General features: G+C 34.0%; 4 protein-coding genes across 4 annotated transcripts; 1 reads left to right on the forward strand and 3 right to left on the reverse strand.

Annotated features, from left to right (window-relative positions):
* Positions 1-18373: 18373 nt before the first annotated feature.
* On the forward strand, positions 18374-30885 carry LOC114194813 (protein MAIN-LIKE 1-like). The gene is made up of 4 exons (XM_028085224.1): positions 18374-18560; positions 29548-29837; positions 29914-30570; positions 30658-30885. Exons 1-4 carry the CDS (start codon positions 18374-18376, stop codon positions 30883-30885), a joined length of 1362 nt encoding a protein of 453 aa, XP_027941025.1.
* Positions 30886-34051: 3166 nt separating this feature from the next.
* Positions 34052-45753, reverse strand: LOC114192990. The gene is made up of 7 exons (XM_028082675.1): positions 45477-45753; positions 45308-45401; positions 44076-45122; positions 43688-43750; positions 43394-43611; positions 35449-35567; positions 34052-34368 (listed from the first exon to the last, which is right to left on the reverse strand). The coding sequence occupies exons 1-7, from the start codon at positions 45534-45536 to the stop codon at positions 34272-34274; spliced, it is 1698 nt and encodes a 565-aa protein (XP_027938476.1). The 5' UTR covers positions 45537-45753; the 3' UTR covers positions 34052-34271.
* Positions 45754-60405: 14652 nt separating this feature from the next.
* On the reverse strand, positions 60406-61011 carry LOC114194814 (uncharacterized mitochondrial protein AtMg00860-like). Its single transcript, XM_028085226.1, has one exon. The coding sequence runs from the start codon at positions 61009-61011 to the stop codon at positions 60406-60408; it is 606 nt and encodes a 201-aa protein (XP_027941027.1).
* A 689-nt stretch (positions 61012-61700) lies between these two features.
* LOC114194815 lies at positions 61701-62918 on the reverse strand. The gene is made up of 2 exons (XM_028085227.1): positions 62463-62918; positions 61701-62411 (listed from the first exon to the last, which is right to left on the reverse strand). Exons 1-2 carry the CDS (start codon positions 62916-62918, stop codon positions 61701-61703), a joined length of 1167 nt encoding a protein of 388 aa, XP_027941028.1.
* Between the last annotated feature and the right edge of the window lie 9171 nt (positions 62919-72089).

A 72089-nucleotide genomic window follows, 5' to 3' on the forward strand; every position in this document is an offset into this window, starting at 1 on the left:
ATATCCACGGATATCCACTAGTACCCGCGGGTATTTACAAAAAAATAAAAGTAAATATTTAACAACATATTTTAATCATAAATTCAAATAAAATACAATACATAACATTCATAAATTTTAAACAAAGTCCAAATAACCCATTTAAATAGTGTTGAATGACAATTTATAAAGAAATGATTTTTTTTAAAAACTAATTGATAAAAAAATAACTCATTCAAAATTAATATGTTAATATTTTAATCATGTTTTTTTTATTTTTTTAATTTAAATTAGAGTATAGTGGGTACGGGTATCCACAGGTACGGATACTATGATACATGTACTCATCTCGTTAACATGCAGGTATTAAAAATACCCGTACCCGTTACATGCAGGTATTCATTTACAATATCCATTTTCTACTTGTTGCGGGTTTTATCCGCGGATACCCACGGGTACAAATTTTTTTGACATCCCTAATCCCGATGTATGCAATTAACATCAGACTGATGGTGATGTGCACCAGTGGTGATTTCCAAACTTTGCAGAGTTTGGCACCAAGGGATTATCATCCAATCATGCACAAGGTAAGCCCCGTTCGTACCTAGAACTTGATGTAGTCCAATGGCTAGAACCTCCTACATCTCTTCACGATAACCTACTCTACTCTATTTGAGTATGACTAGTTATTAGAGAAAGCATATCACTATAAAGAATCCTTATGTTAATGCATTCACTAAAATATTATCACTTAGAATTTCTCCATGAAATTCTATAATTCACGTCTCATTCCATGCTTTCAGAAACACAATAAACTCAAATAATCCATATCAATTAATTATAAAACACACACATCATAAATTTAAGCTGGCTGATATTTGTTCAGGTCGTGGAACACTCGTCCAGCGAATCCACTCTCTTGCTGGGCGAAACACAAGTTTTGACCAACGACCAAATGGTCGCCCAATGAATATTTCACTGAAAGTCCAAGAATTAAATCCCCAATAAATCACCCAACAAGAAATGCTTGTCCAATGAAGCACGAATTAGAGGCATCCTTGTTTTGAAAGTTGCCCAACGAGAATTACTCGTCCAACGACCTTCATATCAAAGCTACCCTAATGCATAATTTTCCAATCGAGTATTTACTCGCCTAGTGAGTCTGCATAATTATGCACAACAACAGTTTTTTGCATAATTTTGCAGCCACCACCAATCCAAACCACCAAAGGATCCTCACAGACATCAGACTTCATGCAAAATTTCATTTTCATATCATCATCAATGTAATTTGTATTGGCAAAACATATCATATATAGACAAATTTCAAAACCACACCCATTTCAATTTACACATGAATTTCATACCTCTTAAACATCAATTTCACAAGCCAAAACTCGATTAAATCATGAAATCTATAAATCAAACAATTACACAATAACCAAATAGTATATTTAGCTTCCCTTACTTGCAATTGACTCAGGCGACTTACGGAGTACCCTAAAACCCCCTTTTACTGTCAAAGCTCACAATTCAATCTAGAGATAATAGAAACATGATCAGGGAACATCATTAGAACCACTAATAAGTAGAGATTCTCATAGAAAAATTAGGATTTCACATGCGATGCAGAAAGGGTCACATGCAAGCTTTAAGAAAATTGATTGAGAAAATAGCAGAAATACAACTTACTCAATTAAGAAAACTGATCGAACATTCTCGAAGGTCTCACCACAATGATCAGTGTGGCGGTCTATGATCTTCCAAAAGATGCAGGTACAGTGAGAGATAGAATGTTTTCTAAATAATGAGATCCTTCTATGAAATTTCTATTTATATATAAACATTTTATTATTAAAATAATAATAAGATCTCATTATTTTAAAACATTGACACTTTTAAAATAAGATTTTCTAGGTTCTCACAATTTGGTCTCCGTACTTTTAAAAGTATTGATTTTGGTCCATATTTTTCTAACAACGTCAAAGTTTATCTTACATGTCAAACGATTACTTTTTTTATAAATAAAATACTAACGTCAACCTAGTTCACACTTTCTGTAAGGCCCAATTCTTCTGCCTTAATATTTTAAGGGCTGCCTTACAACTGTTGGGCCTAAAGGTTGGCCCAAAAGATAAAACCACTCCTAGTTGCCCTAACTCACACTTTCACTCTTGCAGAAGAACCAGCCGTCACCTTTCCTATCCTCTCACAGAACGCTCTGCTAGAGTTTGCCCTAAGTCTCCTTCGAACTAACTCAAACCCAACTCCTACTCCACGTAAGTATCTCTTTCTAGCTCGTATGGTTTTCCATTGATCTCCCTTCGTATTTCCAGTTAGGGTTTCGTAATGAATGGTGAGTTTGGCATGATCTTATGTGAATTATACATGAGGGGTTGGATACGTATGTGGTCACAAATCTGGCATGAACAACGGTGAACATTGATGATTGGTAATTCAGTGGCATGATATTGATATGAGGGGATATGCTTTTCTCATGATTGGTAACACGAGTGGTACTGGTTCGACATGTGATAAATGAGGGTTGATTATGGATGTTGTTATGAAGTTTCTATGCATGATGTATGTGTTTATTTCTTGGTCGTTTATATATGTTGGTAAGTGGTCAGTACGTAATCCCGTAATCCCTTGGAGTCTCTAGGTGAGGCTTCAGGGTCGTGCTTCAGTGGTCGGGATGTAATTCCATGGCCCCTATTAGTGGGTGTCTATGGTAGTGCCCCATCTGTATGGTCTGGTAAGGATTCAAGGTAAGGTTGCATCTTGACACTCTAAGGGGTCAGTTAGTCTCATTTAGAGCGGACTGACTCCTGTGGTGAGAGTAGTAGGATGCATGTAATTCATTAAGGGCTAACCTTGTGGTGAGGGAAATTGATTCATTGTAACACTTGTAACACATAGCTCGGGAGTGAGCAGAGGTATCCACCACAAGTGCAAGCATCCGCTGAATCCGACCAGATTGTATGTATCCGGATGAGTCGAGTTGAGTCCTTAGTGTATTAGTTTGAGAGTCATAGCATGTTGAGTGTTTTATGTATGGTTGACTGTGAAAGTGTATTAGATTACTTGATGAAATTATTTTGTGCTCTAACTTACCCTACTTTTATTGTTGTGTGTTCTGCTGTGTGGTACTCTCTTTATCGATGAAATTATTATAAAAAAGTTAAAAATTAAATATATGGAAGTACAAATAGTAATAATAATAATAATAGAAGGTTGTAGTTAGGTGAGCTCCTTTCTTTAATTTGCATCTCATATTTACTATTTGTACTTCCATATATTTAGTTTTTAACTTTTTTATTTTTTTAAAAATTAGTTATAAAAAATGTAGACTAAACTGACGCTAATATTTTATTAATAAAAAAATAGATAACATGTGACGAGCACTTTAACGCTGTTCAAAAAATTTGAATGAAAACTAATATTTTTAAAAATTCCGGTGTCAAATCGTATACAAATTTCGAACATAGACTATTTTGAATTTTACGTACAAAATTCCAGGACTAAAAATATATTTTTCTTTTTCCAATTCCTTTACTAAATGTACAAAACTTAGCTCAATTTGTTATTCTTTTCCATTGTTGCTCGCGATTAGGGTTATGTTCGTTGTCGCTCGTCGATGGTTGTCTCTGTTCTCCACGTTATCACTTTTACTGCTCATGGCCATATCGTTGCTGCAACATAGTTGTGATTTAATCGTTCGCCACACTGTCAATACATGTTGGTGGTCTACTCTATCTTTAGTGTTGTGGTAAGGGATAGGGTTTCCTTGGAGATGAAGTTTAAGGTGCTTTATTTAGCCTTTTAAGGCCTTAAAGTCCAATAACTTTTTGCTTTACATAAAAACACAATATATCATATAATTAATTGAAATTTTATTCTAAAAATAATTATATAAAAAATATAAGAAATATAAGAAATATTTAAAAATATATTATATGATAAACGATAATAATAATAATAATAATAATATTTAGGTAAAAAAATATAAAAAGTCATTCATAACATCATATAACAACAAACTATTATATTATTTAGGGTCAAATATGTTTTTTGCTATTAACTTTTAGTTAAAATTTGAACTAGTCTTTCCTCACAATTTTGGTCCAATTTAGTCTCTTAACCTTAGAAATGCATGAATTTAGTCTATTTAACCAATTTTTTTTAAAATTTATTTGATATTTCAAACATATTTCTCATTTAACATTGAATTGGAAATATGTCAAATAATATAAACAAATCAAATACTACCAATGTTAGTTAAGAAATGTATTTAAAACGTCAACTAAAATTAATATAAAATTTGGTTAAAAAGACTAAATTCACGCGTTTTTGAAGATGAAAGACTAAATTGGTCTAAAACTTCAAAGAGTGACTAATTTCAATTTTTATCGTAAGTTAAGGAACAAAAAACATATTTAACTATATATATATATATATATATATATATATAATGATTAGCATATGTCTATAAAAAATCGACCACCCACACTTGGAAGCTACTAAGGTAGTAATGTTTGTGTCTAGGAAACTAGCCTACTAGTGTGGGCTACGAAGTAAGGGCTTTTGGCCCCGGTTGTTTTTTGTATTCTGCCTGGATTCGAGAACTGAGGCATATTGGGGACAATACATAATTTTCGTATTGAATCTCAAACGGGAAATAAGCTAACTCACATTATAAGTTCATCAAACAACATATTTAAGCAAATAATTAACCACAAATATAACATAAACTAATACATAACATATTAGAACTAGGAACCTGGGAGCGTGATAGAATCACTAGGAGATGATATAATGCAACTGAACAAAAGCATAAGAGACGAAGAATCACAGTGAATCATGTTTTCAAGAGCTACAAGAGAGGGTCAAAAATATCAGAAAAAAAAAAGCAAAAACAATAAAAAATCTCAACAAAATGCAAAACGATAACCCAAATTGTAAAAAAGAGCATCCAAAATGAAAAAAAAGGGAACGTGTGAACTTACCCCTTGCAAGAAATGGAGGCTAGACGGTGGCCGAAAATGGGGGAGAATGCGTCGCAACGACTCGCCAGAGCAGTTGTAAGACCCGAGAATTTTAAATAATTAAATAAATAATTATTTAATAAATGCGGGTAGTATGAACCTTTATGACATTTAATGCAAATCATATGTATGTCAATTGTATGATATTTTACAATATGTATTATTTTAATGTTATGATTGAATGTGAGTAGTGATAATGTAATCATAAAATTATAGAAATTATCATGAAATATGAATTGGTTGAATTGGTTGTGCATCAACTACGTAGTTGAGGGGTTGTGGGTTCAAACCTTGCTAAGAATGAATTTAACTTTCTTTTTGCCAAATTTTCTTTTGGCATGGATATGAAAGGGCATAGAAAACCCTAGTTGCAATAAGGGTAGCCTAGTGGGCTGGAAAGGCAACCACTAATGGTCCTTGAATGACCATTAACACCCAATTTAAGTCATTTTTCGTTTTGATGTCATTAACAGGCAATAAGGCCTAGTTAATGGTCTCATTAAGGTGGTTTTGGGGAAAAGAAAGAGAGAAAAAGTGAGGGAGCATAGGGTGGACGAAATTGACAGAGAGAAAAAGAGTTCTGAAAGTAGTCCTTGGGTGAATTAAACCAGAACATCAAGGGCATTAGAGAGGAGACAAAGATTGGGCTATTGGTGGCACAAGAGAAGTCTTGAAATCTTTCCAAGTGAACAAGAATTGTCCAGGTTAGGGGAGTTCTTTTATATGTATGAATTCTCTGTGATTATTTTCATATTATAATGTATGCAAATGATACTCTATATGATCAAAAGCCAGATGTTTACGCATTTTTGGAAAAATTTCAAGAAACCGCTTGGTGGCTTTGAATTTGCTGTGAGGTGACGCATGAGAGTTAACCCAATTCTGGATTTCTGAGAGGAACCGCCTGGTGGATAGGGGCGAGGCTGCTAGGCAACGCAAGCGAGTTTGTGTTTTTGTGTGCATTTTGATTCCGGTGATGGATTTGGTTCTCAGAGATTATCATGTACATGATGAGAACTCATGAAATGTATTAAATTACGAAGAGGTAAAATTTCTAGGGCATGTGATCTTGGCATAGGGTATAACGGTGGACCTAGGTAAAATTGGTACAGTGTTGAAATGGGAAAGATCACGGACTGTGATCGAGGTACGAAGTTTCATGGGATTGGCCGGATATTACAGGAGATTTGTGGAGAGGTTCTCTAAAATGGTGAGTCCTCTGACCCAACTCACTAGAAAAGACCAACCCTTCTCCTGGATAGATAAATGTGAAGAGTGCTTCAAAGAGATGTAGAGATTGACTACGACTCCCGTACTAGCTATCCCAAACACCAGCAAGAAGGTTGAGGTATATTACGACGCATCCTATCAAGGTTTGGGGTGTGTACTGATGAAGGAGAAGAGGTCAGTGGCCTATGCTTCGAGACAGCTGAAAGTTCACAAAAAGAACTACCCCACCCATGATCTAGAGTTGGTTTTCGTAGTGTTTGCTCTTAAGAAATGGAAACACTACTTGTATGGCTCCTAGTTCCAAGTTTTCAGTGATCACAAAAGCCTAAAATACTTGTTTGATCAAAAGGAGTTGAATATGAGACAGCGGCGATGGATGAAGTATCTCAAGGATTATGATTTTGAGTTACTTTACCATCCTGGTAAAGCAAACGTAGTGGCGGATGTCTTGAGTCGGAAGAGGATGCATATGTCAGCATTGATGGTGAAAGAGTTGGAGTTGATTGAGAAGCTCAGGGATATGAATCTGGGTATACAATTGGGAGAGGATTCCATTAGGTGCAGTGTTCTAACGCTGACCAACGACATCTTGGGGGTGATCCGAGATGAGCAAAAAAATTATGTTGAGTTACAACAGTTTGTGAGTTGGCTGGGTACCGAGAAGGGGAAAGATTATACGATGGGATCAGATGGCATCTTGCGATTCCGAGATAGGGTATGTGTACCGGGGAATTAGAGGTTGAGGAAGAAGATTCTAGAAGAGGGTCATAAAAGTCGTCTTTGCATACATCCAGTTATGACTAAGATGTATAAAGATCTGAAACAGTCCTTCTGGTGGAACGAAATGAAAACTGATGTCGCTGACTTCGTGGCATCATGCTTGATGTGTCAAAAGGCAAATATTGAACACCAAAGATCAGGTGGTACATTACAGCCGCTAGACATCCCTCAATGGAAATGGGACAACATCGCCATGGACTTCGTGACTCGTCTGTCGAGATCTACTAAAGGGCATGATTCAATTGGGTGATCGTGGACACGTTGACTAAGTGTGCCCATTTCCTAGCAATTAATTAGAGATGTCAATGGACAAGTTGGCTGAGTTATATGTTAGAGAAGTAGTCAGACTACATGGGGTGGCAACTAGCATCGTATCGGACAGGGATCCGAGATTCACTTCTCGTTTTTGGCAGTCCCTACAGGCAATTTTGGGGACTTAGTTGTGGATGAGTTCTGCATAGCATCCTCAAACGGACGGCCAGTCTGAGAGGACTATCTTGTCATTAGAGGATCTACTGCGAGAAAATGTATTGGATCATATGGGAAGTTGGAGTGAAATGCTTCCATTGGTGGAATTTACGTACAACAACAACTATCACTCTAGTATTGGTATGACGCCATATGAGGCCTTGTATGGACGATGATGTAGAACACCACTTTGTTGGAATCAGGATGGTGAGTCACTGTGATGGGTCCAAAATTTTTACAGTAGACCTTTGATAAGGGCAAAGCAATCCAGGAGCAAATGAGAGCGACTCAGAGCATACAAAAGTCATATGCAGACAAGAGAAGGCGACCTCTAGAATTTGAAGCAGGGGATCATGTGTTCCTTAGAGTCATGTCGACTGCTGGTATTGGAAGGGCTATCAAATCAAGGAAGTTAACTCTGAGGTTTGTTGAGCCATATCAAATTTTGAAGAGGATTGGCACCGCAACCTATGAGATTGCCTTGCCATCGCATCTGTCAAACTTGCACAACGTATTTCATGTTTCATAGTATTGGCAATCTTGTTTGTTTTTATGTGTGCATTTTGATTCCTGTGATGGATTAGGTTCTTGAAGATTGTCATATGCATAATGAGAACTCATGAAATGTATTAAATTATGAATGCTTATATGCGTGTATGAACCTTGAGGATTGAATGAGAGGCTTTCAATTTCGTAAACCTTGATCGGGTTGGGAAACACTCTATATTGTTCCCACCCTCTATTTTTAACCACATATTCTAAGTTAGGTTCACCTAATTTTTGTAATTTCTTTTCCACCTATATAAGGTTAGATATATAATAATTTCTATCACATGATGGTTACCAACTATATAAAGTTATTAAAGTTATTAGTAAATTATTATTGTCTCACTACTGATAAAAATAAATTAACATAAAATGAAATATTCATTCATAAAGCTTCACAATGTCAGCAAATATTTCAAAGTTTATTTTTGTGCCTTCTTTGCATACATAATCACAAGTTGTTTCATAACTAGAAAAAACATTCATTATATTTTAACTATATTTTTATGAAAAATGTAGAACTACGAAATTTGGGAGGATAGAGAGGTAAAGAGACAAAAAAAAATTAAAGTTTAGAAAAAAGTCAATGTCGAAGATTTAATAATGTTTTATTCATGGATGGATACAAATGTTTTATTAATTCAATTGCCACATTTGCCACTGGTCTAGTGGCGGAACTTGAACAAAAATTATAAGGGAGCAAATTATATTTGTTATATATAAATTATTTTTTTAATTTAAAAACAATTTCATTTATTTACATCATTTTCTCTATTCAAAACAAGCACTCATGACAATAGAATCCAAACAATATGACAATAATATATATGAAAGAGTAACATAAAGTTTATCATTAACAATAATATATTAACAAAAAACAAAAGTCAGCTTTAGTCAGAGTGCTCTCTAAGCTCTTTTAATAACTTAAAATCTTCAATAATTGAACCAAAATTGAAGTTAGTTGCAATATCCCTTTCAAAATAGATTATCATAGTATTTGCTAAAAATTCAGGCTCCATCTTATTTCTCAACCTATTATTGATTATTTTCATTACAGAAAAATATTTTTCAATTGTAACTGTAGAAACTAGAAGAGTCATGATAAGATGAAGTAATTTATCAATCAAGTAGTAAACTTCGAACTTTTTTGTTGTTGCCAAACATATACATAGCTCTTGCATTGTTGATAAATTCTTCAAATTTGAATCTTGACGAGCATCAATAATGAAATGTTGAAGTTAAAAATTCAAATTAATCTTCTCTTGCTCATTAAAATCCATGAGATAATATTTGTCTACAAGACTGCAAATTTTATCAATATTAAAAGCTTTATAAGCATCCTTAGGATCCAAAGCAGAACTTAGAATTAATAACTCCATTGCTTGGTCATTAAATCTACAATTTAACTCTTGCAATTTCTTATCAATGGTAACAAAGAATATTCAACTCTCAAATAATGCTCCATTGTAATATGATCTTTTTGGTGACGAGAGTGTCCTTGCCTTGCTACATAAGAAGCCCCAAAATTAGGCACCTCAATGTCATGTTTCTCACAAAAAAAAAGTCACATTTTTTAATAACTTATCCCAACCATTTTCTCTCAAGTTTTGAATAAGACCTTTTGTAGAACAAACTAGACGTATAGCATTAACTATATCCTGAGATTTTTGTTGTAATGCTTGACAAAGAACATTTGTTATCCTCATAATTTCTCTCATCAAATATAAGATCAAAATAAACTCAAATGAGGCCAAGTTTTTGTAAGCATTATCAGCATCACCACGTTGTCAGTAAGTTGATCCATCAACATTAATTTTTTCTATAACTAAAATGTTGCATCATACATATTGATCAAGCTACAAATAGAAGAGAAATAAGAGCTCTAACGGGTATCCCTAACTCGTTTTAAAGTACCAATTTGATTTGCCCCTTTACCACTTTCAAGCTCATCAGTTTCTAACAAATATGCAATTTCATCTTACTTGGCAGCCTGTAACTCATCATGACGTTTATTATAAGAGCAAAAATTATTGACAATAAAAGTCAATTTTTAAAAGAATTGATGAATTAGAATAACTTCTCTTGATGTAGCAACCAAGGTAGGTCGTAACCGATGAGCAAAACGATGAACATAATATGCATAAGGACAATCAATCAAAAATAATGTTTGTAATCCATTCCACTTTCCTCTCATATTGCTAGCACCATCATACCCTTGTCCATGAATATTAGAAACATTAAGATTATGTCAAGATAGTACAACACACAATTTATTCTTCAAAGTTAATGTTGTAGTGTCTTTAACATGCACAATATAAAAAAAATCGCTCTTGAATAAAACCATTTTTATCAACGAATCTCAAAACAATAGCCATTTGTTATTCTTTTGATTCAACAAGAGCTTTATCGACAACTATACAAAACTTGGAATCCCCAATTTCCTCACGAATATGATTTTTCACTTTACTAGAAAGAATATTTAATAACTCCTTTTTGAATTTTATGTGAAGTATATTTGGAATTGTATGGATCATTTTCCAACACAATTTTTTCAACTTCATCATTGTACGATGCTATGAGTTTTATCATCTCAAGAAAATTACCTTGGTTCCTCGATTCAGTACTTTCATCATGACCTCTAAAAGCATAAGATTGAAGTGATAAAAAACGAATTGTGTCAATTGAAGTCTTGAAACGTAATCGATTCTTCATAATTTGATCTGAGGTTTGCACTTCTAAAACATTCCTAATGTGGCAATTTTGATTTAACAAGTCTTGACAAGTAGACACTGCAATATTGTGTGGTGAACAAGGATCCTTCCCTATATGTTTAAGGAAAGCACAATTTTTTTCCACTGTTAACTTTCCTCCAACTTTTAAAACCTATAAAAAAACACTCAAAAAGTTAAAACATGTTGATGACAATCAACTCATTACCAATTAGAAGTCAATGAAAATCAACTCAATTAGCTGTAACAATGAAAACATCTGAGTCAGGCCGTCCGCTTGGTTTTTTACTAAAAAGATAAAACAGTAAGAAATATGCAACATCTTTTAATGGCGAATACTCTAACCATGAAGGAAATACTAAACCATGTGTACTGAAATCTTCGTGGATGATCATCTTTACCAGACAACGGATAATTTTTAGATGCATTTGATATGAACCACATTTTAGATAAGTCATTCGTACCTCATCAATATGATTTAGTGGGTATTGCCAAATTTGAATACGCTTTCCCAGATCACGTTCTAAAGCATTTTGCAAATTCATTATATGTAACTTTAGGAACCATAGAGAGTTGATTTTCATTTTCTTCAATTTTTGGATTCTCATGAAGTTTCACAATTTTAGATGACGTAGATGCATTTTTTTCATCTTCATCACAAGTCTTCCTCTTGAAAAAAGAATCAATTCTTTTACTCTTTACCATAATTTTTTTAATATAAATTTGTCACCTCTCACCTATTTACAAAAAGATAAAACTATGAATACCCCAAATTAAATCTTAAAAGCAAGACTCAATATTTTAATAAAACTAATAACTTCTAAATTATTAGTTTTCCTTACCTTAGAGTAGATTCCTAATCTTGCTCTTCCCTTACACAACTTCAAAGCCTAAAATAGCTCTATCTACACCAAGAAGAGTTTGATCACAATTAGAGCATGATTTTATGGTCTCTAACAAATAGAGATATGCCTAGAGCGTAGAAAAGCCACATACAAGAGGAAAGCATATTGCTTTGAAAAAAAAAAGGTAAAAAATGAACTAACTCAAAAGAAGAAATTGTTTGGTCCAGAATCTTACCGTAGTGCAATTTGATTTTGAAAATAATAAGAAATTGATGGTGAAAATTGAGATGGAAATAAGAGAAGAGAAAGAGATGGGGGCACGAATGAGAGAGAAACCAAATAAAGAAGTATAAGAAATTATACTAGAGAAGGAAAACATGATTTTTAAATTTTAAAAAATATTTTTCAAACTAAATTAATATAAATAAAGTAATAATATATAAATATATTTTTTAAATATATAGAAAATAAAATAAAATAAAAATCGTTAGGATTAATATAAATAAAGTAATAATATATAATTTTTAAAAAAAATACATAGTAAATAAATAAAAATTGTTGGGGGAGTCATGGCTTCCCTTGTCAAACTTATGGTCTGCCCCTACACCGGTCCCTCACATTGGAGACAATTTCATACATATCCTCCTTGATCTTTGTAGTGTTCGACATTAAAATAATTGGATTTGTTGACAAATTAAATCAATTACGTGATTCATTTGAAATATTATGATGAACCCAAATGTGATTTAATAAATAAGGACCTATTGGTCATTATGTGAAGTTAAAATAAAATAAAGATTAAATAAAACACATACCAACTTGATAGACATTGGTTTCTAAAAGGGGATTAGGGTTCTATCTTTGGTCACAAGGTTCTTTCATTGTAAGCTATAAGAGAGAGAATGTGAGAGGAGAAAAAAAGGCAAAGAGATAGATTCAGAAAATGAGGTTGAAGAACAAAGATTGAGGAATGCATTCTCATTGAATATCTCATGGATCAAGTGGATCAAGGTTAGTATCCTATTATGATTTATGTATGTGAATATGTGAGAATCATGAATCTTAAGATCCTAATGAGTTGATTGTATGAAAAACTACAAGTTAATTTACATGCAGTATCAGAGCATGAGTTGCTAGAGTTATGATTATCTTATGATGTTTTTTCTCGAATTGTATTTTTCTCAAGTTATGATAAACCTTAATTATAAATTTAGGAATTTTTTTATGAAATTGGCATAAATCCTAATTTATATTTTCCCTAATTTTTTTTATGAACACTAATTATTAGATTTAGTGATTTATTGTTAATTGAAGCTTCTGCTTTGTCTTTGTCTTCGAATGAATCAAGAACTATTTATATGCGTGCATTTGAACCCTTATGAGAATGTGCATGTGGCATGAATAAATGCATTAAAGAGATTGAAGAATTGCACGAATATATTTCTTTAATGTTTTTTCTCTTATGCTTTAATTCAATTTAATGTTTTTTCTCTTATGCTTTAATGCAATGCAATGGCATGATGATGAAAGTTTTTTTTATTTGGTTACGTGTTCTCCATGTGCATCAATGTAATGAATATCCAATGTGCTAATAGTATGGTTTATTATTGTTGCATTGCAATTAATGTTGAAGGATCGCTTAATTGAGAGCGTGCAATATGCATGGTACGTTTCATGCGTTAATGTTGATTTATTTTACTATATGAATAATGTTTTTTTTTTCAATAATGTGTATCTTATATTATTTCTAAATTAAAAACTAATGAGAATGTTATGTATGGTTTATAGTAATTAAATGTATTTATTTATTTGAAATTAGCATGATAAATTTGGTTAGTCCTATGATCTTGCATCACAATATTAGATAAACAATTTTCTTACTTGTGGCATAAGCGTTTGTGACACATTTCCAAAGAAAGAATGCAAAGATGAGTAATGAATGAAGTCCTTCCGGATTTAGATTTTACTAATTTGAATGTGTGTGTGGATTGTATTAAAAGCAAACAGACAAAACATACAAAGAAAGGAGGCACAAGAAGCACTCAACTTCTTGAAATCATACACACCGATATATATATATATATATATATATATATATATATATATATATATATATATATATATATATATATATGGTTTGTTTGATGTAAATTCTTTCAACAAATATTGATGATTTTTGCGTTATGAACATGTCTATCTATTGCATGAAATGTTAGTCAATGAATGCCTTGGTAGTTTATATAAATGAAATGGAAAGACAATAAGACAAAAAGGTGAAAATCGTAAGGTCTAGAGGTGGTGAATATTATGGAAGATATTAGGAAAGTGGACAATACCCTGGTCTGTTTGCTAAGTTCCTTGAGAAAAGTGGATTTTGTGCTCAATACCCAATGCTAGGCACACCACAATAAAATAGTGTATCAGAAAGGCATAACTAAACCTTAATGGTATGGTTAGGAGTAGGTTAAGTAATTGAGGTTTACCTATATTGGTGTGCATGTATGCTTTAAAGACTACCATTTATTTGTTTAACATGGTTCCTAATATAGTTTCTCAGAAGACTCCTTTTGAGTTATAGACAATTAGGAAACCCAGTTTGAGACACCTGCATGTTGGGGGTTGTCAGACAAAAGTAAAAATATACAATCTACATCAAAATAAACTGGATGAAATAATAATCAGTGGATATTTCATTGGTTATCCAGAAAAATCAAAGGGTTATGTGTTTTATTGTCCTAACCATACTACAAGAATCAATGTAACTGGAAATGCTTGATTCATTGTGAATGGTGAAACTAGTGAGAGTGAAGCTTCATGGAATGTGGAGATTAAGGAAGTTAGAGTACAAGTTTTGTAGCTAGTACTTTTTCCTCAAGATTTAACAATGAGTCAGTGTAATGTCCCTACTGGAAATCACTTAATAAAATATATAAATTATAATTGAAATTCAAATCGTCATAATTTATTATTCCCAAACGCAGGAAAATTTAAATATTGGTTCAACGCGTTGAAATTTAAAATTAACATAGTCAATGATTTTCTTAGAAGTTTAAAATCAACTGAAAGTAAATACTAAAATAGTAAATAATCATAACAAAGTCTCATAGTGTCCCACTCTCCATCTCTACGTGTCTCTAGCCTCACCTGGAACATCATCTGCTCATGTGTCACAAGTCACACGATCATTGCGAAACACAAACAAAAAGGGTGAGCTCGTAACAATATAAACATATAATTTAATAAAATAGAGATCCACCCCAAACTACTTTATTTTAGTTAATACCTATTCGGAACCTTACTACCCCAAGGTTTTTCCAACCATCGTCTCATGCAATTGAAACTACTAATCCAAACACCATATACAATTACTTGACCATGGACCCAGGATATATCATGCTTCCACGAACTTGCCTGTTTGTGGTCCACCTTTACGAACCTCCCCTCTCGTAGTTCAACTCTAAAGCCCTCCCCGCCCGTAGTCCAACACACATGATCTATCCAACTTCAAACCTCCTCGCTTGTAGCAGCCCTCAAGTGTGAGCACAAAACATACGAACCTCCCCGCTCGTATCCTCACACGAGAGCATCATTAATATGAACCTCCCTACTCATATTAATCACGTTTTCATCACCAGTTAGGAACCTACCTGCTCATGACACTGTCAAGCATCTCCTGGTCCAGATTCAACACCATAACTACGCAAAACGCAAGCCAGAAGAAAACACAACTCTTTGTGCTATTGTCTGGCGCTTCCTAAGCGCGGCTAGGCAAAAATGTGTTGCAAACCGCCTAGCGATCCCAATTTGCCGCCAGGAAATAGGCGTCTGTTGATAGTTATCGCTTGGTGGTCCAATCCGCACTACTAGGCGCTACACTAGTAACACGATTCTTACTAATTTAAGCATTGTAGAGCCCCTTTTTAACACACCAATTATCACAGGTACATATCCAAAATACCAATTGCATACACATACCCTACAACATGCCCCAAAATTGCATCATCACAGCTCACATGCATCAATCATGTATAAGCACACATGCATTCACGATTTGAAATCATGCCAACACTTGAGTATGACCAAGACTACCCGATGCTTATAAGAATTTATAAGCCGACAACCAATTCATTCATATAATCATACAAGGTCTCAAATAGTACATACAAGAGTCCTATTATTCCCATGCCTCACACTAAAACCCCTATTTAGCGTATACCCAAAATAGAAAACTTCTAATTAAAACACCCAATTATTACACTGTTAATTTTTTTTTTCTTACTACTCTCCATCTCTTCATCTAAAATACCTACTGCTCCAAATTCCTCGTAACCTTTAATCTTGCTCAAGATGCACCTGGAATAGGTCCTAATTCAATCTAACATTTATCTCTAATTAAATCATATGTTAAAGTATTTAATGTCATAGAACTTGCACCTTGTACGAAATACTAGTGCACCATTTCTCTAATTTTGTGCAAGCCAACTTTTAATTAATTAAAGGGTGACCCTATCATTCGTTTCCAATTAAATAATCTAGTAGCCCCCACCCCCTTTCTTTCTCTTCATTTTCACCAATTTGTTAAATTTTTCCCTATACCCGATTAAAACAACCCCAAGATTAACGTTAGTAATATAAAAATGATATTGTTTCATTTAAGCCTCCCATTACAAAATTTACAATACATTATATTTACCTATAATATATCCATATTTAATTCAAGCAACTAATCATAAAAATAACTACAAATATAATCTTTTTTTTTCTACTGACGATCTAAACTAAAACATTTTCACTTTGATATTATCTTTCAGTATAATATCCACCTAAAATTCATTATAACAAGAAGCTAACGTAGGTTGCGTGTCTGCACCACCACGTGAAACAAAAAGAAAAGAAATCAAAGCATTTTGTGGGTCCCTCCAATGTACCAAATCCACGAGCAAAGCCTAAATTCCAAATAACACTTTGGTTGCATCACTGTGTGTCCCATCGTGAGGATTGGATTCCATGACTTTTTTTTCTTCTTAATTGATACCACCTGACAAGCACAACCCTCAGAAGAAAAAGGAGAAAAGAAAATCACCATGCTTTCTCATATATAGGCCATTAAAATGCAAGGCATGATAGAATTCAAGGAAGCACACGTACAAAACACAATATTTTTCACACGCAAAAGCCAAAGTAAATGAGGACCATATGCCTAGACAAATAGGAAGCCTAGAAATTCGTAAATAGGAATTCGTAAACATCACATAAAATAAGACAACCATCAAGTAAAGCCAAACGAAAATCACTAGATATTTAACAGCAAGAATAGGGTCACAACGTATAGACGATATACACAAAAGGATGAAATATGGTTCACGCCAACAAGGTTTTGAACCCACGTCCATACACTTATCAAACAATTGCATAACCAATCAATCAATTCAAGTTTCTTGATAATTCCTACACATATAAGATTATATTATAATGTATCATGGTCAAACATCTTATGAAAATAATAAAACAATTAAATTAACACACTAGTGACATACACAAGACTCAAACCCAAGTCCTCTCCACATAACTCCACACACTCAACCATGTGAGCTATCATTGTTCCTTATCATAATTCTCTGCATTCAATGTCATAAAGATTCCATTACCTGCATTTAAATTAAATAATTATTTATTTAATTATTTAATTTTCTCGGGTCTTACAGTCGGTAGTAGAACAACCACAAGAAATAGTATTAAGAAGATCTAAGAGAGAAAGAAAGTTTGTTATTTCGAATGATTATGTGGTTTATCAGCAAGAGTCAAAAAATGACTTAAGTATTGATAATGATCCAGTTTCATTTTCAAAAGCCATTAATGGAGATAACTCTTATAAGTGGCTAGATTCTATGAAAGATGAGTTTAAACCAATAGCACAGAATGACATATAGAACCATGTGGGATCGCTAGAAGAATGTATGAGAGCTGGGTGTAAATGGGTCTTTAAGACTAAGTGTAACTCTCATGGCAATATCGAACATTATAAGGCTCAACTTGTTGCCAAAGGTTGTACTCAGAAAGATGGCATTGACTATAAAGAAACATTTTCTCCTGTTTCTAAGAAAGATTCTTTTAGAATTACCATGGCATTAGTAGCTTGATATGAACTTGAGTTGCACCAAATAGATGTTAAAACTACCTTTCTAAATGGGGATTTAGAATAAAATGTTTATGTATGTTGATGATATCTTGCTTGCGACTAATTATGTTTGTCTATTAAGTGAGACTAAGATGTTTCTCTCTAACAATTTTGAAATGAAAGATATGAGTGAGCAATACTATGTGATAAGAATATAAATATTTCGTGATAGATCACAAGGACTGTTAGGTTTGTCTTAGAAAGCATATATTAATAATGCTTTGTAGAGATTCATAATGGAAAATGTTCAACATCTCCCCTTCCAATACAGAAAGGAGACAAGTTTAGCCTCATGCAATGTCTAGAGAAAGATTTAGAACGGAAATAGATGGAAGATATCCCTTATACATCTATTGTTGGGAGTTTGATGTATGCTCAAACATGTATGACACCAAATATTAGCTTTGTAGTTGGCATGCTTGGTAGATAACAGAGTAATCCAGGATTGGAGCATTGAAAAACTACAAAGAAAGTTTTAAGATACGTACAAGGAACAAAGAATCTCATGCGTACTTATAGGAAATATGATCACCTTGAGGTGATCGATTATACAATTCAGACTTTGTCGGCTGCATGGATACAAGAAAGTCTACATTTGGTTATGTGTATCTTTTAGCTGGAGGAGCAATTTCATGGAAAAGTGTAAAGAAGTTTGTCATTGTTGCATCCACCATTGAACATGAATTTGTGGCATGCTTTGAGGCCACGGTTCAGGCTAATTTGTTGAGGAACTTTATCTCAAGACTTGGAGTAGTCGACAGTATTACTAAGTCGATGAAAATTTAGTATGATAATTTCGCAACAGTCTTCTTTTCCAAGAAAAACAAGTATTCCAAAAGTGTTATGCATATGAAATTGAAATACTTTGTTGTTAAAGAAGAAGTTTAGAAATGTAGAGTGTCAACAAAACATATTAGCATTGATCTTATGATCTGACCCTTTGACAAAAGGGTTAACACCCAAATTATTTGTTGGCCATGTAAAGAATATGGACATTATGTCTATTAGTGAATGTTAAATGTTTAATGGTAATTTTATTAACGCTTATGTGACATTCTAAGCTCTTTGATGTATGAGTTTTTGAAATTTGTGTTTTCTTCTTTATGTTTATGTTTATTCATCCAAATTATGATGAAGAAAACAAATTATGTTATTGTTACTATTATTGTTATTGAAATGATATTATGTTTGAACCGATTATGGGCTTCTCATTCTAAAGTTATATTAAGGAGAAAGGGAAAGTAGTGCATGGAAGGGACCATATCGACTGAATGATGTGCAACCGTCATGACTCTTGTTATTTTTGTATCTTTGATTATGAATAGTGATAAAACCAATTTATGTAAGGTCCATTAATGCGCATTATGTTTATGTATTAAATCACAAAATGTTATGACATCATATGAGTCAAGTGACAGAATCTTAAAATTAATTGACGAATTAATTCTATTGTGACTCATTTGAAATATTATGATGGGTCCAAATGTGATTTAGTAAAATATAAGGACCTATTGGTTATTATGTGAAGTTATAATAAAGTAAAATAAAGATAAAATAAAGTTCAACCCAACTTGATGGATGTTGGTTTATAAAAGGGGATTAGGATTTTGTCTCTGGCCATAAGATTCTTTCATAGTAAGCCATCAAGAAAGATAGTGTGAGAGGAGAAAGAAAGGTAAAGAGATAGATTGGAAAAAAGAAGGTTGAAGAACAGAGATTGAAGATCGCATTCTAATTGGATCTCTCATGGGTCTAGGTTAGTATCCTATTATGATTTATGTATGTGAATATATAAGAATCATGAATCTTAAGATCCTATAGTAGCTTTCTAGAATGAGTTAATCGTATGAAAAACTACACGTTAATTTACAGATATACCTAAAGTAATAGGAATGAACAAAGTTGTTACCTGGAAAATATCCAAATCCCATTTGAGAATTGATAGTGTCAAGAGGAGTAATTGTTCTCCCACCCCACCTGACTTTCTCTGCTAAAGTCAGGTTTGAGAATAATGTCCCAAGATAATATCCAATATCATGCCCAAGGAGATTCAAACACCGATTTTGAGTTTCTCGATCCTAAAAATGTATATCATTATTATCAATTACATGTTATTCTTAAATTTCATAGTGAAAGTTGTATATAGTTGATTGTGAAGTTGTATGGACATCGACATCACCAAAGTAATAGAAAATAAAGGCTCAACAGTTGTCCATCCGTAGATAGATGTGTTGGACAAAACCTAAAGACCAGAGATTGTAACATCCCATTTTCTAGAAATTATTTGACTGTGACATTTAAGAATATAAAATAATTAAGTAAATAAAGTTATCATACAACATAGTATATCATTTTACAAGGTTAGTGAGGATCTTTACTAGAAAAAGAAAGTAAAGATTAAAAACAAGTAAATAAGTCTCTTCTTATTGTCTATGCTTAGTAGAAATAAGTTGCAGGATTACCATTGTGTATTAGTGAAGCCACCTTTATCACAAATTAAATGATAAGTATTAATTAAAACTCAATAAATGTAAAAATTTATGCATTTTTTAATAAAAGAATAATGGGTTAAATTTATTTTTAGTCTCTAAATATTGTTAAAAGTTGTATTTTGTCTCTAAATTAAATTATAAAATATTTAGTCTTTATATTTTATGAAAGTTTTGTAAAACATCATCCTCGTAACCAGCATGTAGTGTACGGTGTTTCTCGTTTGAAATACAAAGTTCTACTCTAAAGTATAATATAACATGCACATGTTATTTGTTAGAGAGATGTTTTATAATTTTGTACTGTATGTCCCATCGGCCAAGGCCCATTGGCCAAGGTTAGAAAAACTCGTACATAGAAGACTATCGGTCGAACGGCCTGGTAAATAAACTGCGTAGGACCATCGGTCAATCGGTTCTACAAACTAACCACATAGCATCGTTAAAAGACTATCAGTCGAACGGCCTGGTAAATAAACTGTAGGACCATCGGTCAAACGGTTATACAAATAAGTCACAAGCCAACCACGTTCAGACCCATCGGTCCATCGGTAACACCTAAACGAGTGATTCTGATCCCCAATGGCACATCGGTCGATCGGACAAGCACGAGCAGCACCTAAACATAACAAATGACAATCGGTGGATCAACCATCGGTCGATCAACCATCGGTGGATCCATCTCTTTAGACTCACGTAGTCCTTTACATGCGTCCGTCGGTCGATCAGCCATACACGAATCGTTCACTTGTTAAAAACAGGGCATAACTAATCCAGTCAAGCGGCCATCAGTCGCACGGTCGAACAACCAGTCAATCAGGTTAATTAACGTTAAACGAGTCAGTAATCTTGATTAAAGGATCATTGGGCCGTGATTAAGGACCCCTAATTATAGGCCCACACCGAAAACTATAAATAGGGCCCAAAGGTAGGTTGGTAAGGATCTTTAATTCGCATTTATTACAGCAGTTACACTGATACCCCGATCGGTTCATTACTGACTTAAGCATCGGAGCCCTATAGACAGGTACCCCGATCGTCATCCCAGCCGATCGAGCAAAGGAGTGAATTTTCTTGGAGAAGAAGTTATCGCTGTAGTGAGAAGTGGAGTAAGCTTGAAGAGGTTCTTTGGTAGGCTCTTGGTCCCTACACCCGAAACAAATTTAGTTTAACAACGAAACAAAATTTTGTATAATAGTCTAGGAATGAAAAATATATTAAATTAACCTAAAAATAATTATATCAATTAAAACTCACATACCACCCGAAAGCCATTTTGTTAGTGCTTTCGTTCTCGACCCATATATGAGAAATGCTTTCTTGATTCTTCTTCATGAGTCTTGGATTGTAAATGCTATTTGATCCCTTTACATCATAAAAAGGATCGAAATTTGGTGTATTTATAAGAATATGTACTTGAATACTCTTGATAGAGGGTTTGTTAATGACTTGCAATTGTGTTTCTATCTTTAGATCATCTATGTGAATATCATGAACTATATGGCAACCATAGTTGTTTACTAACCAATATATATATATATATATATATATATATATATATATATATATATATATATATATATATATATATATATATATATATATAGATTTTTTTTTAGGATCCTTCTATCTATCAAGTAAAATGGGAGCCTATTAGAACACCTAGTTGAACTGCTCCTTTATAGCCACCAGCAATCAATAAGGAATTAAATGATTAGAGGAGAAATGGATTATATGAAACAACAATAACAAAAATAACAATTATAAATGATTATTATATTTATTGTTAAAATAAATTAGGTCATTTTTTAAAGTAGATAAATAATAGAATGTTTAAATACTAATTTGGTCCCTATTTTCATTGAGTTTATTCAATTTAGTCATAATTTATTTTTTTTTCAATTTGGTTCCAATTTTCATCAATTTTGCTCAATTTGGTTCTTTTTACTAATACTAGTTAAATAATTAATGAACCATGAAAAGTGTCTACCACATGTCAATTCATGATTTTTTTTTAGTTTTTTTATTTTATTTTAAAAAAATGTCCATGGTTTAAGCTAACATCGTGCCATGTGTAAGGGTTAGTGCCACGTGTCAAGACCAATGATTTATATTAAATTTGGTCTGCATATTCATTATTTTTGTTCAAATTAGTCCCAATTTTTTTAAATGGAACAATTTTATCCCTCTCCAAATTGATACCAAATTTAATTATTATATAAATGTTATACTTGTTATAAAACAAAGTTAATAATATAAAGAAGAATAAAGAGAAATAATAGAGTATCAAATACTAGTTTTCCATGTCTCATTATCAAAGGGGAAAAGTTCCTATTTATAGGTACAAAAGACAAACTCAAGGGTTACATACTTAATGTAAATAATGTAAATATCATCAATAGTAATCAAGCTGAGTAACTGTCAGCAACTCAATGGACAATCCATGACTTTCATAACACTCCCCCTTAGATGTCCATTGATCAAAGAACGTGCCTCGTTAAAACCTTACTAGAAAAAAAATCCTTTGGAATAAAAACCTAATGAAGGAAAAAGAGTACATCATTCTTAATTATTTGATATAATGTTCTTCTATTTCTCCTCCCCGTGTAAACTCTCATCTAATCCCAATCTTGTGAAACAATTGCTCCAAAGTTCTCCTTGGCAAGGACTTTGTAAATAAATCTTTAATATATCATTAATCAATACACGCACGGTTGTCTTCATATATGGTTGTTGATTCCATTTTTCCTCACGTAATGTTAAAAGTTGCATGATTGATGATGTTGCTATTACGGTTTATTTCACAGACCGCCATGAAATCATTGTGCCACCACATGTGAAGAAATATCTTGTTTGTGATCAACCGTTGTGAGGATCATATAAATAACCTGCATCTACATAACTCATTTGATTTTGAATCATTCAGATAAAATAAGTCTATATTCAAAGTACCCTTAAGGTAACGAAATATATGTTTTACACTAATTCAATGTCTTCTTTTAGGTGAAGAATTATATCTTGCTTAACAAATTTATAGAAAATACTATATCTAGTCGAGTATAATAAGCAAAATACATTAGTGCTCTTATAACATTAAAATATGATATTTCTTGACCAAGAAGTTCTTCATCATTGTGAGGTCTAAAATGACATTTATCAACATTTAACAGTTTCACAATTGAAGTGCAAAAATGATATAATTTGTCCATATAAAAGTTTTTAAGCACCTTCATAAACATCTTGATGTACAAAAACACTTGTATTTAAATACTCAATTTGTAATCTTAAACAAAACTTTGTACTTCCAAGATCTCTTATCTCAAATTCTTTCATTAAGCAATCAATTGTCTTTGTGAACTCATTAGGAGTTCCAACAATATTTATGTTATATTCATAAACAACAATTATGACAAATTTATTTTCTGATATTTTCATATAAATACATGGATAAGTACCTTTCTTTTAACAAGTACTCACAAAGACAATTATATCATGTATGTCCTGATTGCTTTAACCCAAAAAAGGGACTTGTTCAATTTTATTGAATAATCCACTTTAGAATTTCCATTATTGGGTAAATAAAATCTTTCAGGGATTTTCATATAATTATCATTATTTATATTATTGTTTTGCGCAAAAATCCATTTGTACTCAATGAGTTTTACACCTTCAGGTGTGCGGACTACAGGTCCAAAAACCTTTTGTTTAACAAGTAAATTTAATTTTGCTTTTATTTCATCTTTCCATTTGGCCAATCATTTCTTTGTCGACAATCTTGATCCTCATTATCACTCATAACATTCATCATTATATTATATGCTAAGGCATCGTCAACGTTGACTTTATTTTGGTTCCATGTTATCTTATTCATGACATAATTTATTGAGATCTCATCATTTTAACAATTTCAGGTACCTGAGGTTCTTCTAGAACTCAATTATTAATTATGTCAAATGAATCTTTTGTAATTTACACCTCATCGATTAGGTCATCTTGCCTTTTTTTAGCTCTTTTTCTCAATCGAGGAGTTTTATCTTTGGAACCAATAAGCTTGCCACACTTAAACCGTGTAATGAATTAATATTAATTCTATTTAGAGCATTAACAGTTGGTATATGTGATTTAATTACCCTATTTGTGTCAGTAAAAACATATGATAATTGCTTGACTAAGAATATAATGAATGATCATTTGAACTTTGAGTTCACATTCTTTTGTATGAGGATCAAGAGAAACAATGATAATTCATTCCAACCAATATCCTTTTTCAATTGTTTTCTTTCTCCCTCTAATGTTGGCAAACCTCATTCATCAAAAATGGCAGTTGACAAATCAAATTATAAATATGTCTCCTCTTGAAAGATCAAGATTTTTTTTATTGATTTGAGAATCATATCTAACATATATTCTCAATCGTCTCTAAAGACTCATCATAGTCCCTTTTGGTGGGGAAATTCGACCATATACAATAACTCTTAAATGAGAAAATTAGGTTACTGACCAAAAACCAACTGCATAATAGAGTAATTATGATAACTTATTGGCTTGATGCGAATCAATACTGTAGCATGTAAAATTGTATATCTCCAAGTAGTCATTGGAAGATTAGCTCCTATAAGTAATGGTCTTGCAACCAGCTTTAGAAGTTTTATTCATAATTCTACAAGTCCATTTTGAGCATGAACATATGTTCTACTGGATGTTTAACTTCAATTCTAATTGACATACAATACTCATGAATAGCATAAGATGTAAATTCACCAGCATTATCAAGACAAATTTTCTTAAACGGATAATCTGGGAAGTGATCTCTTAGGTGAGTGTCCACAAGAGTTTTCAACTATTTTTCGCATCATGATAGATCCAAGATGACCCAACTAATCATGTCAAACAAGAAATTCATTTTTGATTTCGTAAACTTTATGTTTACAATGGCATGCATTTCAATTGTACTAATATATATTTAGTACAAGCCATAAGAGAAGATTGACAATTTCTCCAATATGCATTTTATTTATTTTTATTCAACCCAAGTCCATTAATAGAAAGATATTTCATATCTCCTTCGTTGTTTGTCTCAATGTGATATCTATTTAGTCAAATATCTTTAGAACTTAATAAGTTTCTATTAGACTTCTTCGTAGAAGCTTAGTAACTCTTCCGGAGTCTTCAAAACATGATTTGTGATATAAAATGTGAATATTAACTTCTCGAATGATCAAACAAGAGAAAAATAAATTAATAATCTTGAGAGTTTAATTCTTGCACTATCAGCAAAATACAGTATATTTAGTCTATCCAATATTACTTATATATATATATATATATATAAATTAAATTTTAATGAACTTAATAACCTCAACTTGTTGCACGTACCACCAAAAATTAATCAACTTCGCAAGTTATATATTATCAAATAATATCAATTAAAACTAAGTATAAAATATCATATCCAAAATCTTTGAACCTTTATATATGTATAGTATAATAAAATTAGAACCACAAATCCATATCAAAACTCTTCACATTCTTACAAAATATATAAATATATATATATATATATATATATATATATATTTTAATATATCATTTAATGCAATCTTAATTTACCCATTATATTTTAATATTAATCAAGTTCAAATTTATTACTTTTTAAAACCTAAATTTCCTGCACCCAAAAATGCATGGTCCCTTTTATTTAATTTTATTTAAAAGTTACTTCATTGTCCCTTGTTACGTTAATTGGCTGCACAAATTTAGTTGCATCCACCAATACAATTTCAATCAATTAATGCACCGTAAATCCAATGTTTTTCTCCATTTAATTTATACACGTAAATACACAAGTGATGACTTTTTGTATTCAACATTTAAAAATATGCAATAAATAAAATCCAACATTTATATTTCTATCATGGGACATTATATATAATTTTTAGGGAAGACTTTTCAATTACCATGCATATTCCCTAGGTAATATCAATTCAAGTTTAATAATATTATTCATGTGTCATCCAATATTAGAAAAATATCAATATTATACATTCACACATTTATAACAATTACTATAATATATATATATATAATATTATATATATATATATAATATTATATATATATATAATATTATATATATATATATATAAAATATTAAATGTTCATTATACACTATATAAAACAAAGTTAATAATATAAAGAAGAATAAAGAGAAAGAATAGAGTATCAAATACTAGTTTTATGTGTGTCATAAGGGAAAAAGTCTCTATTTATAGGTACAAAAGACAACTCAAAGGGTACAACTCAAGGGTTACATACTTAATGTAAATAATGTAAATATTATCAATAGTAATCAAGCTGACTAACTATCAGCAACTAAATGGACAATCCATAACTTTCATAACAATACTTATAGTTTTGTTAAAATTCACATTTTTTTATTAAATATTTTTTGTTTAGGGTTAGAGTTGGCTTAAAATTAGAAAATTTTAAGAATGAGGATTAACACCATTGATTTAATATTAGGATAATGATATTTTGACCCATTTCTAACCCACCACTCCAATCATCCTTCAATTATATATTTTTATTTTTTCTTAGTGGTGTGATGTGATAATCTAAGGATGATTGAAAGTAGTGGATTAAAAGTAGATCAAAATATCATTATCCTTTACGATATCCCCATTTTACTCTTTATTAAAAAAATATTCACAATTCTAAAATCCTAATTTCACATTCCCTTCCTTCCTTCCTTGTGCCGCAAAATGCCCTCCACCTACCTTCATGTTGCTTCATTTTCTTCTTTTACACAAAGTCATGTCAAACTGAAGACGAAATCCCCACTCAATGTGTAATGGGATGTGAAGGAGAAAGGAAATTTGGAGAAGAATAATCATGAGGAAGAAGTTGTTTGGATTATTTAAAAAAAAAAAAAAAAAAAACTTTGAAATGGGTGTTCCAAAAAGTATTTTCAAATCCGAATATAGCTTTCGAAACGTCCATTCTGAAATATAACTTCTTTATATTCCAAAATCATTATTCTGAAAGGGTATTATGGTTCTAAAATATAAATATTTTTCCAAAATAGTGTTTTGAAAAGTATTTTCAGATCAGGCATTCTAAAATACTTATTTCGATATTTGTTTTATATTCCAGAATGGCTATTTCATAATATATTTCAAGACTCAAAAATACCTTTTATAAAAATCATTTCATAATATAAAAAGAAATTCAGAATAAATATTTTGAAAGCCATCGTCTAAATACAAAAAATAGCTTCTAGAACACTTGTTCTGAAAAATTCTTTTGAATGTTTCTGAATATAAGAAATATTATATTCCAAAATAAATGTTCCGAAAGGCGTTTTTGAGGGGGCTTCTCCCTACACCTCCAAGAATCTCGTCTGTACCCCAAAACCAATTTTATTCCCATAATTGCCCATGGTTAAATATAAATTTACTGTGTGTTTTTTACCCCATACCCCTGCACCCCCAAACCCTGACACTGCACCCCCTAATAAAACCCCAAGAACGCATACCCCTGCACCACTGCACCCCCAAAACAAACCCCAAGAGAGAATCTGATTCCCTGCACCCATCATCAGGAATCTTTGACCTAGCCACTTCTCCCACACAGCCTCCACACACTCTTCCTCAGTCTTCTCCGTTTGGTTTTCTCCCATTTGGTCTTCTCCCACTTTGGTCGCACACATCCTCCACCTCCACCACACAGTTCTTCTCTCGAGCGTGGACAACACAGTCTTCATCTCTGCTGCCTCCCTTTTCTGGTCTTCTCTTGCGCAACACCACAAACGCACCCGCATCTTCTCCAAGTAATGTTTTGAAATTTATAATTAATTTCAGGAATGTTGTCGGTTTATTTTAATTGATTTTTGCATCTTGGTTTCGTTTTAGGAGTGAACTTCCAGAATGGTGAAACGGAACACACTTGCTTTGCTTTTTTTTTCAATTGTTTGTGAAACGGCTTTTGTAAGCCGTGTGGGAAGTGCGAAACGGAATACACATTCCGTTTGGGCTTTTTTTTTTTAAATTGTTTGTGAAACGGCTTTTGTAAGCCGTGTGGGAAGGGAGAAACGGAATACACATTCCGTTTGGCATTTTGTTTTTTTTTAAATTTAACTGAAACGGCTTTTGTAAGCCGTGTGGGGAGTGTATGAAACGGAATACACATTCTGTTTCATTTTTTTTTTTCAATTTTATTGAAACGGCTTTTGAATGCCGTGTCGAGTAAACAATGCCTCAAAAACCCATTCCCCACGTGCTTAAGAAGTAAAGGATGGTTCTAAGAAATTGTCCCAACAAAAATGGCTTTTGAATGCCGTGTCGAGTAAACAATGCCTCAAAAACCCATTCCCGACGTGCTTAAGAAGTAAAGGATGGTTCTAAGAAATTGTCCCAACAAAAATGGCAGAAAAAACGTCACCATGGTGATTCTTGGTAAACCATAAAGTAAAAAATGGAATGAAATTCAAATATGATTGGAGCAAATGCATACGTAGGGAAGTGAGGCAAAATACAAAAGCTAATATTTAGGATAAATTTAAAAAAGTTTAAAAAGATCAACAAATAGCAATATAGTGTGTTCCACTCTATTTTTTTTTTAGTTTCATCCATCTGTAATTTTTGCATTAATTTAAAAATATTCTGAAAATGAGAATTTAAACCTTGGAGCAAAATTTACGCACATTAAGCACTGTTTTTTTTTATTAAAAAAATAGTATATAGGTAAGTATATACAACGGAATACGCATTCCGTTTTTTGTTTTTTTTGTTTTTAATTTTGGTGAAACGGATTTTAGTATCCGTTTTGTGTTTTTTTTTGTGTTTTTTTCGTGAAATCCAGTTACTTGTTGAATGTAATTAAAGGCTGAGTCTTTGGAGATTATGTGTGTGAAATGGAAAAAGAAAGAATGGTTAGAGAGGTATAAAGAAGAGAACACACGGTAGCTCGCATTAAAATGAGGTGATTCATGGTTGGTACTAATAACTATATGATTAACTTTAAACTGGTCCGTCACCAATTTAAGCATTAAATTCAACAAACATTTCTTCCAAGTCTAGCATGTAAAATTTACAAACCAGTAGAGGAAATTGCCTTCATCAGCATCAATAATTTACCTTTCCTATTATTAAACAGAAATTGCATTTGGTAACGGAATTTAAAATCATGTTGTTTATTTCATTTAGTTATTTTTCCAGGAAATTTATATTGGATTCTAATGTTTCAAACTTTGAATTACAGATATGGTTAGAACACGAGGAAATTTAGCTAGACGCGGTTCAAATGATGCACCAGAGAGTTCTAGACAGGGTGGTACACGGAAGAGACCCACAGCTTCGGCTCGTAGAAGGGGTCAGCATGAGGCTAATGTGGTTGAGGATGATATTGTTCAGAATGAGGTTTCTGACGTTCCTCAGGAGGACGAGCACGGCATTGATAACGATGGTGGAGGATTTCCTGGGGGTCCATATGATACATCTTTATTGACCCGATACCAGGATCATGTTGCACGCATGATATGGGATGGTCAGGTCAGTAAGAAGTTTTTATATAGGTTTAATTTTGTTGTTGTTAAGTATTTTTAGTCTTTTTTGTTTCTTTTGTTAGGATCGAGTTGTGAAAGTGGTCTCTCATATTAAAAAGGTGAAGAAATTAGGACGTCCTCATCCTTCTGTTGCACCTTTTGTGTTAGCTTCTGGATTATCGCCTCTGTGCGATATTTTATATGAATATATCGATCTTGGGTTAGTATTGGGTTTCGTGGAGAGATGGCATCCCGAGACTAATACTTCTCATCTACCCATTGGGGAGATGACCATCACTTTGGATGACGTATGGTCACTTCTCCATCTTTCCATCAGTGGAAACTTTTGCTCCACTGAAAATCTTGAATATGAAGAGTCTGTTGAGATTTTGACGATACTTCTTGGTGTTGACCGGGCCATGGCTTGTGCGGAGCTTAATCAAAGTCGGGGTGCACAGGTCCGACTTAGCTGGTTGAGAGAGTTGTATGACAGCTGTTGTGAAAACGAGCTATGGGAGTTTGCTGCACGTGCATATCTTTTGCACCTTGTAGGGTGCACGATATTTGCTAACAAAAGCGCGACCTATGTTCGTACACATTATCTCGAGCTATTTAGAGATCTCTCCAGATGTCGTACATATGGTTGGGGAGTTGCTGCTCTTGTCCACTTATATGAGCAGCTAGGAGATGCCAGCTTTGCAAATACAAAGCAATTAGCTGGATATCTACCTCTTTTGCAGGTACCCATTTATATAACATTTTATTCTTTATTTCACTTGTTTTTAGTTTTATATGACAATGGTTAAATGAAATTTTATTTGATACAGGCTTGGATATACGAACACTTCCCTACATTGGGAAGGAAGCAAGTACGGGATACATATGTGGAGACCGAACCCCGTGCTCTACGTTATGTCACTGGACGCGCCATTTCCGCTATAGCTGATGTTAGAGTCCAGTTGGATGGCTTGACATATGATGGGATGATTTGGAACCCATATGTAGCACATAGAGCTGCTCGACAAACGAGTGAATGCAACACGTATCAAAACTAATTGCATGTTGATATTCAAAAATTGAAAACTAATTGCATTCATTGCATAATTTACGTTACAAAATTCACCAATCACAAAGACTCACATTAAAAATTCACCAATAACACAATATACACACCAACACACAAAATCAAAGTATGAAACGGAATACTATGAAACGGAATAAGGAGCGGAAATTTCAACGAAATAAGTTATTCAATTCTACCATGATACATATGCAATGATACGAAAATCATAATTTATAGGAAACAGAATACAGAATCTGTTTCAAAACTGTATGAAACGGATTCTGTATTTCGTTTCTAAAAAAATTTGCATATTTTTTTATGAAACGGAATACAGAATCTGTTTCATACAGTTTTGAAACGGATTCTGTATTCCGTTTCATAAAAAAATTTGCAAATTTTTTTATGAAACGGAATACAGAATCCGTTTCATACAGTTATGAAACGGATTCTGTATTCCGTTTCATAAAAATTTGCAAATTTTTTTATGAAACGGAATACAGAATCCGTTTCAAACTGTATGAAACGGATTCTGTATTCCGTTTCATAAAAAAATTTGCAAATTTTTTTAGAAACGAAATACAGAATCCGTTTCATACAGTTTTGAAACGGATTCTGTATTCTGTTTCCTATAAATTATGAATTCCAAACAATCCCTTCAAACAAATTCCATTTACAAACTTATGGGTATGGGTATGAAGGCTAACCTGGATTGATTGATGGAAATACCACTTGGAGGAGCTAACGTAGTTACTCAGTTCCTTCAAAGAATCAACCTTCAATCATAATAATAATCACAATAATCCATACTCAGTGTCACACAATAAACAAAACAATAATGAAATGCATACTCAGGCAGGATAAACAAATCAGGATTACTTAAAAAAACATAAATCAAAGTCATACAATACAAACCTCTTCGAGGGACCACCACAGATAGAATGAACGAAGGAAGACAGAGGGACCACTGCAGAGAATGAAGGACTGAAGAAGCACGAATGAGAGGGACCACTGCAGAGAAGGACTGAAGAAGCACGAATGAATGGATGATGGAGAACAGACGGAGTACAAGGAACGTATAGTAACATTTTGGGGGGTGCAGGGACGTTGACGCAGTAAATCAAATTTACTGCGTCCGTACCAACTTTCACCCATTCTCACAGGATATTAAATAAGGACAGAAACGTAAATTTTGGGGGTACAGGAGATTTCTTGGAGGTGCAGGGAGAAGGCGCCCGTTTTTGAACCTCAAGATAACTTCTAGAACGCCCATTTCAGAATTATTATTTTTTTAAATAACCCAAACAACTTCCCTATGCTTATTTTTCTCCGACTTTCCTTTCTCCTTCGATCTTTCACCTCCTATCACACATTAAGTGCTAATTTGGCCTTCAATCCTCCACAGCTTTGTGTAAAAGGAGAAAATGAAACGGAGGGAGAAAATGAAACGGAAAGGGAATGTGAAATTAGAATTTTAGGGCTTTTAATATTTTTTTAATAGATAAAATGAGGATTTTATAATTTATAGGGTACAGGAAGAAGAAGAGGAGGTGCAGGAAGAGAAAAGGGGAAGTGCAGAAAGTAGTAGCCCATCAAAAGCCTTTCAAAAGAGAAACATCACAAACTCGGTAATTCAAGATTTAATTCAGAATAAAAAATAAAAAACCGAGATACAAATAATAATTTATTTGGCTTAAAGAAATATTTAGTTGATAAAGAAACCTAATTATGGCAAAATTTCAATTTGGGATACAAAACCTTCCGTTTTCCTTTCACCGATTTTACGAAACTATCCAAAATCTGTAATATTCAAAGATGCACTTGGGTCTTGAGGGGTTTGGTTTAAGTTTTAAACATTATAAAAAAGGTTTAATTAAAGTGTCAATCTAGTACCATATAGTTTTTTTGATTTTTTTTTTATTTTTTTTAATTTTTAAATTTTTTGAAAAAAAAATAAAAATAATATGTGTCATGTCCCTATGTGTGACACATGGCATTGTCAGTGTCATGTGGTATTGTAATGCCACGTGTCAGTTTCACTATCAGACGTCATTGTGTTGATTTCGATTTAATCCTTATATATTGTCTATTTGTTTCAATTTAATACCTACTTATGTGTATCTGATTCAATTTTGTCCCAATTTTTTTAATAAATAAAATATTTTTCTAATCCATTTTTTATAAGATTAAAACTAATTAAGTATAAATATTTTTACAAAATTAAGTACTAAAATTTATATTTTTTTCTCTTAATTTCAGACCAAATTTTGTTATTTGTATAAATGTTTTACTAATATTTTTTATTAAAAATGACTTTTTAATATATTACTTTATTAATTAATTTTTCATTAAGTACTCATATTTTGTTAATTATTTTTTTTCCAAAATAGAATAATATTGTCTCTTATTAATTTTGAACCAAAATTTCTATTTGTTTGAATATTATACTAATTTTTTTTATTAAAATGACTTAATAAAATGACTTTTATCACTAAATTTTAATATAAATATCAAATACTTAATTTTTGTAAAAGTTTTATACTTAATTACTTTTAATTTTATAAAAAATGAATTTTAATTATTAGAAAAAAATTAGGTCAAGATTGAATCATATATACATAAGTACTAAATTGAATCCAAAAGACATACGAGAACTAAATCAAAATCAACACAATGACATTTAATAATGACACTAACACATGTCATTACAATGCCACATGGCACTGACAATGCCACATGTAACACACAGAGACCTGACACATGACATTATTTTTTTTTTCAAAAAAATTTAAAAAAATTTAAAAATTAAAACAAAAAAGAAATAAAAAAAAAACCACAGACTGACACGTGACATGTTAACTAACGACCTTAGTCAACTCCGTCTGAAAAAAACCTAATTGAAGTACTTTTTCAAAAATTGGAATACAATTGATACTTTCTTAAAAACGGATACCAAATTGACACTTATACTAAAGTTAGTACCATCCGAATAATTAAACCTATAAAAAATTTAAATAAAAAATTGATGTTATATAAAATACCCTTGAGTTCACTTCAATTTATAGAATCACTTTTTAATTTTCAGTAAATAAATAGAACCTAAACGATTTGTATTAAATGAGGGACATTCTTATCATTAACGAAAATGGCTGTCAGTAATGAGATATAAAAATTCAAATTTACTGACAAGCAAAATAAATTATATTCCACAACTTAAATTACAATCATAATTATCAAGATTCTTTCATACACTGGGGCCTATATTTTAGTTTTTCTACGTGTCCATGACATTTTCTAGCAATTGATAGTAATTCATAAATTACGAAAAATTGAAAGATATGAAATAATTAGAAGATGCATGAACTCTAAGTCAGATACAGGTTAGCTCTCGGACAGTAGAAAATTACATGTTGAATATATGGAAGCTGCAGCCGCATTCACCGCTAACTCTTTCTCGGAGCTATTAAATGTCGATGCTCTACACATTGTAGAATATCAAAATTGTCAAATTTCTGACCGTTATTGTAGAAATAAGATTTTCTACATTGGTATAAAATTCTGGAAAATATATAATGCATGATTACGGGGAAAATAGGAACAAAAATACAATCTGTAAATGGCTTAATGCTTCTAAACTTCACAGACTCACAGATAGTATTCACAAAAGCACTCAAAAATGTGTTTCGAACACTCATTTTCAAAGATAAACACAGATTAACTTTTCCAAATCAAATATACGATTACCATCAAATTCAGGGCCAGGGAAATTAAACATGGGTAAAATGCATATTGAACACAATATAAACTGAACCAAACGTTCGTGATAAAAGACAAGGGAAATCCAGTCATTTCACTATCTAAACGGAAAATTTAACGCATAATAGAGTAACAAACTTGAGATACGTAATTGCTAACCCTATGTAGAAAGTGATAATTTTCACAAGAACAAAAGATCCAGTAGTCTTTCTTGAAAATTCATAAAGCTGTTTCAGTTCAATGCACAATCTCTTCTAAAAGTAACTCAATGGAGATCAAAAAGCCATTATATGCAAACATTTATCAGGTTGCTTAAAGAATTCTTCGTCACAGTACAATTCATGACACTAAAGGAAGGAAAGCAACGAATAGTTTAAGATTTTTTTCCATTATGTTAATGCAGCGATTCACTACATAAGCACAATGATTAATTACAGCATCACAAGCTATATGAATTAAAAATAAAATTACCTTCCTTACAAAGTGTTTATGTTGGATTAGTTACAAACTTGAAATAAATTTCAACAGAATGCTATGGACTTCAATCTTATTCTTATTCCATTAAAATATTATATCAATTTTATTTCACTAATTTATAATGAACAGATGGCTAACAACAAATTAAATTTGCTTTATTTTTTCAGAAGTCTAGTTCTATCCTAAATTCCAAATACTGATAAAAACCATATTGGTGGTAGGTTATCTTCGTGTTTTTCTAGTTTAAAGGGACAAACCTAACCAAAAGTACAAGTCCACAACATCGATAAAACATAATTTTATGATAGGTGATTAACACATTTACCTGGAGTTGTTTTCAGAATTTCCCAGCTGTTGTAAACCAAAAGCCACACTCCAGTTTACATGTTGAATGCCCTGGTCACACAGCAATTGCTTTTCTTTCACTTGATTCAACCAACACTCCTGAAATTACCAACAAGGAAAAGTTCAGATTTGGGTGAAAAAAAAAAACCACTAGTATTAATGGGTAGTCGTCCTAGACTCTGTATTAAGTCAAATAAACTATACGTGATCAATTGTACAAGTACCCTCTTCCTCCAAAATTCAAATTTCTCCCGTTCCAAAATATTCTCTTCACTGCTAAAACCTTATTGAAAGAATTACTTGTAATTGTATGTTTTGTACACACATGTAATCCTTATATATAATGAAGAGATACACTAACAAGTAACAAAATCAATAAATGAGAAATATTTGCTAAGATACTTCCCTATTTGATGTAATCAAATATCATATTTCCCTATTTAATGTAATCACATATTTAACACTCCCTCTCAAGTTAGAACATATGTATCTAAGTCAGGTTTGTTACAAATGTTATCAACACAACCTCTGAGAGACTTACTGAACAAATCAATCGATTGGTCACTAAAGCTGACATTGTTAATAATGACGAAGCTGCATCAATTTGGTGCAGGTGTGAAGATGACATGTTGAGGAACTAGCAACAAATGGTGGCAGGTAGCTACATGGTTTCATTATAAGTCCTAATTCTCAATGAGATCAAATATGACAAATGGAGCATCAAGATGAATGTTCTCCGTGGTGCGCTAGATGCTTGGGAGTTAGTTGAGGGGTCATATCGAGTCAGAGAATGGGGATAACTTCTAGACAAAAAGAATCTTTATCTAATATATCAAGGATTAGCGTAAAATGAATTTGTGAAGATTTAGGAACTAAAGTTGACAAAAGAAACATGAGAGAAGCTTCAAACTTCATACAAAGAATATGAAGCCATATCCAACTATTTCTCAGTCTTAATGGTCACTAATCAACATAAGAAAAATGGTGAGAAGTTTGATGATGTAAACCTTATGGGAAAAAAAATTCTAGATTATTAGATACAAAGTTTGAAGTTATTGTGTCATCATAGAAACAAAAGTCTTGGAGCTATGACTATTGAGCAACTCTTGGGCTCATTACAAACTTACGAAGAAAATAAGGAGGAATCATGGAGCAACTCATGGTAGTTGAATCGTGAATCGTATCGTGTATCAGAGAGTCTATGTTTCGTATCATGAATCGTTTTGTATCATGAATCGTTTTGAATCATGAATCGTACGATTCATGAACAATTAAAAAAGTAATATACAAAACATATAAACATGTAAAGATGTAATTAATAGTAACGATCACATTAAAAAAAAAAGAGTTTATATAGTAATAAACTAAGTTAATATTATAATGATTGGATTTTATATGACCCAATTTCTTTGTTAAATGAAAAAGAAATATATGGGTTCATAAATATTTGATCAAAATAAAATAAGTTTTTGGGTGCACTCAGTGTTTTCATAGTCATATTTTTCTTTTGGTTCTAGTAGTAACTTTAGAGGGAGTGACCATTTACTAAATGGGCTTAAATTTTAGGTTTAGAACAGATCCACTTCTAACCCACAAAAAAAACCCTAGAATTTTCTGTCTTTACTCATGAAAGTTAAGGAGTCCAGGTTGTGCCATTGTCAGCTGCAATAAATCAACCCTAAAATCAGAAGCACACACCATCCTATACAGACCAAAAGACATGCACCACCACGCAACCACCACCGCGAGCTCAAGTCGCGAAGGCATATAACAAGTGAACAGAGGCATGCACGAACAAGAGAAGAGCTAAAACGAATTGCAAATCAAATCGCTATTCACACTTGTATCGTGCGATTCAAGCACGATTCAAAAACATAAACGATACACCATACGATTCATATCACTGGGCAGTTGTATCATATCGTACGATTCGTATAGTGAATCATACGATACTTACTACCATGGAGCAACTACTTAAGATGCAAGTTGATTCAACCCACAAAGACAATGGTCACAATAATCAAAGCCAACAAGGACGGACAAGGTTGCTAGGAGATTGAGGACAAAGAGGTCCTTCTATTCCTCAATGATTTTTCAACAAAACATGGATGTATTTTTTAAAGTATAAATCAAAGGTGTTTGAGAATTTCAAGAAGTTCAATGCCCCTATTGAGAAGTAAAGTTGCCTTGATATCAAAGGCATGAGATATTCACATCAAAAGAATTTCAAATGTATGGTTAAGATCAACAAATCCAATGACTCTTAACAATATCTAGATCCCCTCAACAAAAATGGAGTGACAAAAAGATGAATGAAAAAATACCAAAGAAGTTTTGGACAAAAGCAATGGATTATGCAATTTACCTTTCAGATTGGTCTCCAACAAGAAGTGTATAAGGAAAAAAACCACAAGAAGAATGGAAAGGAAGTCAAACATTTCCCATCTAAGAGTTGTTAGAAGCACTGCTCATGTGCACATACCATGAGAAAAGAAGCAAGTTTGATGATAAAATCAATAACAATTTCATCGATTACGACGCAAATTCCAAAGGCTACAAGCTCTACAATCATAACACAAGGAAGACAATCATAATTCAACATGATTTCAAAGGAGAATGGGGTTGGGGACCACATGATGGAAACTACAACTTCTTTCCATGTTTAGAAGAAGATGACTAAGAGCATTTAAGGATAAACCAAGCAACATAGGAACCTACTAGCCCACCAGCTACATCAACTACAAACATTTAAGAAGATGAAAGCTCTAGTGAAAGAGTCCCTTCAAGAGCTTATAAGAATTTTATGAGGTAACACAAAATTTAGATAATCTTACTTTGTTTTGCTTATTTGTTGATGACGAATATTTTAAATTCCAAAATTGTCGAGAACAAAAATCAAAGTTATTGTTCAATGTATTTGTTAGAATAGGCATTAAATATAGTTAGTGTTAAAATGTAATCAGCGATTATAGACTTCTAGGAAGTTAACTGTTACATAATCTCGGAAATTAGAATAATTGATTCCTAATTATTAGGTGTATTTATTATAAGTGATTCTATTAAATAGTATAAATACATATTGTGTGGTTTGCATTAAAAACACAATATATTTAGAACATATACAATTCTATATGGTATCTGTTAGAATATAATCAGTGGTTATAGATTTCTAGGAAATCAATTGTTACATAATCTCGTAAATTAGGGTGATTAATTCCTAATTATTAGGTATTTTTACTGTAATTGATACTATTCAACAGTATAAATACATATTGTGTGGTCTGCATTATACACACAATACATTTAGAACATATACAATTCTATATTATCAAAGCTTGGTTCGATCCAAGCACCTATGGGCTATAGGCTCACCACACTTCAGCTGGCTGACATACTCACCAAGTCCCTTAAAGGCACATACTCACCAAGTCCCTTAAAGGCCCTTAAATTGAGTACATTTGTAACAAGCTTAGTGCATATGACATATATGTTCCAGCTTGAGGTGGAATGTTAGAATGTGATAATTTGTTACAAACTTCTAGGAAATTAACCACTACGTAATTTCAAAAGTTAGGATGATTGATTCCTAATTATTAGGTATTTCTATTATAATTGATTTTGTAAAATAGTATAAATACATACTTTGTATCCTGCATTAGACACACAATACATTCAGAACATATATAATTCTATAGTTAAGTAGTTGTGTTGGAAAAAAGCTACATACTTATTAGTGGTACAGTCCCTATCTTTGTATATAAATCCATGATTGATCTTTGATCTTCCTTATACACATTGTATCAGGATCCTATGAATATAAATATGAGAACATATACGGAGAGTTTTCAAGCTCTCTCAATTACTCTTTTAATTATCTTAACTTGGTATTAGTGCGGGTTGATCCCGCTCTGCTAGTCTTGTATTCGGAAAATTTTCCATCTTTTGTCATTGTCAACCACAATCCTCTGCCTCTACTCTTGTCGAAAACCTCCGAATTAGGAGCATCCTTCCTAACAATGGCTTTCACTTGTTCAATAACCTTTATGCCAATTCCTTTGTTATACATGAATGTGCTGATTGGAGAAAGATATGAATCTAGAGTTTTGAAATAGCTCGGTCAAAAGGTGTAGCAATCTCTTAAAAGTATGCTCTAGACATCCTAAAAGAGACAGGTATGTTTGACTGTACGTCAGTGGATAGTTCTATGGACCTAAATCAAAAATTAATGCCCGAACAAGGTGAATCCTTCCCTAATCTAGAAAGATATAGAAGATTGGTTGAAAAACTTATTTATCTTAATATCACTAGACCTTATCTGTCTTTCATAGTTGGTGTGGTTAGTTAGTTTATGCAAGCTCCTTGTATTGGTCATTGGAATGTTATCATGCATATCCTTAGATATCTCATAAAGGCTTCATCACAAGGTTTGTTACATAAAGATAAAAAAATACCCAAATCTCTAGGTATTGTGATGTTGATTAGGCAGGATCTCCTACGGACAAATATTCTACAGGATATTTTGTTTTTCTTAGATGAAATATTATTTCTTGGAAAAGTAAGAAACAAAATGTAGTTGCTCAATCAATAACTGAAGTTGAATATACAGTAATGGTGTCTCTTACTTGTGAACTTGTATGGGTGAAATAATTCCTTCAAGAACTTAACTTTTGTGAGATTCAACAAATGAAGATGTGCTGTGATAACTAGGTTGCCCTCAACATTGCTTCCAATCCAGGGTTCCATAAGAAAACTAAACACACTGAGATTCATTATCACTTGTCCAGGAAAATTTGTTGTGCAAGGAAATTGGTATTGAATTTTTAGATCCAATGATTAACTTGCAGATGGTGTTAACAAAATCATTAAAGAGATCTCAAATTGATTTTATCTGTTTCAAGCTCGGTACATACAATTTGTACGTTCCAACTTGCGGAAGTGTTAAAATAGGCACTAAATATAGTTAGGAAGTAGTTGTATTGGGAAAATGCTATATACTTATTAGCCATACCTATCTTATCTTTGTATCTGTGTATCTGTGATTGATCTTTAACCTTCCCTATACACATTGTATCAGGGTCCTACCAATATAAATGAGAGCATATGGGAGAGTTTTTAAGCTCTCTCCATTACTCCTAAATATAGTCTCTTTCATTTATCTTAATTGTATTTTACTATATGGAACTAGGCCTATCTCTATATAATCCAATGTACATGACATATATAATATGTTTCGTTGTTGTGCTTGATTTATTATTCTATCTTTTATCTCTACATAGTACCGAAAGCCTAGTCAAAATCTTGCATTCCCTGTGAACCCACCATCCATTGGTTCTAAAATCTTTCCAAAAATTGTGTTCCTTTTATTTTCGACATCACCGTGAACTTTCTAGTCAACAACTCCACTATTAGAGTTGCCCTATCCAAACAATCGGTACGCTCCCAAAATTGCAGCCATCAAGGTTGCCCTAGTGACTTCTCTACATTGATATCTTGTGACCATGATTGCCAAGTGGACCGACTATCCTCAAATACATTATTTTTAGCAAATCATTGTATATCCATTTCGCCCTGTGCTTGATCAACATTTTTTTCAAGTAAAGATCTCTTATACTACTACCCTACCATTGTTAAACAATATCTAATATTTACAATACGCTACCAGCAAGTTTCTCTTACTACCACAACTCAGTTCACCACTCACAATTCTACACAACACCATTGATGATATCACCATGTGGTATCTAGTTTTAAACATTTTTCCATGTTTATTGATGATTTTTCTTGTTGTACTTGATTATGTTTGATGGAATATATGTACGAATTGTTTTCTCTTTATGAAGTTTTATCATGAAATAAAAACTCTACCAATATGATTTCTTCACAATAATAAAGCACAAAAATACTTACCTCATCAATGCAACAATTTACGGCATCCAACTACATTCTTTATTAGCATTCTCTCCACAACCCTCAACAGAACACAATGTATATGCACAAGAGCATGCATCTCATTATGAGGACTCTTTTCTTCCACAACAACATTCCCTCACGATTCTAAGGTAATGTATGCATGGCCAATGACCACATTAATCACATATCATTCTTTGTCCGAAATGACTAAATTCCTCATTCACCACTTCATACTCTTTGTCCTCATTTCTTCAGCTCCACATTTTGTGTTAGAATCTAACTTTGTGCCTGAAAACTCTCAACACAGTTCATGAAATTTGTCTTCATAGGTTATCATTGCTCCCAAGAAGGTTATTATCACTACTCACCTGCCCTTCATCCCATAATTCATTTCCACTAGAGTCTCATCTTAAGACTACTCACTCTTCTCATGAAATGTGGTCTTCCTTCACACCTAGTCTCCCAACTCTTGTTCCACTTCTATCTATTTCTATGGGTAACCCTATGGCACACCATGATGTTTCTCAAATAGTAAAACCTCTTCTCACATATCAACATCGTTACTAAAATTATTGCAAAGTCCTCACCACAATTCATGAGTATATAGTACAGGTCATATAAGACTCTTCCATGACACCGTTACTAGATTCAAGCCTACATACTATCATTCATTCACCATGTCATAAGTTGTTTGTATTAGATAATATTGAAAATAAAATAAAAGGTTAAACCATTTAGTCACCCGGTAAACTAGTATATATTAATTCATAATATATATATATATATATATATATATACATTAAAAACTTAAGATTGAGAAATTCATCCCAGGAATTTCACTTTTTTAAATTTATAAGAAAAATAAAAAAATGTAGCTTAAAAATTACCCAAAAACCTTGACACAAAATAGCATTTCATAAGTTCAATATTTAAAGTCAAGACCATTACTATGAAATGAATGACTGATTATAGAAATAGAAAATATATCTCAAAATATGAAAGTAGAAGTGAAAACTAAAATAATAAAACAATTAAGAAAGAAAAACTATATATGATTAAACATAAATTGATTTCCATTAGCAGCCTAAAATAAGAAAGAGAAATTAATAAGGATTTGCTTCTCTTACTTGACATAAATATAATTAGAGATACAGTCAGAAATTTAGAAAACACATTATCAAAGGTCGAAGGCACTAAACTGAAAAGAGATAATCAAATGGGGCAGTCCTAATTCTGATTCTAAGAGCTAAAAAAAAATTAAATACTTACACCCCCCACTCCCTAATAAATAAAAATAAGCAAATATGCGAGTCAATGCATAGCATATGCCTAATTAATTATCTGCAGGGAAACTCCAAAGCCAGATTTTCATCTTGTTCCTCACCCTTTGCAGGAATGATGCCAAAATCTAGCAACTAAATAACCCTCTGAATGTTTAGCCAGATTCACACTGTAAGTATTTGTTTGTTGTTGCAGCCAAAATTAGCAAAATGATCAACAGAAACAAACCCATGAAAGGTAAAAAAATAAATTCCAATCCAACTCAAAGTTGCAGCCATCATTAAGACGAGAAAAATAAGTCTTGTACTTGTAAAGTGTGAAGGAACAGAGATCAAAACAATGGTAATATTTTGTAGAAATAGTCAAGGAAGCAGGATTTCAAATTCTGTAATATTTCTGAATCAACAAAAATGCATTAGAAAAAATGGGGGAGAATACCTAAAACAAAGCTATTTATAGTCATTTCAAGGGTAAAAACTAGTTTTTGAAACCTGTACACATTTTCCAAATCCTACTTAAAGCATACTAGCTAAAAACATAAACTGAAAAAAACCAACAACCACCTTACGTTTCTTGTATGCACACCTATTCCATCCGCCGTAAAACTTTTCTTTGCTTATATGAACACCTTTACCTTCCCCAATAATTTCTCATATATTATAGAATTTACTGACCCAAAAGTATAGAGTAAACAATAAAAGGATTAAAAAAATATTATGTCTTTTTGCACTCACTAGTTGTTTTTCCTCTTTTGAAAGTGCTTCATCCATATGATTAAACAAAGCAGTCCATCTTGCCCCATGCAAATCTGCAATTTGGCTAGTGGGTAGTCCCGCAAACATTTTCATAATGTAAGGATCACAATCTTGGTTATTAGCAAATTCCTTCGATATAAGGAATGGTAACTCAGTAGTGATAACAGATCGAACTCTCCTCCTACTTCGTCGCAAAGCTGAAGAAAGTACAAAAAATAACATGTAAGCAGCTCATCTCCAAAACCTGGCAAAATGAAATAGATATGGCTTTACCTGAAAGGCGTCCTTTGATATCTTGATGCAGAAGCTCCAACCATTGAGAAGCAACAGTAGCAGCTGGAAAACACAGAACCACCCATATCAGCAAAGGCTCAAGGAACCATTTGTTTTGAGGAATCTTTCTTCAGTATCCCAATCTATCACTGAACAACTTCTATTTTAAAATGTATAACATTTTCCATTTTCTACTCAAGTGTAGTGTAAAAAACTAATTTCAGAACACATCAGCTCATTGCTAGCTTTTAAACTCTAAAAAGAATGAGAGAATTGATGCTTTGCATCATTATGCATTACATGAAGTGCTTTAAAGGCAAGCATAAAAGGAGACGAAAAACTAAACTGAGCATAATAATGCACAAGCATGAGGGAAACAGTTACAAGCCTTTTAGAGAAAGAGATGAAACTGTTGTGACATTAGAAGATTCGTCGTTTGACAAATTGGTAGAACTCGTCGATGCCCTAGTTTCAGATGACAATTTCAGTGCCAAAACATTATCCTCCATAACATTTGTTGACTGTGTCATACAACTTTTAAGACTCCCTTTCTCTACTGTGCTAGCGTCATGATCACGAACTTTACCCTCCAAAATCAGGGAAGAAGAATCATTCGCTGTCACAGGAAACTTTCTTGCTTGTTTGTGCCCTGAAGAGCTATGTAGGACCCCTTCCTCATCTGCCACATTGTCTTGATCCCTCTTACTAACGTCTAAACTTCCATGTATTCGATGTGCTGCTTGCTTGCTCGGCATGCTTGTGCTTTCATGTTTTTCAGACCTTACAAGATTCTCAATAATTGAAAGCACTTGTTTTCTATTCCTCACATGATTTATAATTCCAGGGTTCAACTCATTCAGCAGTCCACTTGGAGCAGCAATCTTGGTAAACCGGTTAACCTGTTCCCTCTTTGCAAGTTCCATCTTTTTCTTGAGAATTTCACTCTTACTTTTCCTCCCACGTTGTTTCGGCTTTGGAATACCTGCGTGAGAGGGTGACCAAAATCCATACTCCTTCATTTGCTGCCATTTCGTCATTGGATCTTTCTCCTCCAAAGGTCCCACACAGCTTCCACTCTCTGATACATCCTTCATCTTAAGAGGATTGCGCCCTCTAGAGGAACTTGCAGGTTCCAAATTCACTGAGCTTGAAACATCTTCTGCATTCAGATCCACATTAATTCCCCTTGAAACTACTAAATTATCATGTCCTTTTCCTTGCTTCTCAGTCAAAGATTCTTCGGAAAAATTCTCAACATTGCCCCCGCTCTTGCATGCTTCAGCGTTAAGATCCAAAGGACTAGCCGCAAAATTCACCACTTCCGGACACGCGTTCCTTCCTATATTCCCTTGTTGAGAAGACTCCGAGGCACCCAACGACCATTGCACATTGTTTTCCTTGATGGTTTTAAACTCCGAATAACCGCTACTAGTTTCTGAACAATATTAATTGAAATCCCAAATTAAAATTCAGACTAGAATATAAGTATGTGGGTTGAATTTTACTGAAAAAAACAATAATTAAATCCGATATTTGGATGAAAAGCTGAATCCTTTGGAGATAAAAACGCATGCTTTGAAAAGCTTAAAACGACGTAGTTTGGCTGAAACGCGAATTTACCCGCTGAGTTAACAAGGGAGTCAAGATCTTTTATCTTGACTCGTTTACGAGTGTTGTGTTCGGCGTGAGTGCTTCCTCGCTTCTCTCCCGCGATCTGAAACGCAAAGGTCCAATGAGAAGATTTTAGATTTGAAAGGAAGAATCGAAAGAAAAAAAAAAAAAAACTGACCTTGGAATTCGTGGGGGAGGACATCATCGACGCTGTTCCAGAATTGCAATCCTCGTTCATACGCTGAGACAAAGGTTGCAGTATCCGAATGTCGGAAGGAGAAATTTAGGGTTTGTGGAGATGGATCTGAGGGGTGAGAGTGTGTGATAGCGGAGAGGGAAAGAGAGAATAAAGTTTGAATTCGCAGATAAGTGAGCGCGCGTTCCCTCCCGTGTGTCCTGGGCTTTACATGCTTACTAACTATGTGGAGAAGACACGCGCACCAATGTATTTTCAAACATTCAAAAATTGAAAGATCTCGATGTTTAAACCATGATTGATTTGTTGTTATGTAGTTCCGAATAAAAAAATAGTTTTTTTAATATTTAAGATTTGTAATTTCTTCTAAATTTGAAAAATACGATATATGATATATCAATAAAAAAATTTATGTTTCTGTGAACGAATATTAATATGTTAACTACGAGAGTTGTTTGCATGGAAAATGAGAGTGTTTATTTTTCAACTTAAAAAAATTGAAATGATTATTGTGTTACGTACAAATTTGGTCTTATGAAAATATCATTGTGATAAAAATATATTCTAACTATTTTTGTAATTATGATTTTAAGATTTCATACTTTTTGGAATTTATTTTTTTGGTGTGAAAAATAATATTTTTAAATTTTAAATAGATATTATGAAAATTAAAGATATAAAGAAGATAATGAGTTAAGAATACTCAAAAGTCCTATAAATTGTCTCAAGAAAATCAACTTTAATAAGTAAATATATTACTACAAACTCAAATTCATCAAAACATACAAGATATCTTCCTCATATACAAAGCAAGACTTAAAAGGAAAAAAAAAAGACTTAAAATCTAAGGAGAAAATATAAATTTGTCGAAATTGCATCGTCAAACAAAGTTTAACTCGTTAATATTTGATGTCTCCATTTATATGAAGTTGATAAAGGATGTATTGTTAGATTAATCTTGTTTTTTAAAGTGATTTTGAGTTGATCATGATTAATTTAAATTTGTCTCGGAGTATCTGAATTCTTTAATAAAAATTAAGTAGTTTTTTATTGATTAAAAATGTTTTAAATTTGTTGAAATGTTCTTATCTCGTTGAGTTTACAAGTTTAGTTTATTGAAATTAAATTTTGGTCGGCTAAAATCATTCAAGAAAATCAACTTCAACAAAAAAAAAAACTATGAAATATAGGAGAAACACAATAAGGGAATTGAATTGTGTTTCAAAATCTTTTAAAAACTTGTTTTGCAAAGTATTGTCAAATACTAGGTAGTCAGATGGTGGTTTATATGACAAATGTCCATCAATAAATTTTTGAAAGAAAAAAGCGATGGATGCTCTCCTTCTTTGATTAACATAGACAAAAGTAACATGTAAAAAACAAATTAAGGAGTAAAAGATTGCTTAGTATTTTTAAACTAATTCGTCTAGTAATGAAAAATATGTTTAGCACTAAAAAAAATTTAAAATTATTGACAAAATTTTATCGACAAATATATTTTCGTTGGTAAATATGAATTACTGACGGATTTTAATATTTTAATTACTGATGAAAAAATTTGTCGGTAATATATATTTTAGTTATCAACAGAAAAATTCATCGATAAAATTCGTCAATAATCCAAATTTTAAGTACCGACGTCCATTGATAAAATTTGCCGATAATTACATAACTTAAAATTTTTCAGTAAAATCCATCAATAATTTAAAAATTTTATTACCAACGAATTTTAAACATTACCGATAGATTTTGACCATCGGTAATATCAATTTTTCTTGTAGTGTAGTTCTCAACCAACTACAAAAGTTCCATTAGGTTGATTATTGTCGTGAAGTACAAATAAATATTCTTTCATATCATAGTCACTCTTGGCTAACTCCATCGGAGTATTATTTCAAAACAGTCACTCTTGGCTAACATGTTAAGTATTCTTTGGCACTTAGTCACTTCTAGACAAAAACCTTGAGTATTGTTTCAATAACAAGCCACCTATGGCATAACATAAGTATTCTTTAAACAATAACACATTTATGACTTAACGTGAGTATTCTTTAAACAACAGGTTATTTCTAGCTTAACATGAATATTCTTTATATAAGTCACTCATGGTTAAAGACAAAAAAAAAATATGTGACCAATAAACCACAAGTTTCCCTCATTAAAGAAAGTTTGTCTTTTTTTGACATTTAAAGGGTTAAACAAGTTTTATTAGTTTGTTAAATGAGCACAAACAATGCTCTTTACAAAACTATTTACACCTATAAATGTTTTGGCAACATTCAACACGTTTACTATTCAAACTCTTTTTTTTAAAAGATGACTTTGTATAGGCTTGGAAGAAAATGGTCATTGTAAATTATTTTTTGGTCGTAGAATCAACTATAGACTCACTTGAATGACTTTCTTGTGTCAGAATAGCTTTGGCATTGAAGATGCATTAAATGCACTACATACATGCATTAAATGCACTTCTGTTATTCTAGCAACAAATGAACAATTGGTTAGACTTATCAAGTCTTGATCATAGAGACTTTACTTTAAATTAAGTAAAGCATAGATTCATAAAGTTCATTCTAGAGTTAACAAAGCAAGCCTGATCGAGTTAATAAAGCAAAATAGTTTTAATGTGAGTTCCAATAGATTATTGATGTGATAAAAGCTTTAAAGTAGATATTCTTGGTCATACATAAGAAACGCATATTCCCTACAACATAAAAGAAACATATAAGTATTCATGAAATAAAATGTTAGCTTAAGACTATGTGGATATCGCCTAACCATGTAAATGTTGATACATAAACATAAGACTGTATTGTATCTTTCATTATTTGTTGCTTTTAAAAGTACTTACGTCTTATAAACGAAGTACGATCATATTTCATACTTTGTTGTTTTCAAAAATAAATCAAAATCATGGGAGCCAGACTTCTCCTTAACATAAATACATTAAAACAAACTAAAACTCATCAAAACACCAAAGAAAACGTCTAACTAGGATAATAAGATTAAGGAATTGATCAATGTGGTTCAATGATCAAAATATATTATGTGTATTGGTTCTTGCATGTACTTAAATGATTAATATTCATACATTGAATGTGTCGATGAAAGCAAGAAATTTGATTAATGTAATGGCTAAGTCTTAACACTAGACGAGTTTAAGGATTAAACAACTCACAATGTTCGACGAGTCTAACAATAGTAACCATCAGGTTTAAAGCATTATATGACCAAAGTCTTTAGATAACCTAAGTCAGTGTTAGACGACTAAGGCATTAAACGACCAAGGGTTAAATGACCTAAGGTATCTTAAGTCATCAGATGACTAAGGTATTAGACAATCCAAATGGTTAGACGACCTAAGGCAGGTGAAGTCATTAGATGACCAAAGTGTCAAGTGACCTTTAATGCTACAACATTTATAATGCGCTTTGATCGTTTGAAACATGTTTTGATCTTTGATTATTCATGTGAATTGAGATACTGATCAAATTGTTTGAAGCAGAGACTAAATGTTATGAATTGTGTTAAGACTTTGACAAGTGTACCAAGTCGTGCAAGTAGTAACCGGTAAGATCGGGATATTGTTTCCCAAGAGACACGTGTAATACTAACTAATCACGTAATTAATAACTAATTTAAACTAAAGAATGAATCCATAATTTGAGTTTTGGTGCAAGAAAGTAAAGTTGTGCATGAACAAGTACGAGGTGAAATTTGGCGTTTAAAATGCTTAGACAGTGGAAAAGATGAGAAATGATATGGAATGGTATTGTTGGGGTTATATTTCACCGACCTCACTCTCATGCATATAAAAGAAATCACACCCTCTCCATTAATATATTAATGTCAACCTACACGTCTACTCAAACCCTAATCCCTTAGTAGAATAAGCCTAAGTTTCCTTATTAAGAGTCAATCCCTTGAACCCTTACTAAACAAATCCACTATATGAACTAGGGTTTAAGACAACCAATGGGTCAAGCTCCATTCCTAGACACAAGCTCCATTATGTATCTTGTTTCATTTCTAGGTTTCAAAAGATATTTTCCAATACCTAATGAACCTTGTATCAAGTTATGGGTTATTAAACCAAGGAAGCATTAAGCAAAGAAACAAGAATACTAGCATTTAATGGAAGGGGGATATATATATATATATATATATATATATATATATATATATATATATATTCAAAGCATTTGTGGAATACAAGATAGTTTAGTAGTTACATCTATCCCAACAAAATGAGTTTAGCTTTCCATTGTCATGGAAAGCACAAGCTTACAAAATGAAAGATGAAAGAAGAAGGAGATACAAAAAGGAAAAAGGGATAGTTCCTACAAACCCTAATAGCCTTCCAAGAACTCCAAATGAATGTTTTCGCGTTTCTCCCTAGCCAAAGATGGCTTTCCTTCGAGACATCAAGAAGATATAGGGCAAAATTTCCACATCAACAAAAGTGGAATCCGGTGTAAGTTGTACACCGCTAGGCACGATCAACAAAAGGTGAAGATAAATGGATCTGCGTCGTCTGCCGCTTGGCGCCCTTTAGGTGGCACCAGGTGCTGACTCTCTGGAATCAGGCTAACACCCAGCGCTATCCTGCACCACATTGGAGTTTACGAATCAAATGGCTCAAAGCTTTGTCTTCTGGTGGCGCAACGTTGGATCCATGGCTCAGATCTTCAAAATTAGTTCTTTTTCTTTCTTCTTTCGTTGCCAACGTCTTTGGTTTGAGGAAAAAGCTTCATATTACTGAATCAGACACAAAAATTGGAGATTAGTGGTATAATTAGATCAATGTAACCCAAACATTATTTATTTACAAAATCAAGGTAAAATTGAGGATTGAGTAGGTTAAAGCCTATGGAAGAGTTGATTTTGTTAATAAAACAGGACTTAGATAATGGTACAAATTAACATTATAATATTGCAATGTTCAAAAAAAATTATCTTATAATAATTGTATTTTAGAAGAAAAAAGTTTTCAAAATCAAACATTCAAACAATATAAGTGTAACATTCCTAAGGAATATTACTAAGTTTAAATAAATAAAATAGGAAATGAAAATAAACCTCATTTAATATGATACCATTTCCCAAAACACGGAAAATTAAGAACTTTAATATAACATAATTCATATGTTCGCAATAACAGTATTACAAAATCATCAAAATTCCACATAATAAATTTAATTTCAAAAGTCTAAATATAAAAATCCGGTCAAAAACCCAGGTAGCCCCTGCGCCTCTAAGCATCTCCTAGCTCACCTGTCAAATCATCTGCTCCCGGATAACAAGTTATCTGATCATCGCCACACACATAGAAAGGGTGAGCTATGCACAATATATAAAAATATACATGAAATAAATATGCCACCCATCCCAAAAAGAACATGCCTAATTATTTCATTGTTTTCAAATTACTCATCCATGATCTCATAGTCCTTCATGAGTCATATACATGAACTAGGTCTTGGGACTTCATTGTGCTTCCACGAAACTAACCCATTCGTGGTCCAACCCTATGAGCCTATTCTGCTCATAGTCCTACCCTACAGACTCTTCGTCTGTAGTAAATCATTTAAGCCTTCTTAACTTGGACCCTGGCACGCACGCAATCACCATACTATGGACTCCTCGCCCAATAGTAGCCGACAGAAACATAACAGTTCCTTGCCCATCGTGCGTCCGACGCATATAATCACCATATTAAGGACTCCTCGCCCATTAGCAGCCGATGGGAACTCAACCAGTTCCATGCCCATCATGCGTCCAATCATCAAGCACATCCCAGACCCCTATTGGACTTAGTCCTTCAAGCCCAAATACCACAAACACAAGCATATAATTCCTATCCTTTAGGAAATAACAAGCAAACAGTCCAAACAGTGCACAAACACATGGCTCTGTGCCATTCTCGCTTTAGCCACGCATGTTCGCCCAAGCTAGAACCTTGGTCTCGCTTAGGTTAGTCCACCTTGTCTGAGCGAGCGTGTAACAATGTATGTACCTCGTCATCTCGCTTAGGCGAGCTCTCCTCGCCTGAGCGAGACCTCTAGTCGCTCGGAACACACAAAGCTCCTTGCTTGGACAAGGATTCACTCAACAAAACACCAAGTCTCATCGCGACCTCGCTTAGGTGAGCCATTCTCACCTAAGCGAGCATACTTGTCGCTCAGAACCCCAAAACCTCTCGCTTGGGCGAGATGTCGCGCTCAAAACATCCAGGTTTCCTCGCGACCTCGCTTAGGCGAGCCAATCTCGCCTAAGCGAGACTGTATTTTGCCCAAACCCAACCTTGGTCGCCTGAGCGAATTGCTTGAGTATGAACACTGAATGGACTCCTGCAACTCTGGCTTAGGCGAGAAGGAGTCGCTTGGGTGAAACTTGCAGAGTTTTGCCATTGCTCGTGCACCAAAGACACCAAACAAATGCCAATTTACAATACAATCATGTTCATTCAATCTATATCATCAATCAAACTCTAAAACACATTGTAAACATGTTTAAATCCTCAAAACGCAGAAATTGACAATGAATCAAATAACAATACCCGAAACCCTCATCACATTCTTGTTTCATACCCAAAAGACTTTACACTCCACATTCTCTTGCCAAATTCTCAATTGCAGTGTACATTATACCAGAAACCACAACACATAAAATTCCAATTTGAGAACAACACGCAGAAACACAAACCATATAAACATACACATAATTTCAGCACCCCTAACCTGGAATTATTGATCAAAATTGGGAAAGAAGAATGCTTCTCCTCAAGCCTCCTTCCAGTTCACCTTTTGCGCACCTAAACTCACCACTCACCACTCACAACCCAATTTTCGTTCTTCTCTCAGAGTCAAAGATCACCACTGTCAAAACCCCTCTTTTCCCCCAATTTGGCCCTTTTATATGTGTCTTAATTAAGGGTTTAAAGACTAAAACGAAAAAGGGCTTAATGGGGTGTTAAATTCTCATTTTGATGGTTTTCCAGCCCCTCTTGGCTGCCCTCCCTCTACCTTTTCACTTCCACCTTTAAAAGTTTTCGTCCTCGAAAATAGGATTTACCAGCAAATAGGTGAGGATAAGACTTCCTCATGAGATCCTCCATCTCCCAAGTCATCTCTTGGGTTGTCTCATCCTAGAGAACCTTCATAGTCCGAATCTCCTTCCCTCTGAGTTGTTTGACTTGAGAATCTAGAATTCTCATCGGTCCAACTCCCAACGTCGAATTCTCACGCACTTGGACATCATCCTGCTCCAGCACGTGAGTAGGATCCGCCACGTACTTCCTCAACCATAATACGTGGAAGACATTGTGCAGGTTTGCCATGTGAGGTGGCAATGCAATCTCGTACGCCACTAGTCCAATTCACCTCGTAATCTGATACGACCCGATGAATCGAAGAGTCAACTTCCCTGACTTCAATGCTCTCCCAATACCTACTGTAGGTGTAACCCTGAGGAACACATGGTCACCAGCCTCAAACTCAAGTGGCCTCTTCCTCTTATCTGTGTAGGATTTCTGCCGACTTTGAGTTGCCTGCATCCGATCCTGTATTACCCTTACTTTCTCAGTAGTTTATTGTAAGAATTCTGGACCAAGTACTACAGACTCTCCATCCTGTTGCCAACACAAAGGTGTCTGACATTTCCTGCCATACAAGGCCTCGTAAGGTGCCATTCCAATACTAGAATGGTAGCTGTTATTATAAGTGAACTCCACCAGCGGTAGCACATCACTCCACGTCCCGAGGTGATCCAGGACACATGTTCTCAGTAAGTCCTCCAAAGACTGTATGGTTCTCTCAAACTAGCCATCAATCTGAGGATGATATGTCGAGCTCATTCTCAGCTGAGTGCCCAAGTGTTCTGCAATGACTGCCATAATCTCGATGTGAACCTCAGATCTCTATCTGAGATAATACTAGTAGGCACACCATGTAACCTGACTATCTCCCTAACATACAACTCTACTAGTTTATCCAGGGACATCTTCTGATTGATTGGCAGGAAATGAATGCACTTTGTCAATCTATCTACTATTACCCAAATAGAATCGTGCCCCCTCACTGACCTTGGCAGATGTGTAACAAAGTCCATGGAAATGTTGTCACATTTCCACTGAGGAATGTCAAGAGGCTCCAACGTACCACCTGGCCTCTAATGCTCGATCTTCGCTTTTTGGCACACTAAGCAAGATGCTACATAATCTGCCACATCGGTTTTAATGTCAGTCCACCAAAAGGTCGCCTTCAAGTCTTTGTACATTTTAGTCATACCTGGATGTATGCTAAGACGACTTTTATGCCCTTCATCCAAGAGCATCTTCCTCAATACTCGACTGCTGGGTACACACACCTTCTCTCTGAATCGCAAGATACCATCCTGAAGTCCTTTCTCTTCTCTATTCCCAACTCATTAATAATTTGCTGCAGTTCCTGATCCTTACCCTATTCCACCCGAACCTCATTTAGGAACTCATTAGATATCCTCAACATGCTACACCGTATATGACCTGCCTCCCTATCCAATCCCAGATTCATATCTCTCAGCTTCTCGATTAGCTTCAACTCCTTAATCATCATGGCTGAAACATGAGCCCTCTTCCTACTGAGAGTGCCTGCTATGACATTAGCCTTACCAGGGTGGTATAACAGCTCATAGTCGTAATCCTTCAGGTATTCCATCCAGTGCCTCTGGCTCATATTCAACTCCTTGTGATCAAACAAGTATTTTAAACTCCTGTGATCGCTGAATACCTGAAACTATGCCCCATACAAATAGTGCCTCCATGTTTTGAGAGCAAAAACTACCGCAGCCAATTCCAAGTCATGAGTAGGATAGTTCTTCTCGTGTACCTTCAGTTGGCAAAAGGCATAAGAAATAGGCCATTTCTCCTGCATCAATACACAACCTAAGCCTTGGTATGAAGCATCACAGTACACCTCAAACGTCTTGGTTGTGTCAAGAATAGCTAGTATCGGTGCAGTGGTCAATCTCCTCTTCATGTCCTCCTTTGCCATCCTTTGTGTGTTGCCTCCTTTGGAAAGAGCGATTCTTTCCTTCCACTTTTAGATTCACCCCTTATTACTTTCTTCTTCACCCAATTTTCAAAAGAATATCTAATTCTTCCCACAAAACATCTCGTGGTCATAACTGGTTCTAACCCTAAAAGAAAAAAAAATCCTAAGTCAGCCCTTGTGCAATGAGATTCATATCATTTGGTATTCAGAGCTTCGGTTTAAGTGTTTGAACGTCAAATTGGTAACATCCTTCCTTCTTTCTTATTTTACCAATTCATTACCTTATTACTTGTATTATTTATGTGTGTGCTGAATCATTGCAAAAGTTAGGCCCTTCTAAAAATTAAAAAAAGAAAATAGTTACAGCAATTCGTAATTGTACTGAAACTGTGAAAAAAAAAATTGGGCCGAATGATTCATGCTTCGTAACAATTTTTATAAGGTAATATATTGGTGTTATTGAAGGATTGTTGCTAATTTCCTTCTTTTTACCTACTTTTCTTGGCTTTTTTTTTCTTTTTTTCTTTGTTAACCTTTCTTTGTCTACTTACAAGCGTTTCGCTGCACATATTGGAGAATTGTTCTTTGTTATGGCCATAATCTCTTGAATTGCCTAAGGAACCAAGGAGAATTTGAGTGGTAAAAGGCAAGAGTGTTTTATTTTTAGTAAAAGCCAATCTGTGAGTGCAAACACTTGAGTGGGTGAGAAAATTTTCAAACACCATATATATATTTTGTTCTTGTTACCTTGATCTGTTTGTTAATCATGGCAGAAAGGAATGATATTCAGATGCAAATTGCTGCATTATCTCAACATTTGGAGAGGTTGATGAAGCAACAACAAGATGAGTTTCATGATAGGTTGGACAACTAGAGAATAGAACCCCACCAAGAGGAGGAGGAGGAGGAGGGCCACAAAGGAATGAAGGGAGAATAGAAGGAGTAAGGTTGAATGTGCCACCTTTCAAGGGGAGGAGTGATCCTGAAGCTTACTTGGAGTGGGAGCTCAAAATTGAGCATGTATTTTCTTGCAATAATTATAGTGAGGAGCAAAAGGTAAGGCTTGCATCAACTGAATTTTCTGATTATGCTTTAATTTGGTGGAACAAGTTGCAAAGACAGAGGATTAGAGATGAGGAGCCATTGGTGGACACTTGGGGTGAGATGAAAAGGGTCATGAGGAAGCGGTATGTACCTTCTAGCTTCCATAGGGACTTAAAATTGAAACTACAAAGACTTTCTCAAGGAAGCAAGGGAGTGGATGAGTATTATAAGGAGATGGAGATTCTTATCATCCAAGCCAAAATTGAAGAAGATCCTGAGGTAACTATGGCACGTTTCCTTAATGGATTAAATCATGATATTAGAGATGTTGTTGAGTTGCAGGAGTTTGTGGAGATGGAGGATCTATTGCATAAAGCCATACAGGTAGAACAACAAATTAAAAGAAAGAGTACAACAAGAAAGAGTTCTACCAATTTCAATTCTTCAAACTGAAAAGATAGAGTAAAGAAAGAAGGTGTTGCCTCCTCTAGCAATTCAATGCTTTCTAATGAAGGAAAAATTGTTCAAAAGAAACCTGAACATCCACCAAAGAGGACTAGAGAAGTGAAATGTTTTAAATGTTTGGGCATGGGACATTATGCCTATGAGTGTCCTACAAAGAAGACTGTTCTTCTTAAGGATAATGGGGAGTACACAAGCGATTCTGATGATGATGGTGGAGAGGTAGAAGAGAGTGATGGCGAATTGAAACCTAATGTAGGAGAGTTATACATGATTAGAAGGATGTTGGGAAGTCAAGTCAAGGCCGAGGATGCATCTCAAAGGGAGAATATTTTTCATACAAGATGTTCAGTTAATGGTAATGTATGTTTGGTAATCATTGATGGAGGAAGTTGTACCAATGTGGTGAGTTCAAGATTAGTGTCAAAAATGAACATGGACACTAAACCACATCCTAGGCCATACAAACTTCAATGGCTTAGTGAAGGAGAAGAAGTCCAAGTGAAACAGCAAGCTGAAGTCTCTTTCTCCATTGGGAAATATGAAGATAAGATCTTATGTGATGTGGTTCCCATGGAGGCTAGCCATATTCTTTTGGGAAGACCGTGGCAGTATGACAGTAAAATCATTCATGATGGTTTCACTAACAAAATCTCTTTCATGTATCAAGATAAAAAAGTGGTCCTCAAACCCTTGTCTCCTAAAGAGGTGTGTGAGGATCAAATAAAAATGAGAGAAAAGTTAGCAAATGAGAGAAAGAGTGAAACACTTGAAAGGAAAAAGAAAAAGAGTGAAACACTTGACAGGAAAATGAGAGAAAATGAAACATTTGAGGGTAAGCAAGTTTATTTAGCAAGAGAAAGAGAGGTAAGGAGGGTGCTTTGTGCAAGACAGCCCCTCTACTTATTGTTTTGTCAAAATCAAATTTCAAATTCTGACCAATTTGGCAAATTTGAATTGCCCTCTAGTATTGAGTCCCTTTTGCAGGATTATAAAGATGTGTTTCCAGCAAGTGTCCCTGATGGTTTGCCACCTTTGAGAGGAATTGAGCATCACATTGATCTCATTCCGGGAGCTGCTTTGCCCAATAGGCCAGCTTATAGGAGCAACCCACAAGAGACCAAAGAGATTGAAAAACAAGTTACTAAACTCATGAGTAAAGGTTGGGTGAGGGATAGCATGAGTCCATGTGCTGTACCTGTGATTTTGGTGCCCAAAAAGGATGGCTCATGGAGGATGTGTTCTGATTGTAGAGCAATAAACAAAATCACCATCAAGTATAGGCATCCAATTCCAAGGTTAGATGATCTTCTTGATGAACTTTATGGTGCATGTGTGTTTTCTAAAATTGATCTTAAAAGTGGCTATAATCAGATTAGGATTAGAGAAGGTGATGAATGGAAAACTGCTTTTAAAACTAAATATGGATTGTATGAGTGGTTGGTTATGCCCTTTGGTTTGACAAATGCACCTAGTACTTTTATGCGGTTAATGAACCATGTTTTAAGAGAGTTTATTGGTAAATTTGTTGTGGTGTACTTTGATGATATTCTGATCTATAGCACCAATCTTGAGTTGCATGTTGAACATTTGCAATCTGTTTTGGTTGTTCTTAGAAAAGAAAAATTGTATGCCAATTTGGAAAAATGCATCTTTTATTCTGATCATGTGGTGTTTTTGGGTTTTGTTGTGAGTGCTAAAGGTGTACAAGTTGATGCGGAAAAGGTCAAGGCCATCCAAGAATGGCCTACACCTAAGACTGTCAGTGAGGTGAGGGGTTTTCATGGTTTAGCAAGTTTTTACAGGAGATTTGTTAAGGATTTTAGTACCCTGGCTGCACCTCTAAATGAAATTGTTAAAAAGAATGTGGGTTTTAAATGGGGAGAGAAACAAGAGGAGGTCTTTGCTTCCCTCAAGCATAAGCTAACTAATGCACCTATTCTTGCCATGCCTAATTTTGCAAAATCTTTTGAAATTGAGTGTGATGCATCAAATATGGGTATTGGGGCTGTTTTGCTGCAAGATGGACATCCCATTGCTTATTTTAGTGAAAAGTTAAGTGGGGTTGCCCTTAACTATTCTACTTATGATAAGGAATTGTATGCTTTGGTTAGAGCTTTAAAGACTTGGCAACACTATTTGTTACCCAAAGAATTTGTCATTCACAGTGATTATGAGTCCTTGAAATACTTGAAAGGACAAGGTAAGCTTAATAAGAGGCATGCTAAATGGGTAAAGTTTTTGGAGCAATTTCCGTATGTAATCAAGTATAAAAAGGGGAAAGGAAATATAGTGGCTGATGCACTTTCTAGGAGGCATGCATTGCTTTCTATGCTTGAAACTAAACTGTTTGGTCTTGAATCTTTGAAAGACATGTACAAGGATGATGCAAATTTTGCTGAAATATATGCTGCATGTGAAAAGTTTTCTGAAAATGGTTACTATAGGCATAATGAATTCTTGTTTAAATCAAATAAATTGTGTGTGCCTAAGTGTTCCATTAGAGAGTTGCTTGTGACTGAATCACATGAAGGAGGTTTGATGGGTCATTTTGGGGTTCAAAAGACTTTGGAAATTTTGCAAGAGCACTTCTTTTGGCCTCATATGAAACGTGATGTACATAAGTTTTGTGATCACTGCATTGTGTGTAAAAAAGCTAAATCTAAGGTGAAGCCTCATGGATTATATACTCCTTTACCTGTTCCTGAATATCCTTGGACTGATATTTCAATGGACTTTGTTATGGGACTGCCTAAAACAAAGAATGGAAAGGATTCTGTCTTTGTTGTTGTTGACAGATTTTCTAAAATGGCACACTTTATACCTTGCAAGAAGGTGGATGATGTTTGTCATGTGGCTGACTTGTTTTTCAAGGAAATAGTAAGACTTCATGGACTACCAAGGAGCATTGTGAGTGATAGGGATACAAAATTCCTTAGTCACTTTTGGAGGACCTTGTGGGGTAAGATTGGTACTAAATTGTTATTTTCTACTACTTGTCACCCACAAACTGATGGTCAAACTGAGGTAGTCAATAGAACTTTAGGCACATTACTTAGGACTGTTATAAAGAAAAATCTTAAGTCTTAGGAAGCATGTTTGTCTCATGTTGAGTTTGCTTATAATAGGGCTGTCCATAGCACAACTAATTATTCACCTTTTGAGATTGTATATGGATTTAACCTTTTAACTCCTCTTGATTTGCTACCTATGCCTAACATTTCCATATTTAAGCATAAAGAAGCACAGGCTAAAGCTGACTAAGTGAAGAAGTTACATGAGCAAGTAAGGGGTCAAATTGAAAAGAAAAACGAAAGCTATGCAAGGCAAGCTAACAAAGGTAGAAAGAAGGTTGTCTTCCAACCTGGAGATTGGGTTTGGGTGCACATGAGAAAGGAAAGGTTTCCAGAACAAAGAAAATCAAAGCTTCAACCAAGGGGAAATGGTCCATTCCAAATGCTTGAAAGAATAAATGACAATGCTTACAAAATTGATCTGCCTGGTGAGTATAATGTTAGTTCCACATTCAATGTGTCTGACTTATCCCTTTTTGATGTAGAGGGAGAATCTGATTTGAGGACAAATCCTTCTCAAGAGGGAGAGAATGATGAAGGTGTGACAATGAGCAAAGACAAGGATCCACTTGAAGAACTTGGAGGACCTATGACAAGGTCTAGAGCAAAGAAAGCAAAAGAAGCTCTACAACAAGTGTTGTCAATATTATTTGAGTACAAGCCCAAGTTTGAAGGAGAAAAGACAAAAGTTGTAAATTGCATCGCGGTCCAAATGGAAGAGGACTAACGCGCCAGATTAATGCAGTTTCTTTTATTTAAATAAAGGCCCATTTGACATCTTAAGAACCAGCCTTGGAAGACTAAGAAGACCTTGCTGAATAATTTTGGATGACTTTTTGGCTGCCCCAATTTCAGTTATAATTAGCCATTAGGTAGTGGACAATTATTAGCTTGATTGGTTTATTATTAGCACTAGTGGGATATAATGACAATTAATGGTCTTTTTGTAACCCTAATAGTTAAAGCCTCTATATAAGCTGAACCATTTATTATCAATGAAATCAAGTTAAGTTTTGTTCAGAAATTCAATTTTCTATCTAATAGTGAGAGTGATTCTCCTAGTTCTTGAGTGATTCAAGAACCCTTGGCTGTATCAAAGGATTTTGCCATCCTTTGTGTGTTGCCTCCTTTGGAAAGAGCGATTCTTTCCTTCCACTTTTAGATTCACCCTTTATTACTTTCTTCTTCACCCAATTTTCAAAAGAATATTTAATTCTGCCCACAAAACATCTCGTGGTCATAATTGGTTCTAACCCTAAAAGAAAAAAAAATCCTAAGTCAGCCCTTGTGCAATGAGATTCATATCACATAAGCAATAGGCCGTTTCTCCTGCATCAATACACAACCTAAGCCCTGGTATGAAGCATCACAGTACACCTCAAACGTCTTGGTTGTGTCAAGAATAGCTAGTATCGGTGCAGTGGTCAATCTCATCTTCATGTCCTCAAAACAGACTTCACACTCGTCTGTCCAAGAGAAAGGCTGGTCCTTTCTAGTGAGTTGAGTCAATGGACTCACCATCTTGGAAAACCCTTCCACAAATTGTCTGTAATAACCCGCCAGACCCAAGAAGCTTCTCACCTCAGTAACTATCTGCGGTCTCTCCCACTTCACCACCGTTTCAATTTTTACTGGGTCCACTACTATGCCTTGGGCTGAGATTACATGGCCCAAGAACTGTACCTTATCCAACCAAAACTCACACTTCGACAGCTTCCCATACAGTTTATGCTCTCTGAGAATTCCAAGCACCACTCTCAGATGCTCTGCGTGTTCATCTCGACTCTTAGAGTATATCAGTATGTCATCAATAAACACGACAACAAACTGATCCAGGTACGGTCGAAATATCTTGTTCATGTAGTCCATGAAAATAGCAGGAGCATTTGTCACCCCGAACGACATCACTACATACTCGTAATGCCCGTAGCGTGACTTGAACGCCGTCTTCTGCACATCCTCCAGTTTGACTAAGATCTGATGATATCCAAACCTCAAGTCAATCTTAGAGAACACTGCGGCTCGCCTCAGCTGATCCAGTAGATCGTCTATCCTCGACAATGGATACTTATTCTTTATGGTCAACTTATTCAACTAACGGTAATCAACACACAACCTTGAATTGCCGTCCTTTTTCTTTACTAAGAGTACCGGTGCTCCCCAAGGTGATGCGCTCGGCCGGATGAACTTCTTCTCCAACAAGTCTTCTATTTGCTTCTTTAACTCGGCCAATTTCGCTGGTGCCATTCTATAGGGTGCCATGGATACTGGTCAGCTCTAGGGATAAGATCAATGGTGAAATCTACATCCCTACTCGGTGGTAACTCTAGTATTTCATCTGGAAACACATCCACATACTCCTCCACTACTAGAATCACACTAATCTTCTTGGCGGTGCTATTCTTCTTTATATGAACCACTATCATAAAACAGGTGCCTCCCGCTTCCACTTCATCTATTGCTCTCTGGGCTGAGATTAACTCTAGTCCATCATGTTCTGGGAATACCAAACTGCGCCGTCCACAATCAATTATAATGTGATTGTTCGACAGCCAGTCCATCCCCAAGATTACTTCTAGCCCCTCCAAAGGCAATCACACCAAGTTCACCTTGAATATGTGACGTGCCACTTCCATTGAACACCCAACGCAAACTGAACTGGTAGCTACTTGACCCGAGGAGGGAGTTGAAACAAGCAACTCACACCCCAAATCACGTTTCACCAAATTCAATCTCCTCACACACGCATTAGCAATGAAAGAATGTGTTACTCCAGAATTGAACAACACCAACACTGAATAACCCAACAATAAGCAAGGCTCAAGGATAAGGTTACCTGATCGAGTAGTCTCTGTGGAGGTCAAGGCAAAGACCCTACCGACCGCTCTAGCCCTTTCTACGGGTGATGCTGCTGGTTTCTTCACACTCAGACTCTTCTTTTCTTGGCAATTATTTGCAAAGTGTCCAGGTTTGTCGCATATGAAACACTTGCGACGGTCGCCTGACCCTCCTACTCCACCTGTCAGCTGTGGGCAATTCCTTTTCAAATGGGGTCCGCCACACTGGTAGCAAATGGGACCCTGAGATGTCTGTGGTCGGCTGTAAGGCTTTTTCATCTGCCTCGCCTCTACGACACTTTTTTGATGTCTAGCAACAGGACCAGGGCCCTTCTCTAGGTGCTCAGCACTCTTGGCCTGTTCCACCAAGACTGAAAACCTTATCTCTCTCAAAGGTATCACCACCTTCTTCAGTTCATGTTTGAGTCCTTGCTCAAACTTCAAGCACCTCCACTCCTCAATAATGTTCTATGAATAGTATCTCGCTAGGTGCTCAAACTTATTCACGTATTCCAGCACCGTCATATCCCCTTGCTGTAGTGCAAGGAACTCAGCTTCCCTGTCCTGCCTGGCTGTGTTAGGGAAATATTTCTCCAGGAACCGCGTCCTGAAGTTAGCCCAATCTATCAGTTCCTCTCGAGTCTGCATCTGCTGTTGCATTCCCGCCCACCAATACTCTGCATCCTCATTCAGCAAATATGTGGCAAACAGCAGCTTCTGCTCATCTTCACAGTTCATCACTTTGAAGATCTTCTTACATTTGCGGAGCCACAGATTCGCTTCATCGGGAGAGGCTTTGCAAGTGAACTCCGCTAGCTTGTGGCGCACGAAGTCCTCCACAGTCGGCACCCTAACTGGTGCAATCGCCATTCTAGGTTGTGCTGCTACCGGTGTCTGCATTGCATCCACCATCAGGTTAATAGCCTCTGCGATGTCATCAGTACCACTACTCCTTCTCCTCCTGTTAGCAGCCATAGCCTGGATACGCCACATTACAACTGTTAAAACCAATTCACTTAGTTAAACAAAGTCACTCATCTCTTACCTACATACAATTAAATCACACACAATCAAACGGTAAGCTCACTCTCCAAAATCCCAAAAATATTTTTTTTAAATATTTTCAAAATTTTTGCTTTAATACCAATTGTAACATCCCTAAGGAATATTACTAATTTTAATTAAATAAAATAGGAAATGAAAATAAACCTCATTTAATATGATATCATTTCCCAAAACACGGAAAATTAAGAACTTTAATATAACATAATTCATATGTTCGCAATAACAGTATTACAAAATCCATCAAAATTCCACATAATAAATTAAATTTCAAAAGTCTAAATATAAAAATCCGATCAAAAACCCAGGTAGCCCCTGCACTCCGCCTCTAAGCATCTCCTGGCCCACCTATCAAATCATCCGCTCCCAAATAACAAGTTATCCGATCATCGTCACACACACACAGAAAGGGTGAGCTATGCACCATATATAAAAATATACATGAAATAAATATGCCACCCATCCCAAAAAGAACATGCCTAATTATTTCATTATTTTCAAATTGCCCATCCACGATCTCATAGTCCTTCATGAGTCATATACATGAACTAGGTCTTGGGACTTCATTGTGCTTCCACGAAACTAACCCATTCGTGGTCCATCCCTATGAGCCTATCCTTCTCATAGTCCTGCCCTACAAACTCCTTGTCTATAGTAAATCATCCAAGCCTTCTTAACTTAGACCCTGACACGCACGCAACCACCATACTATGGACTCGTCGCCCAATAGTAGCCGACAGAAACATAACAGTTCCTTGACCATCGTGCGTCCGACACATGTAATCACCATACTAAGGACTCCTCGCCCATTAGTAGCCGACGGGAACTCAACCAGTTCCATGCCCATCATGCGTCCAATCATCAAGCACATCCCAGACCCCTATTGGACTTAGTCCTTCAAGCCCAAATACCACAAACACAAGCATATAATTCCTATCCTTTAGGAAATAACAAGCAAACAGTCCAAACAGTGCACAAACACATGGCTCCGTGCCATTCTCGCTTTAGCCACGCATGTTCGCCCAAGCTAGAACCTTGGTCTCGCTTAGGTTAGTCCACCTCGTCTAAGCGAGCGTGTAACAATGTCTGTACCTCGTCATCTCGCTTAGGCGAGCTCTCCTCGCCTGAGCGAGACCTTTAGTCGCTCAAAACACACAAAGCTCCTCGTCTGAACAAGGATTCACTCAACAAAACTCCAAGTCTCATCGCAATCTCACTTAGGCGAGCCATTCTCGCCTAAGCGAGCATACTTGTCGCTCAGCACCCCAAAACCTCTTGCTAGGGTGAGACGTCGCACTCAAAACATCCAGGTTTCCTCGCCACCTCGCTTAGGCGAGCCAATCTCGCCTAAGCGAGATGGTATTTTGCCCAAACCCAACCTTGGTCGCTTGAGCGAATTGCTCGAGTATGAACACTGAATTGACTCCTGCAACTCTCTCCTAGGCGAGAAGGAGTCACTTGGGTGAAACTTGCAGAGTTTCGCCATTGCTCGTGCACCAAACACACCAAACAAATGCAAATTAACAATACAATCATGTTCATTCAATCTATATCATCAATCAAACTCTAAAACACAATGTAAACATGTTTAAATCCTCAAAACACATAAATTGACAATGAATCAAATAACAGTACCCGAAATCCTCATCACATTCTTGTTTCATACCCAAAAGACTTTACACTCCATATTCTCTTGCCAAATTCTCAATTGCAGTGTACATTATACCAGAAACCACAACACATAAAATTCCAATTTGAGAACAACACGCAGAAACACAAACCATATAAACATACACATAATTTCAACATGATTTAGCAAAAATAAAGTCTACCTTATGTCCATCAAGGTTTGAACCCGTGACACTCCACTCATAGGGTCAAATCACAACCATTACACCAATTCAAATTTAATGATAGCTATTATAATCCTATGATTATAATATCAACCACTAGTCACAATTATATTATAAAAATACTAATAAGTCAATTAACACACAACAGACATGCATAAGACTCGAACCCAAGTCCTCTCACACAAACAAAGTACTCTCAACCATTTAAGCTAGTACTTTTCCATGTCAGATTAAACAATATTTAATTCCATAAAGGCTCTTCCTACTCGTATTAATTAATTAATTAATTAATTTTCACGAGTCTTACAATAAGGATTAAGGAAATAATCTATGATTGAATCGTTTGATTGACTAAATGTTGTTATTGCTCTAACAATTAAAATGTAAAATCAAGTAGCGCAAAGTTTCTTTAACATGACAAATCAAGTTTGAGATCAATCATAAAGGGAAAGAAGATATCCTGATGAGCATCAACTGATTCAGAATTGAAGTCATGAAGAATGACATTGAAGATTCAAACTAAGGAATCAAATTAAAGAGGTTATCAAGTCATTCCATATAAGGAAGATTTCAATGACGAGTTGCAATTCGAACTCTGAACTGCTAGCTAAAACAACATCTATAATGGATGTCAAGACATACTAGAAGGATACGAACAAGAGAAAAGAGAAAGAACAAAGTGTTAGGAAGTTTTCATACCAATATTGTCTTTGAGAAATTGGATTGAGAGATTGAATATTGTAATATCCTTCACTTAGTGAAGTTGTAACCTGTGAGATGTATTGTGCACTCCTACTAAGAAAGTGTCATTTTATTAGTGTTGTAATTGAGATTTTTTTTTCTCAAGGGGAGATTGAGAAGGATACTTGGAGAGGTTCATACTCGATGTAGCTTGGAAAGGTTTTTACTCATGTACATCGATAAATAGAAACTTATGTAACCTAGAGATGGTGATACTCGCCACTAATCAAAGTTGTTGGCTAGTGAAACTTTTTAAGCAGGTTGCTTAAGAGATTGGATGTAGCCTCAAGTGGAGGTGAACTAGTATAAATTTGTTGTGTGCATTTTCTCTTTTCCTACTCTTTACTTTAAGTGGGTAATTTGTTTACAATTTTATATTTGTGCGCATAGTTTTTGAAGTTATTTTTCAGGCTTTATTCACCCCCCCTTCTATAACCACAACATCTTAAAAAAAGATATTATTTATCCAACAAATTCGATGGAAGGAAACAATCAACAAACGAATAACTCTCCACTTTTCAGAGGCGAGAAATATGATTTATGGAAATTAAAATGTTAGCATATTTAGAAGCTGAGAATCTGGACTTGCTTGACATCATCGAGAAAGTTATTTCCCCTTTATCAGATGATAAAGGATAATTGCTACTAGGAGGTAAATAAATTTGATATTGCTAAGAAGTATGTATATCAGTTAAATGCAAAATTAAAGCATTGTCGAATTTGTGTCTTGTTTGAGGAACCAATTACTAAAGTACATGCAATGTTTTCAGCTAAAGAAATGTGAGATACTTTAGCCTTGTCTCATTGGGGATCCAAAGAGGTAAGAAGAAGTAAATTAACCATTTTGATGCATCATTATGAAAATTTTATTATAGAAGAAAATGCGTCAATATAATATATGATTGAACTCTTACAAACTCTACTTACTAGTTTAATATCTTTTGGAACAATATATTATAATTATGACGTAAATGATAAAATCTTGCGCACTCTGCCACCAAAGTGGAGAGCCCAAGATACATCTCTAAGTGCTTCCAAAGGCCTTGAGAAGATGTCTTTGAAAGAACTTGTAGGGATTCTTATTTTTCATAAGTATATTCTACAAGGAGGCGAGAAGAAGTCGAAGGTATAACTCTACCTCTTAAAACCAAGCAAAAGGTAAGAAAAGCAAGTCATCCAAAGCTTTGGAGACATTAGACGAAGGCTTAGCTGATTTTGACTCTAAAGGAGATGACAAATTAAATCTCCTAACAAAGAAATTTAAGAGAAATTTGAAAAAGCCTAACTATGGTAAAAGCAAGAGACTCAAAAGTAAAGACAAAGAAAAGGTGGTATGCCATCAATGTAAGAAACCAGGTCATTGCATATCAGAATGTCTTGACCTAACAAGTAAGGAAAAATATAAGAAGAACAAAATCTCATGGCTACATGGGAGGACATGGATTGTTTTGAATCAAAGGGTGAAGAAACAGACACCGACTTCGTGACAAATGCGAATAATGACATATGAGACAACTCTGATGATGAAGAGGTAGATTTCTTTGACCTTGACTCTATTAGACAAGCATACAATGATTTTTTTTTCTTATAATGTTAAACTCATAAAAATGTATAAAACATTAAAGAGAAATACCAAATAAAAGTGTAAAGAACTATAAGACAGACTAAGAGTAGCAAATGAGATAAATGAGAATTTGAAGGCAGAAAATAGTACCCTAAGTAGTAAAAAGTTAGAACTAAAAAAGAAACTAGTTGAACATGATAAAACAAATGAGGAACTAGAAAAGGAATTAGTTCTAACTTCGAAAAATATAGGTAAACAACCCATAGAAATGGATAATAATAAAATAGAAGAAGTTTAGGCGAAAAATGCAGCCACAAAGAAACTGTTAACACGAGCTAATTCAAATGAAAAATCATTAAATGTACTTCGTTAAAGCTCCAGAAAATCACATGACAAAACAGGGATTGTATATAAAGCATAAATTAAGAGTTGACTTTGGTAAAGGTAGTGTTCTGCAAAAGAACTAACCTCTAAGGACGTAGAGAAGTTTGGGTACCTAAGTCATAGATAATTCCCATTGCATATATATTCAACCCAACAAAAAAAAACCATGACATGGTACCTTGATAGTGGGTGCTCACAACACATGATATGAGAAAAATCTATATTCATAGGCCTTTAACCAAAGAAATGAGGACAACTATGTTTGGAGAAGAGCAGCATGGTACAATCATAGGAATTAGACAGGTGAGCCTTAAACCTTCTTTGTAATTTATTAATGTATTATTAGTTTATGGGTTGAATGATAACCTATTGAGCATAAGCCAATTATGTGACAATGGTTGTGATGTAGTATTTGATAAAGATAAATGTATTATAAATAAACACAATGTCACACACCTTTTTATCGTAAAAAGGGTAAGAAAACTTGTATAAGATTGACATGGATGAATTGACAACTCAAAAGGTGTATTTCCTAATGACCACACAGGAAGGTCACTAGCTATGCACAAAATGTGTGGCCACATAAGCTTGAGACAATTCTCAAAGCACAAGAAACAAGGCCTTGTAAAGGCTTTCCAAATTTATCATTCAAAGACAATCTTTTGTGTGAATCATGTGTCAAGGCCAAGCCAGTTAAAAGATCTTTTAAAAGCATAAATGATGTTTCAATACAAATACCTTTAAAACTGTTCATATTGATCTAAATGACAAAAGGTGTGGTCTGGTAATTGTTGATGACTTTACTAGATGGACTTAGGTTAAATTTGTAAGAAATAATGACGGATCTTATAAAATATTTTACAAGTTTATTAAATAAGTGAAAAATGAAAAAGGTATAACAATAATTTTTTTAAGAAGTGGTCAAGGTGGAGAATTTCAAAATGAAAAAAAACTTTGTGAATTATTTGAAAGTTTTGGTATTACACATAATTTTTCAACTCCAAAAACACCATAACAAAATGGTGTAGGGGAAAGCAAAAATAACACTTTACAAGAGGTGGCTAGAACAATGTTATATTCTAACTCCACACCTAAATATTTTTTTGGTAGAAGCAATTAATACAACTTGTAATTTACATAGTAGAGTCTACATAAGACCTTTGATTAAAACGACTCCTTATGAATTGTGGAAAGATAGAAACCCTAACATTTCATATTTTCATCCTTTTGGTGTTCAATGTTTTATATTAAATACAAAACATAATCTAGGAAAATTTGATTCCAAAAGTGATGAAGGTATTCTTCTTGTCTATTCAAACACGTCCAAAGCATATATAGTGTATAATTTTTGAACGTGTACTATGGAAGAAGCCATACATGTGAAATTTAACGATCATAATCTTGATAAGAAATTATCAGAGCTAGAAGAATGTTCTAGTTTTAACATGAAAATTACAAAAAATATTGTGATAAAACCCACTATAAATTATCTTGCATTAGACGCTCCCCGAATAGGCGATCCCTCACTTGACGAGGAGGAAGTAAATGCAGAAAATAACTCATCAAAAGGACCAAACACTCCTACTAAAGAAAAGGAATCCTCCTTACACATAAAGAAATACCATTAAATTGAAGACATTCTAGGTGATCCCCAAAAATGAGTCACAACAAGATTAAAGCTCAAAAATCATGAAGCAATTTAATCTCAAATTAAGCCTAGAAATATAGATGAAGCTTTAGAAGATGAAAGTTGGATACTAGCAATGAAGGAGGAGCTAGACCAATTCGAAAAGAATAAAGTTTGGACATTGGTGAGTCTTCCCCAAAGTAAAAGCATCATTGGAGAAAAATGGATATACAAAAAAAAGAAAAGCTTGATAAGCAAGCTAAATTTGTGAGAATCAAAGGTAGACTAGTAACTAAAGGTTACTCTCAACAACAAGGTATTGACTATATTAAAACTTATGCTCATGTTGCTAGATTAAAAGTTATTCACATATCAATTTCATTTTCTGCATATAGTAATATAAAACTATATCAAATGGATGTAAAATATGCAGTCCTAAATGTTTTTATCAAGGAAGACGTATATGTAGAACAACTCCCTAGTTTTGAGGATTCAAAACATCCAAATCATGTTTATAAACTTAATAAAGCTCTATATGGTTTAAAACAAGCTCCTAAAGCTAGGTATGAGAGGTTGAGTATCTATGTAATGGATTAGTTGTATGGGACAATTGACTTTTCCAATCCAAGATAGATTTGTACCTAGGTTATCACAAAATTTTAGTTAAAGTGGAAGATGTTAAAAAATAGGTTTAAATCAAGCTATGGTCACCATGAACTCCTAATTATGCCATTTGGTATGACCAATGCTCCAAATATCTTCGTGGATTATATGAATTGAATCCTCAAGCCCTTTGTTGATAAGTCTATAGTAGTATTCATAAATGATATCCTGATACACTTTCGTACGTGGGAAGAACAAGCAAAACATCTTGTTATTGTCTTGAACACTCTAAAGGAAAAAATAGTTATATGCCAAGTTTTCAAAGTGTGACTTTTAGATGTTATAAATACAAGTTTTCAAGCACATCATCTCAACTTAAGAAACATTAGTGGATCTTTTTAAAGTATAAGTTGTTCTTCAATGGCAACTTCTTAAAATTGTTACAAAATTTAGAAGGGATTATCAAGATATTACATGAGATTTAAGAAGATTTTTGTAAAATAGTGGTTCCTTTGACTCAAATGAATAGAAAATATCATCCTTTTGCATAAACAAAGCAAAGTGAGAAGAGCTTTGAAGATTTAAAAAGAAGGCTAACTAATAACCATATGTTAACAATCCTTAATACAAGTCAACCTTTTGAAGTTTTATATGATGCTTCATATCAGGGAGGGACTAGGATGTATTCTAATGCAAAATACGAAAGATGTTGTGTATGCCTTTTGTCAGTTGAAGGTACTTGAACAAAATTGACTAACTCATGATTTAGAATTGACAATAGTCATTTTTTCTTTAAAAATCTAGACATTTTTTTTGTGGATCTCACTTTGATAAGAGCTTAGGGTTTGTTTGATTGGAAGGAGCTTAATGCGAGAAAAGGAGGATGAATGTAATTTTAAAAGATTATGATTTTCAACTAATGTATCATTCGGGTGAAACAAATTTTGTTATGGATACTTTAAGTCCCAAGAAGATACAAATGTGAACACATACGATTAAAGAGATGGAGTTGATTGAAAATTTTAGTAGTTTGAATTTGGAGGTATTGTTTAGATCACCGTAGTTGTAATATGCTTATTATAACTAATGAGTTTCTAGAGAAACGAAGGAGAAGCAATTACTGGACCTATTTGAAGAATATCATTGTATATTAATAAAACTAAACAATTCTCTTTAGGAGGAGATGATATCTCAAGGTTTAGAAACAAAATATGTGTCAAAAGATGATGAATTAAAGTAGATGGTGTTAGTTATGGGTCATAAAAGTAAGTTCAGTTTGCATCCAAATATGACTAAGATCTCGAAAAATCTTATTGGTGACCTCACGTGAAGAAATATGTAGCAAAGTTTTTAGTTGCTTGTTTAAGTTGTCAAAAATTCAAGATTGATCATTAATGACAGAATTAACCCAACTAAACATTCTAGCGTGGAAGTGAAATAGTTTCTCTATAGATTTTGTTACTCATTTAACATGTACCTTGAGGAACCATGACTCAGTTTGGATCATTGTGTACAGATTGATGAAGATTGCACATTTTCTACCTTTAGATTTAAAAATTCTTATTTTGAAGTGGCCTAGATTTACATAATTGAGATAGCCAAATTACATAGTATACCTCAAACATTTTATTAAACTAAGATCCTAGATTTGATTCTTGATTTTGGCAAATCCTTTAGTTAGCCTTGTGAATAAAACTCAGACTCAATTCAATATATCATCCTCAAACTGATGGACAATTATAGAGAAATATCCAATCACAAAAGGATTTTCGCAGAATTTGTATGATGGATCATTTGAGAAATTGGGATGAACTTTTACCTTTAGTAGAATTCACCTATAATAAAAACTACCAAGCAAACATAGGGATGACTTCTTTTGAAGCATTATGCAGATTGAAATGCATACCACCTTTATGTTGGTTCCAGGATGGTGAAAATGTGTTGATTGGACCAAAATTAATACAATAGACAAATGAGAAGGTTAAGATGGTTCAAGAAAGATTGGAAACATCTTTGAGTAGACAAAAATATTATACAGATCAAAGAAGAAGACCTTTAGAATTCTTTATAGGTGATGATGCACATCCTAATCTTCTTATTAAAATAATTTTTTAGGACAAAGAATTGATTTGTTAGGGATAATTATAACTCTCTCTTTCTCCCTCAACCTTTTTCATTTCCCTTTTTCTCTCCCCCTATTCTCTACATACTTTTACCTCCAATCTTCATCTCTTATATAATATGATTGCAACTCACAATAGTTGAGGAGCCAAGGACTGTTTCTAACTGTTCAAATCTTTAAACAAAATAAG

The sequence above is a fragment of the Vigna unguiculata genome, chromosome 8 (genome assembly GCF_004118075.2).
Source record: "Vigna unguiculata cultivar IT97K-499-35 chromosome 8, ASM411807v1, whole genome shotgun sequence".
Taxonomy (NCBI): Eukaryota; Viridiplantae; Streptophyta; class Magnoliopsida; order Fabales; family Fabaceae; genus Vigna; species Vigna unguiculata.

Bases quoted from the DNA above. Each gene is read 5' to 3' on its own strand.
- LOC114192990 (XM_028082675.1), bottom strand. From the start codon at position 45,536: ATGAACGAGGATTGCAATTCTGGAACAGCGTCGATGATGTCCTCCCCC. The intron at 45,402-45,476 runs GTCAGTTTTTTT...TTTGCGTTTCAG, and splicing joins CCTCCCCCACGAATTCCAAG to ATCGCGGGAGAGAAGCGAGG. The intron at 35,568-43,393 runs GTGAGTGCAAAA...TGGTAATTTCAG, and splicing joins CAAAAGAGGAAAAACAACTA to GAGTGTTGGTTGAATCAAGT.
- LOC114194815 (XM_028085227.1), bottom strand. From the start codon at position 62,918: ATGGCTGCTAACAGGAGGAGAAGGAGTAGTGGTACTGATGACATCGCA. The intron at 62,412-62,462 runs GTGCTGGAATAC...TACTATTCATAG, and splicing joins TACAGCAAGGGGATATGACG to AACATTATTGAGGAGTGGAG.
- LOC114194813 (XM_028085224.1), top strand. From the start codon at position 18,374: ATGGATACAAGAAAGTCTACATTTGGTTATGTGTATCTTTTAGCTGGA. The intron at 18,561-29,547 runs GTATTACTAAGT...TTTGAATTACAG, and splicing joins AAGACTTGGAGTAGTCGACA to ATATGGTTAGAACACGAGGA. The intron at 29,838-29,913 runs GTCAGTAAGAAG...TTCTTTTGTTAG, and splicing joins GCATGATATGGGATGGTCAG to GATCGAGTTGTGAAAGTGGT.
- LOC114194814 (XM_028085226.1), bottom strand. From the start codon at position 61,011: ATGTCGTTCGGGGTGACAAATGCTCCTGCTATTTTCATGGACTACATG.